The sequence below is a fragment of the Amphibalanus amphitrite genome, unplaced genomic scaffold, assembly GCF_019059575.1.
Source record: "Amphibalanus amphitrite isolate SeventyFive unplaced genomic scaffold, NRLGWU_Aamphi_draft 000996F_arrow, whole genome shotgun sequence".
In the NCBI taxonomy this organism is placed as follows: domain Eukaryota; kingdom Metazoa; phylum Arthropoda; class Thecostraca; order Balanomorpha; family Balanidae; genus Amphibalanus; species Amphibalanus amphitrite.
The window spans coordinates 163,228-233,725 of NW_024882490.1; the positions used below are offsets into that span (position 1 = coordinate 163,228).

General features: G+C 48.2%; 6 protein-coding genes across 14 annotated transcripts; 1 reads left to right on the forward strand and 5 right to left on the reverse strand.

Moving 5' to 3' along the window:
• Nucleotides 1-773: 773 nt before the first annotated feature.
• On the reverse strand, nucleotides 774-11,149 carry LOC122368985 (THUMP domain-containing protein 1-like). The gene is made up of 5 exons (XM_043343326.1): nucleotides 10,673-11,149; nucleotides 10,317-10,469; nucleotides 9,121-9,231; nucleotides 8,604-8,692; nucleotides 774-1,757 (listed from the first exon to the last, which is right to left on the reverse strand). The coding sequence occupies exons 1-5, from the start codon at nucleotides 10,871-10,873 to the stop codon at nucleotides 1,148-1,150; spliced, it is 1,164 nt and encodes a 387-aa protein (XP_043199261.1). The 5' UTR covers nucleotides 10,874-11,149; the 3' UTR covers nucleotides 774-1,147.
• A 1,614-nt stretch (nucleotides 11,150-12,763) lies between these two features.
• On the reverse strand, nucleotides 12,764-19,115 carry LOC122368987 (UPF0561 protein C2orf68 homolog). Of its 9 annotated transcripts, none has more exons than XM_043343332.1 (5): nucleotides 19,039-19,085; nucleotides 15,894-15,985; nucleotides 14,814-14,912; nucleotides 14,279-14,456; nucleotides 12,764-13,721 (listed from the first exon to the last, which is right to left on the reverse strand). In XM_043343332.1, exons 2-5 carry the CDS (start codon nucleotides 15,912-15,914, stop codon nucleotides 13,594-13,596), a joined length of 426 nt encoding a protein of 141 aa, XP_043199267.1. In that variant the 5' UTR covers nucleotides 15,915-15,985; nucleotides 19,039-19,085; the 3' UTR covers nucleotides 12,764-13,593. The 9 variants fall into 9 exon arrangements, with proteins under 9 accessions (XP_043199267.1, XP_043199270.1, XP_043199269.1 ...); XM_043343335.1 differs by lacking the exon at nucleotides 19,039-19,085 and adding an exon at nucleotides 17,113-17,903; XM_043343334.1 differs by lacking the exon at nucleotides 19,039-19,085 and adding an exon at nucleotides 17,092-17,903.
• LOC122368991 lies at nucleotides 18,377-24,638 on the reverse strand. Its single transcript, XM_043343343.1, has 2 exons — nucleotides 24,632-24,638; nucleotides 18,377-18,795 (listed from the first exon to the last, which is right to left on the reverse strand). The coding sequence occupies exons 1-2, from the start codon at nucleotides 24,636-24,638 to the stop codon at nucleotides 18,377-18,379; spliced, it is 426 nt and encodes a 141-aa protein (XP_043199278.1).
• A 5,641-nt stretch (nucleotides 24,639-30,279) lies between these two features.
• Nucleotides 30,280-31,128, reverse strand: LOC122368992 (carbonic anhydrase 3-like). Its single transcript, XM_043343344.1, has one exon. The coding sequence runs from the start codon at nucleotides 31,126-31,128 to the stop codon at nucleotides 30,280-30,282; it is 849 nt and encodes a 282-aa protein (XP_043199279.1).
• A 5,776-nt stretch (nucleotides 31,129-36,904) lies between these two features.
• Nucleotides 36,905-37,804, forward strand: LOC122368993 (carbonic anhydrase 2-like). Its single transcript, XM_043343345.1, has one exon. It carries the CDS (start codon nucleotides 36,905-36,907, stop codon nucleotides 37,802-37,804), a length of 900 nt encoding a protein of 299 aa, XP_043199280.1.
• A 6,697-nt stretch (nucleotides 37,805-44,501) lies between these two features.
• On the reverse strand, nucleotides 44,502-46,650 carry LOC122368995. Its single transcript, XM_043343348.1, has 3 exons — nucleotides 46,449-46,650; nucleotides 46,060-46,195; nucleotides 44,502-44,819 (listed from the first exon to the last, which is right to left on the reverse strand). Exons 1-3 carry the CDS (start codon nucleotides 46,537-46,539, stop codon nucleotides 44,720-44,722), a joined length of 327 nt encoding a protein of 108 aa, XP_043199283.1. The 5' UTR covers nucleotides 46,540-46,650; the 3' UTR covers nucleotides 44,502-44,719.
• Nucleotides 46,651-70,498: the final 23,848 nt, after the last annotated feature.

Here is a 70,498-nt window from a genome sequence, read left to right on the forward strand (position 1 = left end):
AGTGCATCGAGAAGGCCCTGTACACCGATTTTCAGCCAAATCGAAAGACCCCGCTGTTTCCCGTAAAATGTTAACTGGCCGTTAAGTCGTTAACGGTGCAAAATACCACCCCAAAGAGGTACATTTTCGGAATCAGCGCATCGAGAAGGCCCTGTACACCGATTTTCAGCCAAATCGAAAGACCCCGCTATTTCCCGTTAAAATGTTAACTGGCCGTTAACTCGTTAACGGTGCAAAATACCACCCCAAAGAGGTACATTTTCGGAATCAGCGCATCGAGGAGGCCCTGTATATCGATTTTCAGCCAAATCGAAAGACCCCGCCGTTTCCCGTTAAAATGTTAATTGGCCGTTAACTCGTTAACGGTGCAAAATACCACCCCAAAGAGGTACATTTTCGGAATCAGCGCATCGAGGAGGCCCTGTATACCGATTTTCAGCCAAATCGAAAGACCCCGAAATATGCTGCTGTGAGGCTGATATTCGTTGCTGCTGAATTGATAGACGTGCGCGAGTAGGTGTCGGTTCCCGCTTAGTTGCCAAATGGGTCACAAGCGAATAAGCGGGGGGGGGGGGGGAGACCAGCGTAGTAAAGGAATGTTGGGACCAGCCACCTTATAAATGCTTCTTCCATGAGCACGCCAAGTTTGCGAAATGCAAGCGAAACGATAGGTGGGATGAAAAGGAAGGCTTACCATTACCAGCTAAAAATACCTACATAACCTACCTACACAAGCAGCGCATATTTTATATCGCCAGATCCCAAATCCAATCGAAACGTCACAATTCCCGGGTGTATTGTGGACAACAAAACCAGCAATGTCACTGTATTTCAATTACCAGAAAGCAGGTTATCGGGGGCCGACAACGTCCGGGTTAAAACACGCCGGCACTCCCATCCACAGGCGCGTGGCGATTATTCCAACATTTCACCACACAACCAGCAGGACTCGTCAGCAAACAATCTGGGCCGGCAGACGAGCATGAGAGGGCTTTAACTCTGTGGGCAAGCCTCTATTGTGCTGAGTCCCTCGACAGCCTTCATCTGCATAACATTTAACGATGAATTCTTCAGCAGGCGCCGTCTACGCTAATGTGAAGACTGCCTTCGGATGACGCCACTTCTCACCACGGCGAGATCCCGAGACTCAGGGCGCGTCAGCCGCGCGAGGCTCCTCCGTCGCCGTTCGCTTTGTCGGCTCCTGCGCGCTTTCGGCCTCCGCTGCCGATGACTGCCCATTGTCCCCTTCCACAGGGTCGGAAGACGCCTTTGGCGACCCCGCTGTCGCCCCCGCAGCAGCGCTATCGCCACCCACCGCCCCTGCGCCGTCCTCGTCCTTGGTCGCCGCTTCTGCGTCACTTTTGGCCTCGGTCGTCGCTCCTTCGCCACTTTCGCCACCATCTCCCGCGCCTTTCGTCCCTCCCGCGCCATCACTCGTATCACATACCTCACTCTCCTTCTTCCCGTCCGTCTCATCACAGCCTTCCTCTCCCTTCGCCTCTGCGTTCGCCTCACCCTCTCCCGTCCCTCCTTCGCCCTCCTCCCCAGCCGCCTTGGCTAGCTCCACCAGGTTGTATTTCTTCATCGCGAAGTAGTCCCGCACGACACCCAGGCAGATGACGTTCCTGATCACCTCCATGAGCACGGTAAGCGTGGGCGTCTTGTGGTCGAGCCGGGCGGTCGGACACACAGCATCGATCAGACTGTTGATGGCCGACTGGGCGTCCGTTTGAGACAGCTGTGCCTGGTTCCGCGACCTGAGAACGAGAGGGAGGAGGGTTCGAGAGGAACTGTGCATGGTTCCGCGACCTGGAGAACGAGAGAGAGGAGGGTTAGAGAGGAACTTGACGCGCCGCCGCGCTTGACGCGCCGCCTGCACTGGCCCAAGTTGTGCAGCGTCGCTCGGACGTGTCACAGAGACACACCCGATGCTCCCACGGACATCAGTTGGAGCTACCTAAAATTAAGAGTGAGCGAGCGAGGCGCTGTTTCCCTTACAGATCTGTGTCCACGTGGAACAGCGTTGGCGGGGTCGGCAGCGGATGAAAAACCATGTATTTTAGATGTCTTTTATTTCTTTTGGTGTTTAGTGTTTCGCTATTGCGTTGATTTTAGCCTTTTTATGTACGTACTGCGTAATGATTCACGTGTTTGTCAGCGAATTTTAATACTTGTATGTACACGACGAGAGGGCTGAAAAGCCATTTGAATGGAGACCTCAATAAACTGGATTTGGATTTGGATTTGGATTTGGAACTGTGCAGTGTCAGAAAAGTGGCCGTTTTCTCAATTTTTTTGAACTTGGAAGATTTGTTCCGTGAGATTTTTCACTGCTAATAATCACTTTTTTTATTCCGTCACTGACTAAATATCAACTGCAACTGGGCATCACAGGACTGAAAGGGAAACTTACTAAAGAAACATGTTAATTGAAAATTTGACACTTGTGCTTTGTTCTGTTTTCAGATCTCCAAAGCAGCAAGCAAGCATCCTGCAAATACTATTGAAGCAGACAAGAAGCAGTTGCTCCACAATTTCACCATGCAATCATCATAATTGGATCAGTCAAAATGCCAGTCATGATTACTTTCCAAAGTTGAAGTGCTTACAAGGAAGAACTATTGACAATTACCATGTCAAACTATCCAGCACGTTTTAAAACAAGCGTGAAGGAATGAATCCAGTATACGTGCCTTGAATGTATGCTATTGAGTGTGTTTGTGAAATAAATAAATGTTTCCATCACATTTCTGACCCGTTTGTCTACGAATGAGAATCAGTTTACGAAAGAGAATCAGCCCGTGACAGAATGATGCCTACCTACCATCCAATTCAACCATGATCACCTGCATGTCACGTGCACGGAATGAGATTAGATGCTTCTTACGATAAATCAATATTATCACGAACAACCACCCATACCTGCGACTTGAATGGAAAGTCCTCACCACAATGTCTTTGCACCATGCACAATCCACACCACGTTTATGGGTACACTGCCCGGGGTAGACACTGCCATTTCTTTTGCGTATTCTTTCATCAAATCAGTAACCATCGATTTCCTGCTTTCTCGTCCACTATTGGGCAGAAAATGATCTTTATATGCAGAAAAAGCTGATATCAAGAACAATTAAACACTGCTTTTGACCGTGATGCGCATTATTTGTCGAATTTCCGTAAAAGACGCTCTTTCGACCTTTCAGTGAGGCTGCCATATCCTCATAACGGCATTTCAATGGCAGTGAATTTCTCAATTTATGATATTCTTGTTCCGCGACACGGAACAAAAGTAAGGGTAGAATAAAGGTTGAAATAGGCTTGCAATCGGTTCAAATTTGGTATGGCATCGTAGATTATTCAATTCTGATTGTTTCTATGCCAATTTTTTTTATATTTTTATAGACGTTTTCATATAGTTTTATCGAAACGCCGTGACCATGTTTCGTCACGGAACAACTCACTGAATTTGGAACGTTTAAGCAGTTCCGACTATATTTTATAAAAAATTGGATACCGTTAGAATCGTTGAGAGACGGCGCTTTTCATAGCATAAAATTCTTGCCCAGTTGATGCCGATTACAGGTATAATACCGACATATGCTGATATCACTTTTACATGAAGTAATGTTTGTCTAGGGCATAAAATCCCTTTGCTTTTTAACATATTATTTGGAATGAAGCAGCCAGCTTTAGGTCAAATATACATTTATTTTATATTATTTTTGTATTTTATATGCTATTTTGAAGTATTCATTAATTTGAATCAATTTTATCAAATTGAAAACCAGTAAAGGGGAAATCCCTTTCCTCTAATTTCCCTCGCCAGCGGGCCTCCGCGCCATTTCTCAAGGCTCGAGGTGCGAGGCCTCCGTTTGGGCAAGCGTGTGGGACAGTTATCTATTATTGATTATAATCAATAATCATATGTGGCATGTTTTTTTTTGGGGGGGGGTTGTCTTGCACAAGACCTTTTACTTAAAGTGCTGGCATGTTTTTGTGTCTTTGTGGTTCGTTATTTGTTCCAAGCTGGATTGCGTCAAATTTGTCAAACTTGTATTAGATAGGATAGGTAGGTACAAGGCCATTTATACTGATACCATATAGGTAGGTAGGTACCAGTCCACTTGGTTATGTTTTGATGTTGCTTTATTGTATTTCAAATAGTATTTCAATATACTCAGCAGTTTTTGTTTCATGTTAAAATGTGGCATGAAAAGCATATTCTGGATGTTGTGTATATTTTATACCCCATTCATATTTCTCACTTCATTCACAATTTTAATAATAATTTGTATATTTTCCATCATGAATAATTTTTAGCATCAGTGGTCATCCATTACCTACATGTCCAGATTTCCTAACTAGTTATAAATAAGTCTAACACTTGGGCTGTAAGACCACAACCTGCTGCGCTCCTTGAACCCTTATTTTATATGTAGAAGCTGCTGTTTCTGACTGAGACTCTGGCAAATATCTTTATACTTAAAGCGTACCTATAACAATACGCATGGCCCTACAGTGCCTTACTTCAGGATTTTTGTTCCGTGAGCAGCCAAAAATTTTGTTCCGTGAACTTAGATCCCCAAACCACTTTTCTGACACTGGAACTGTGCCTGACTCCGCGAACTGGAAACAACGAGGGAGTAGGGTTAGTGAGGTGCTCTGCCGTATAAAGGCAAAACCCATTATGTTCGGGTGACCTCTGACCTGAGGTAATGGCCTCTGACCCGACATAATAGTTTTTGCCTTTGCACAGCAGTGCTGTGCCTGGTTCCGCGACCTGAGAACGAGAGGGAGTAGGGTCAGTGAGGAACTGTGCCTGGTTCCGCGACCTGGAGACAGAAAGAGGGAGGAATAAGGTCAGTGAGGAACTGTGCAAACAGTGTGCATCGTTCCGCGACCTGAGAACGAGAGGACGGAGGGTCAGGACGTGAGGGATGATCTACTGATCTGTGATCTTTCATACATAGGACCGAAGGTCAGTGTAACTCACGCAGGTCAGACAGTCTCCCGGGCTGTGACCTGTCATAAACAGGACTGAAGGTCAGTGAGGGAAAGTTTACTAAACCGTACCTTGTCCTATGTCAATAAGGGACGGTCTACTGAACTGTAAATTGTCATAAATAGGACCTGTAGTCCCGGCACCGGCCCTGCCGCTTACCGGCTCTGCGCCGGGCCTCACTAATCACTTGCGCCATCTATCACCGCTGCGTCGGTGACTACTTTTATATGCTCCGCGAGGTGGCGCCAGATGTGACGATCAGTATTCAGTATCCAGTATCACGAAGTAGAATAGAATTATTTTAATCATACATCACATTCATTGCTTCGCTTCACAATCATTCATAGTAAATTATTTCATATGTAAATTATCAACTAAGCCGACAAGTTATCAAACCGTAGTAACTAATAATATGTTTTCCGTAGCTCCACTCCAACGACGGCATATTTACGTCTGGACAACGAGTTGCGGGGAAAAGTGCTGATTTTGTCGCAGTTTTAGGAGCCGGTGATGAGGCTGGATTTTTGGGTTACTTTTTCGTTCTGATTCATGCATTTCATAGTGTTTGGCTTTTGAATATTTTAGTTCTTTCAGATAAATATTACTTGCCCTACAACTTTGGTAAAAACGTTTCATTTTTTATAAGCTGACCGTCAGAGTCCTAAAAATACATCAGCACTACAATCATTGTAAACAAACACAAATGGAGCACCGCTTGGCTCTGTTCCAAGGCCATTTTCAAGTTTATCTGGTGGTTTCCGTACTCTTGTACGTCGCTTTGTTGGGTGTTTTGAATCCCTTAAGATTGACTTATATCATATTTAAGAAGCATGTTGACTGAAAACAATCCCAAGTATCAAGAAGGCTGACAGAGGTCCTGACCCTGAGGCCTGAGCAATATAATATATCAAGTTGAACTTGAAGTTATGAAATTTTGGTTGATAAACGCAAGTTGATCGGGCCCACGTATCAGCAAGAAAAAGTAAAATTTAAAGAGCTTATCATTATTGGCCGAAAACAAGCTATAATATGCAGGAGATCTTGGATCAATACTGAAGAGCAGCATCAGCGCTGAGCAGCATCATGCCAGAAAATGTTGACTGATGAGTGCATATTGGTGTGTTGGTATGAATATTGAATGATAACTTACAACAGCAAGATAAGTTAGTGCTAACTATCAAGTGAAAAACCTAGAATGAATGGACTCGGGCAGCTTTACTATGCTTAGATGCTATGCAGACGGTAATGTTGATGTGCATCAGGTACTCAGTGTCTGGCAAATGAAACATGCGATCATTCCATTGCTACTGGAGGAGAAAGCTTGGATCACTAAATCCACTTTTTGATTTTGACGTTAATCATTACTGTATTTCTTGAAAAAAGGATTGTAGTAAAATTGTCAATGTGACAATCCATGCAACGATGTGATCATATGTGTTCATAGTCATTCGTGATAGTGGTTGTTGGTCCAATATACAATGGCAAAGCTCTCAGCGTTTTTTATGTGGATGGCCAGCAGTGCCTCAGAATTTAGAAGTATTAGTTTTATTCACAGGGCTGCTGGGATAAAAAGTACTTAGGGTAATCTTCCAACAAGGAACTTTACTTTGACATGGTATGAGATGTAGGCACAAGTAGGTAGGTGCTTCGTTCCTATAGTCAGTAGTTGTGTAGGTTTAGTTGGGTTAGCTTAAATTAGGTTTTAATTTGCCAAGTGTCCATAAAAATGTGACCTGAGCAGTGCCCGTACCTGACTAACCTGACAGCTGACCTAACCTCAATCATCACACATATTTGCAACCTAGCCAAGACCTGCATAGCAGTAGCACCAAGTTATAGGTAGGTACTCACCCTAACTAAATCTTACCTGCTAACCTTCAACTTGCCAACAGTTAGCTCACCTTGCCAAGCTGCATCCAGGGAAAGTCAACTGAGGAACTGGCTCATTGGGTGGCTGGTGTGAGTCTGTGCATTTAAAGTGTTTCTTCTTTGAAGCTGCTCTGCACTGCTGTATGTCATGTTAGATGCTCAGAAAAAATGTGGGAAATGATAACTAAGCTACTTTAGTGCTTTGTTAATGCTTGAGACATGAACAAGTACAAGTCCTGCGGGGCACAACTATGAGTTAGGTGCTAGGTGAGTATGTTATGTGAATGTGCTGGTTCCCTGTTTGACTGTAGTAAGTATACAAACAAGCACAGGGTCACAGTTATATTCAATCTCCACATAAACATACAACAAAAACAGCCATATAGCCTCACTCCGAACACACCACAAATAACTTAAGCCTTTGCAGGCACAAAAATGCTTTGATTTACAGGACAGGTATACAACATATCCTCTGTCCTTGGGGATCTTGCTGCCAAGTTGAAGTATGATGACTGAACTTCAGGATTGATCAACCTTTTCTTCTTAGCCACTGCTTGTATAAGAGAAAGACATAATGCTTGTTTATAAACTGCCTTGAAAATTTAATGATCCACCTTCAATTCTGGCATGAAGGCACAAATAAAATAGTTCCCTCTCCTCTTGGAATACACAAAGCAAAATATTTAATAACTTTTAGTGGATGGACAAGAGCAATTAGCATATCTCCCCTCAAGTTAACTTCTGGCACTGATGAATTACACTGACACCTCTGATCCAAGATAAACTTGGAATGTGTAAACCTGCCTAGTCAATCATGCAACAGATGAACTTGAGGTCAACATGATATTTTGCGATAGGTATACATCAGCGTTACTTTGCAGTTTGGAACCCTTTTGCTTATTCATTGAGTTCAGTGGCTTATTCGCTTCATATTTTGTAACAAACGCGCAAAAACTGTAATATAACAGCACTATATGCTTTTTGACAAAATGCAATAGTAGTAAAACTTAACCCTGACGGCATTAGTTCTTAATGGAAATGTAATTACAAAATATTTTGTAGTAACTATTAAATTTCGGCTGAAAACAGTGCACGATTTAAAAAAGAATCATTTCCATGACAGTCCATTCTTGCGGTCCTGAAATCGCCACTATTTCCGGCCTCTCCAACGCAACTCGTTGTCCAGACGTAAATATGCCCAACGACGCGACTCCTTCTTCCGTTTCTGGTTTTGTTCCGTGACGCACGTATATCAAGTCTCTAATAAACCAGCATTATTATCACCGTTCAACACGAGTTCTGATATCATATGAAGTAGCGGCCAAGGACACTAAACAACGCGCTACAGACCGATTGTCGTTGAGGGACGGTCTACTGACCTGACAGCTGAATCGGTAGCCTGTTCACCTAGTTCACCTGGAGCCGGTGGTGTAGCTGATTTGATCACCTGACGTAAAAAACAGCAGTGCCAGTGTCTATGGATAATAACGGAGTGGTTCACCTGATGACGTTGGTTTGGCTTACGTGAAGACTGCGGATTAGCTCACTAGCTCACCTGAATGTTTTAGCTCACCTGAGACATTACCTTAGCTCACGTCCTGAATATTGAACAGCGACTAAGCTCACCTGCATATGGTGGTGTAGCTCACTGACACTGGCCCACCAAAGACTGCAGTATGACCCACGGAGTAGTTCACCTGAACACAGTAGTGTAGCTCACGGAGTAGCTCACCTGAAGACGGTCGTATAGCTGACGCCGATCTCAGTGAATGCCTCTTTGATCATTGACTCGGCCGACGCCCGGATGTCCTCCTCCGTCGCCTAAACAAACCAGACTATTAGAACACCACACGGGAAAGAAAGGTTACGCGTCCCTGAACGCCATTGTCGCACAGAGTACAGATCGAGACAACAGCATCACATCGGTTTATTTACTGTGTTCTTCAATTCATTCTCGTCTACCGTTGATCATCGTCTATCGTCCCGAATAAATTCTTCAAAATTCGTCTGTTTTTTTTGTGTGTGCTACAAATCAAAAATCCGGCCTCAGCCAGATCCTCAAGGTCGGCGACATCGGTATTCTACACAAAAACCGTAGTATTTGACAAATTACAGATTCGATCACTACTTTACTGAATGACACTCATCGTTCACCACAAACGAGTCATCAGGGTAAAATATTGACTTTATGAACAAGTCCCTTAGAGCAGTATCCACAGTTACCCAGGCCTTTCACGTGCGTTTGTTACCTTGCACGTGACCTGGACAGGGATGAGTCGGAGCAAGTAGCGGGTCCGCTGGGTGCCCGTGTCGCGAATCTCGCGTGCTATCCGCTCCACCAGCGGTGCTGTCTGCTCCAGCTGCCGGGAACAGGTGCAACGTGGTCACAACAGGAGAGGAGTGGTAGCTATTAAGGAGACCTGAGCTGTCACCAGGTCAGAGTGCAATGGTCACAATAGACAGAGAGCAACATCCTCAGGGGTGTGCGTAGCATGAAAACCACAACGTCCACATTAACCCTCGCCGGCACAGGCCATTTTGCGTCCTTTGACGGCACAAGGGGGTACGACCCCCCTCGCGTTTGGCCCCTGAACGACCTAGAGCTTCGCGGAAAAAAACGAGTGTGTTGCCCGTCACGAGAGGAAGCCGATGATACCCAATTTTAAGGTCCAAGGTCATCGGTTGACCTTTCAGGTCAGGTCAATGACCAAAAAGTCGGGAAAATCGGGACCTGTTAGAAAGTCGTAAAGTGTGGCTGCTATGGGGTTTTTGGGGTGCTGATCACGAATATCGTGTTAGTTTTGATCACAGATGATGTCTTTAAGCATTTAGCCCTGGTCGGGTCAGGTCAGGTCAGGTCAACCAGTAGGGGTCGTGACAGGCATTCGTAGTACGTGTCAACCGCTTCTGACAGCTTCGTATTATGTTACGAAAGGCACCAAAACTTATTCGTAAATGTTTAAATGGCTGTAAATTCGAACTCAGCTCCAAAAACTAGCTTAGAAACATGTAAAACTCCAAAAAAGGAGCTGAGGTCACCAAAGGTCAATGACCTGACCTTCAGGTGACCTTGACGTCCACCCTAATGCATGGGAGCAGCATCAAATCACATGTTTGAACTATGCTTGCAAACGCGCGACAAACTCGAGCAGACACACGGGGAATCGCGATTCCGACCAAACATGGTCTCGGAAAGTAGGTTACAGGTCAAAGGTCATTTGGGTCATGAAATTTTCAGGGTAGGTGTAAAATTAAGAAATGCGAGAGCACTGAACATTTCGTCGTGATAGGCCGTTTTTTACACGAGTTATTCGTGTAAAACCTTAGGAGAGGGTTGGATCAAACCCCCCATGCTGGCAAGGGTCATGCTATCGGACCAGAGGGGAAAACTTTGGGGGAACCAAATAATATACAGTAGGTTATTGTCCCCAACAAGCTGCCGCACCTGAGTGCTTATAAAGATGCAGTTTTTGGCGCCGCTCTCCACCTGCTGGAATCTCCGCTCCTTGGAAACCTTCTGCTCCTTCAGAGCTGCCAGCTCTGCCTCCAGACTCTGCTCCACATCCTGTGATGTGCCCCCAGCTGCTGCTACCTCCTCCTGAAACAAGGTTGATGTTGGCATCAAATAAGGAGAAGGGATATAAGCATGTCCCAAATATCCACTTATGGGTTATGGCACCTCAGTCATTCATAAAGAAACAAAATATAGCAATCATAAAAATGACTCAACCATATATTTGCCTTATAATTGTGCATATAATTAGTATCTAACACTCTAACACAAAGGAGAGCAGGACTCACTTGAACACTGTCTTCTGCACCATACATTTGATTTGCATACTCGTTAAGGATGTTATAGGCTTCACGGACACACTCTCTTTCCTTATTATTTGTTGTGCAGAGAAAGCCCCTCAGACCTGGGTGAAGCTTTCTTTTCTCAAATCTGGCACGTTTTGCTTGGTTGACATAATACTGTTTTTGCTTTCTCTTCTTTTCATTCATGACGAGAGCAGTTTAGCACCCTATTATCGCTTATCTTCTTTTGACTTAACGATTCAGAAAACACCTAGGATTAGCGCATATAGATGCCAACCGCACTAGCACCACAATTTCCACGCGCAACACCAAGCAAGCGCAACACACAGACGACACCAACACTGGCCTTGGACGACACCAAGCCCGACACAAGCAAAGGTCACCACCGTCTTCCGTCGTCTGCAAATGAAATTTGAACGGTTTACGAAGCCAATGACGTCATTCATCCGGAGGAGCGATCTACCAATGACCTTTCAGATTTTGGTCACTTCGAATAGTCATTTTGACATTGATTGGTTTGCGTTGTAATGACGTACAAGAAATGTAGTATAGCAAGAGTTTTCTTTTGCCATTAAGACAAAAACAGCGCTCTTGCTACGCTTGAAAATTCCTCTTTAGCACGCAATTTCAATTTGCAACAGTGTTTTTATTGGTTTTGTGGTGTCCGTAGTGGCCTTGTTTGCAGCAAGCGCGTGTTGGTGTTGGAGGCAAGTTAGAGGCATGTTGTTGGGATTTTACATGTATTGAAATGCTAGAAAACCTGATGCAGCCAAAAGAAAGGTTTTCTGGAAAGCTGAAGACTTGTGAATAACCTGAACAGTGAGGCTGACCACTACAGACTGGCAATTTGGTTTAAAGTCAAGGTATTGGGGCAAGTTGTGTCCAATTTTAACTCCCCACCGGCTGTGGGAAACTGAATGAAGTACTGGCGTTAGTGCGTGCACATTGCACGGCATTGCACACGCCTTTGCTCATACACATGCTGCCTTGGCACACTTTGTGAGATGGAAGATCAAGGTGGTAGGTTTTTGTTGGCAGGGGAGGAAGATGCCTTTAAAGAAAAGGCCGGAAGCTTGTTCGATGCTCTCAATGGTGTGCAGTATTCACCAACTCAAGATGCAGATGGGTATTTAAAAAATGATCCTCAGAAAGATTTGAAGCATTCAAACATGACCCAACACAGGAGAAATGCAACTGAAGAAAGCTCTAGACCTCACAGAGGTAGCTCATCAAGCTTGATGCCTCCCCCAAGAAGACCTGCATTGAAAAGAAGAGGTGGACACTCTCTTCCAGAGCATGTGAAAAATCCTTCAAAGTTTACCAAATATTCACTGGATGATGTGCCAGATCAGCAACTGACACAAAAGTCCAACACTGCTGCTGCACTGGCATTCCTTCGTGAAATTGATGAAAAGAAAAGGAAAGATCAAGATGAAACAGATGAAGACACATCAAAAGATCAAAGGCCAATATTTAAAAAGCCAACAAACAAAACCAAAGACAAGCAAAAAGGAGATTCGTCCTCATTACCTAAACCTCCAGATCCTGAAGAACCTACTGGGCCTAAGACCAAACCTAAGCACAAATCTAAAGGAAAAGAGATCAAGCTCTCTCATCTTGAGTATGAGGATGAGTAGTTTGTGCCATATGGTTTGGCTGAATGATACATAAATGCACTCATTGTTGTCATGCTACTACTACCATGTGCGAAATACAACCACGATTTGCTCGAGATGCAGTGATTTAAAGTGAAGTTTGTCTGGGCTTTTTTCGAAGTACTCCGCCACCCATGATCAGGTGACCAGGAGTGCCCCCACCCTCAAACCATGGATAAGAGATCTAATCCATGCTCAAACCCAGCGACTAGCAGAACCTTACGTTAACACCAGACGAAATAAACAGATAAGTCGCGGCACTCCCTGCTAAGAAAGCAAATAAAATATAAAAAAGCAAACGAGAGAAGGGGGTAGCGGGCTTAGACGGAGACAAGAACAGAATGCGAAAGTAGCCACTGCTGAAATAATATTGTGCATTTTGCTCCTTATATCAGTGATACCAGTACCTAAAACTACAACAGAATAGAAATGTCATGTATTTGTAGATAAGACACAACACACTTGACATGCAGTCAGATGACCAGAAAGGTGTTCACCTTTTCATCCACTTTGTGGAAGCAACCCTAAAGCCTCAAGTAGTGGAGCACATCTGCACACAATGTGAGTAGTGAGGATGCCTGTACCTGAGTTATAGAGGTCGCATGATAATTTGATCACTCTGAGTCCAACAGCCTAACGCGACGTTTACATAAGCCTTCCTGCCTCTCTGCATTGTCGTGAGTTCTGTCTACGTTCATGTAAAGCACCAGACCAACTTCAATTAAACTTCTCTAGGCTTTGGGCTAGTAGAAAACCATGCACACCCACTCATTAACCATGATAAAACTGTGTGCCTCTGCGCGCTCCTCGCATGTGACACACGGCAGTACTGAACGATATGACTTCCGCTGGTACGTCGTCCCCTGTCGACATCGCCCGAATCGGTCTCACGGACCATCTGTTACACACTGCAGGGCTAACACAACGTGAGAAACGAAAACGAAGGACTTGACTAGCATGATCTGCTGCTTCTGCTACCGCACAGGAAACCAGAGCAAGCCCCCGCCGCCAATATTGGACCACAATCACAGTCATTCATCGGAAAAAATGTCCGCTACAGAGCGCTTAGCACCGCGTACGCTCAGATACCGACAGAACGGGCTCCCACCAAACGGTCGTGCCCTCAACACCGTCATCCCAAGCCACCATGGGCATAGCACTATCTTACCGTCGGCTGTCTAGCCTTCCTATGAGATCACGTCCTCCGTCCCTGCCGCCATCCCTCACGTGCATACCAGTGCCCCTCTGCTCTCACTGGAGCGTTTCTGACTCGTCCTGCCCCACTTCCTTCTGCAGACGCTCCAGAAGAGCCCGCTGCCGCTGCTCGTCCAGGCCGGCCTTCTTGGCGAACGAGGCGCAGAACTCGGCCAGGTCTGTGCCTGTAACATGGGATCGCAGGATGAGAGCGTATTTGAGGCATTTCCAGTTCGCCCCTACGGCCCAGAGGCAGAAGAATGGAGATGAGCACCTAACATCGGATGTTGTATTGCGAGTTTTATCTGCCTTTAACTCAGTGAGAAAGAAATAGAAGCAAGGAGTAACAAGCAGTCAAACAAGCAGCACTACTGCTAAAGTAACATACAACACCATAACTTGGCAAACCAACAACTTTTAATGGCAAATACATATAAGTACGCACAATAGTCCTTCAAAAGCAGTGCTAGAAAGGCATTATGGACGGACTTCATCGTAGACCAGTATAAAACAAAGAGCGCAAGAATTACCGGGGTTACATGAGCAAGTAAATGCGTATCAGGAACGGATTTTCCTATTTGCTCACCATTGTAGTCCGTTTGTAATGCGTATTAACTCTGCTCATGTAACCCCGAGCAATGACTACATTAGATAAACTGAAGTATTGCTGCCTATCAGCATGCCAGCTACCCTTAAGACATATATGACGACTGTCGATATGGTTTTACATGGGTATCACTACCTTCCAAGAAGGACTCGTGGCGCACCGCTCCGCTGCTGGTGTCGCAGTACTCCAGTCTGAAGAGCACGGCGCGAGGCGGCACGGCCGGCTTCCGCGCCACCGGCGGAGTATAGACAGCACGGTCCGGACGTCGGGGGACTCGGCGCGTCCTCCGCGCCGGCACCGTCTGCGACGACCTCTGGAGAAGCGGGGCAGAGCGAGAGAACACGTCCAGGAGGGCCGTCTCAGCACACATGCGGGATGATGGATGGACATCTTACGGCTTACGCAGTCTCAACGGAGTCATAACGGTAAAGGGTGATTTGACCTGATAATATGTCATCAGTCCGGTGATCGTTTTTTTTTCGACAGGATCCAGGCCACGTATTTTCTAGATAGTTTCGTTTCTACTCCAAACGACAGCTTTGCTCTCATCCAGTAACATATTGGAAGAGAAAATCTAGTGGAAATGAAACCGAGTAAAAGATGTTGGAACATGTAAACATGATCAATGTAAACCACATCAGTGTGGTAAGAAGACATGCTGCACAATTACCTGGTCCATCTTCTCTTTCATCTCCTGATCGTATCTATCCCTGTCTAGCTGGTTTCTAACGACAAATTTTACGAAACCGTGCTCCATGTTTAGGCGTGCCTGAAATATAACAGAAAAAAAATGAATGGAACTACACCCATGTGTTCCAAAGAATTCAGACTCGTAAGATATATGGCCTTTAACGACAAAGAGTTCGCTTCGTGCACATCAACATGCTTTAATGGCATTGAAAGCAGCTTACGGCAGTCTGTTGGGGGGCTACCACCGCCATCGGTATCGGGATCGTTCTGGGTTCTGGCGACATTTCTCAATTACGAGGTCCTTCTAGCTGACATGTGCGTGGATCCGAGAAAATGGATAAGTGATGATTCCACAGATCCTTATCTCGGATCCGATGGGATCGTAGATCCAGCTCGTCAATTTATCGAGATTCATAGGGATAATAGATCAAAGCCCAATTTTTCCAATCAAGGGTTGAGATCCAGTGAGATCTAGATCATTTTTTGCCAGCATAGAAATCCTTAACATTGATTTGTAGCAACTCACAAAAATCCTGTTATGGCAATTTTATGTGATTGCACATCATAATAATTAGTTTTGAGGCACTTATACACATAACAATGCTTGGAAACATAGTTCCAAATGTTGTGCAAGATGGAATCCATTTGGATCATTGATCCAAGTCCTTGGTTTACCTTCGGTTCCTATGAGATCATAGATACAGGAATAATTTTTCATATGGGATCCCGTGGGATCATAGATCCCTACTTACACTGAACAATTCGCTTTAGGATCCACTGATGTCACAGATCCATCACTCAGATCCCTGCACAATGCACATGTCTGCCTTCTAGTTTACTTAAAATCATGCTGACCTGGTGGTAAATCCTTTGCTAATCAAATCTGCAATGTGATTAATCATTGATGGCTGGGGTCAACTGATGGTCACTGTCAACTGAGCCATCAGTATCAAATACCAATTCGACCAAGGATGACTGAGAGGATAACTTATATTACAAGAGTGATGGGCTGTAATATGAAGGAGGTCCAACACCTCATGGTGACATTACCCCTACTTACCGTCTTAGTGTACATTTCCATGATTCAGATTCCAGCCTGTCTCCAGTTCAGCACGTGCTATACGAGTACTGTGTAGCTAATAAATGATAATGCTGAAACATATCATAGTAATCAGATCACAATCACACTCATGTCACATCTAAATCTACACCATGTAACTAACATGACTACGGTCTAGGTGTCACACAATTTACATATAACAGTCACATAAACAGAATAAACTATTAGCATGAGACTTCACTTTGCTCTTTGAATTCAAATTTAGCACCAGTGGCGCAGCCAGGGGGAGGGGTGAAAGGGGTGAGAAAGGGCCCAGTTGCGGTATTAGAGGGCCCATTTTCGAGATGAGGGACAAAATCCGATTTATGTGAATAAATTCTGACGAATGACGAAATTATGACAAATAAATTCATGTTTTTTACATTTTTCATAAATAAGCATAGGTATAAGTTATAACTCGTAAAACAATAAAGCTAGAGATTCGCTTTAGAGATTTAGATAACAACTCATTCGACAGGACTTTCAAACCCCTTTCGCTTTCATGTCATTAAATTTGACCTCAATGCCTCATGCATAGGCGGCGGAACGGGGAGGGCACCAGGGCACAGTGCCACCCTTTGAATTTGGCATTTTAACATTAGCCCTAATCCTATGGGCATTGCACAGAAAGAATGGGACCAAAAGTCGGCAGTGCCCCCCTTAATTGAAGGAGTTCTGCCGCTACTGACCTCATGTTAACGGTTTCGCAACAGAGGGCAAAACCATCAAAATAGAAATGTTTTGCCGCAATAATTTTGCCACTTTTTAATAACTTTGGTGTAATAATATATGACAAGTTAATTTTATCATTACTGTTTTCTTGTCAAGTTGCATGGATTGAGCTAAAATTTCACCCCTAATCCAATGTATACATTTTTAATACCGCCTAAATGCTATGATGGAGCAAATCTATTGTGAAAAATCGCCTTAACTTGTGTCATGGAAACATAGCTTATGATTATTCCCAAGGTTTTGCGATTTTTCAAGAATGTTCGGCAGAACAGCAACTTTTTGTTGTTGGTTGGGTAAGGGGCCAACTTTGTTTGAGGGGGCCGATTTCGCTGGAAGGCCCAGCCCATCACAAACACCTCTTGCCCCAGTCACCAGAGTTCTGACTGCACCCGTTTAGCACAAACTTATTCCAACATCATCCTATTACCGCATGCAGCAAAAGTAAGACATTTTTAGTTTGAAAATAAGATGAACAAGTCAAAATGCAGTTTTGTCCAAATGTTGGTTGCTGTTGTGGTTTAGGGCGCTTAGCGGCGAGGCTCTTGCGTCCAACGTCTTGATTTGTGAAGTTCACATACTTGCACTCATCTTCGTTGGGAAGATTGGGAAACTAAGCAGGGTAAACTAAGCGGTGAAAGGGTTAAAGGATGGTTATCGCAGGGTAGGAATTTCAGCAGGGACAGGTGATTGGCGAGGACAGTAGACGTTTAAGTTAGTTTGGTTAATCACCAACTGTATTCTAAGCTATCTACGCCTCCAGACTTCTGTAAAAAAAACTTTGTTAGTGAAAGCATCTACATGATCAAGTGATACTTAGTAGGTATATGCTAAGTTGGGGTAGCCAACCATACCGTGGCATCTAGACAACAATCGGGGGAAAACATGAGGAACAAGACATGATAAGCAACAGTGCATGGTGACAACTCGTCGATCACAACATCGTAAACAGGCGACAATCCTTAAGATATTGGAACACTGCATCAAGTAGCGCTGGCGTTTTATCACCCAACAGCGACCGAACATCCATTCTCACGTCATGTAGCAAGCAAGCTGTAGCTAGCTGTTGTCGTTCTCGACGATACTTAGGACACACTATCAAAAAATGTGTGACATCCAGTTCACAGTGGCATAGGTCACAGAGTGGAGGTCGATCTCGATCAATTATGTAACGATGAGTAAGCAGCAAGGCATTGGGCATTCTAGTGATTAAATGTGCGAGTTCATTGCTGGTAAAAGCTTCTGCAGGGGGAAGATACAATGAGCATATGGTGATCCGTCTGTTGTGTATGCGAACTGAAACCACCACAGCCTGTAGTTTTGTGTTGACGCTGACCTGCATATGAGGCAGTTTGTTGGTAACATATATGGTGACACCACCTCCTCGACCACCCTGAGGAGGAGGAGGTGGTGTCCAAATACCTTACCTTACCTTACCTTACCTTACGGTGTTCGGGCATAATAAAGGCCAACTCGGCCTGGAGGTCCCGTTCTAACCGAGCTCCTGTCCCTTTTGCCATTTGTTAATCCGTGTCTGGTATATGATACCAGTGATGGCCCCAGTGGGCATCGAGTCTCGCCTTGAACGAGTCCACGGTGGGGGCACTGACCACTTGAGCAGGTAGGCCGTTCCAGTCGTTCACGGCCCTGACTGCGAATGCAGCTCTCCTCAGTCTGCTGACCGCCTCTGGCTTCCGGAGCTTGTGTGGGTGACCTCATGTAACGGCACCCGTGGCGGGGCAGAAGAGATCCGTGACTTCAACATCAACCCCTCCATGGAACATCTGGTAGGTGAATATCATGTCGCCCCGTTTGCGTCGGTAGTACAGCGATGGAAGTTTCAGAGCCCTGAGCCTCTCTTGGTAGGGCAGGTGGCGAAGGTTGGCCACCATGCGCGTAGCTCTGCGCTGTACCCTCTCCACCAGCTTCTGGTCCGCCCTGTTGAAAGGGCCCCACACGAGGTTGCCGTACTCGAGGTGCGGGCGCACCAGGGACTTGTAAAGCAGCGGCAGCGTGCACTCGTTTATCAGCACGAATGAGCGACGGATCACAGCGAGAATCTGGTTGGCCTTGGCTACGGCTGCTGAAGCATGTTGTCTGAACTTCAGCTCGTCATCGAGGTCACCGAGGTCACCTGAGGCCAAAAGGTCACCTGAGGCCTGATTTGCCTAACCAAATGTTAGGCAAAATTTCAAGGAAAGAAAGTCCGAGTCTGAGCAGCACAATCGGCAATCGCAAGCATTCCAGCTGAGCAATGGCCAACCGCCAAGGCCATGGCATTCTTTGAAAATAAATGCAGGACATGCCAAACAAATCAGTTGATTTGTGTCAAAACTTAAACGTTCGTTTTGGGTAAATTAATCAATTCAACTCTAACATTTTGATAAGTGATAACTGAGACTCAATCCGCGGAGATCTATAAAAACCCTGCGGAGATTTTCAGCGAGTTACTCTAACGGGCATTATATCAAGGCCATCCATTATATAATCAGGGACAACACTATTCGACCGCCACCCTTGCAGCCATTCTATAACTCAGGAACTACTGGACCGATCGGAACGAACGAAACACCATTCCAATCAAGGGGTACGATTTTATCAGCCGTTTCGAAGCTCGTGACCCCAGGTGCCCTCGGTGACCTCAAGAGGTCAAATCGGCATTGACGCCTATTGCAGCCATTCTATAACTCAGGAACTACTGGGCCGATCGCGACAAAAACACCACCAGTCGAATCAGCGTATGCAATTTCATCAGCCGTTTCGAATATGGTGACCTCAGGTGACCTCGGTGACCTCAAAAGGTCAACTTAACGTTTTTGCCTATTGCAGCCATTCTATAACTCAGGAACTGCTGGGCCGATCGCGACGAAAACACCACCAGTCGATTCAGCGTATGCGATTTCATCAGCCGTTCCGAATATGGTGACCTCAGGTGACCTCGGTGACCTTGGGAGGTCACATGACCGTTGTGGCCTATGGCATCCATTCTATAACTCAGGAACTACTGGGCCGATCGTGACGAAAACACCACCAGTCGATTCAGCGTATGCGATTTCATCAGCCGTTTTGAATATGGTGACCTCAGGTGACCTCAGTAACCTTGGGAGGTCACATGACCGTTGTGGCCTATGGCAGCCATTCTATAACTCAGGAACTGCTGGGCCGATCGTGACGAAAACACCACCAGTCGATTCAGCGTATGCGATTTCATCAGCCGTTTTGAATATGGTGACCTCAGGTGACCTCAGTAACCTTGGGAGGTCACATGACCGTTGTGGCCTATGGCAGCCATTCTATAACTCAGGAACTGCTGGGCCGATCGTGACGAAAACACCACCAGTCGATTCAGCGTATGCGATTTCATCAGCGGTTTCGAATATGGTGACCTCAGGTGACCTCGGTGACCTTGGGAGGTCACATGACCGATGTGGCCTATGGCAGCCATTCTATAACTCAGGAACTACTGGGCCGATCGCGACGAAAACACCACCAGTCGATTTAACGTATGCGATTTCATCAGCTGTTTCGAATATGGTGACCTCAGGTGACCTCGGTGACCTCAAAAGGTCAACTTCACGTTTTCGCCTATTGCAGCCATTCTATAACTCAGGAACTACTGGGCCGATCGCGACGAAAACACCACCAGTGGATTCAGCGTATGCGATTTCATCAGCCGTTTCGAATATGGTGACCTCAAGTGACCTCGGTGACATTGGGAGGTCACATGACCGATGTGGCCTAAGGCAGCCATTCTATAACTCAGGAACTACTGGGCCGATCGTGACGAAAACACCACCAGTCGATTCAGCGTATGCGATTTCATCAGCCGTTTCGAATATGGTGACCTCAGGTGACCTCAGTGACCTTGGGAGGTCACATGACCGTTGTGGCCTATGGCAGCCATTCTATAACTCAGGAACTGCTGGGCCGATCGCGACGAAAACAGCACCAGTCGATTCAGCGTATGCGATTTCATCAGCCGTTTCGAATATGGTGACCTCAGGTGACCTCGGTGACCTTGGGAGGTCACATGACCGATGTGGCCTATGGCAGCCATTCTATAACTCAGGAACTACTGGGCCGATCGCGACGAAAACACCACCAGTCGATTCAGCGTATGCGATTTCATCAGCCGTTTCAAATATGGTGACCTCAGGTGACCTCGGTGACCTCAAAAGGTCAACTTAACGTTTCCGCCTATTGCAGCCATTCTATAACTCAGGAACTACTGGGCCGATCGCGACGAAAACACCACCAGTCGAATCAGCGTTTGCGATTTCATCAGCCATTTCGAATATGGTGACCTCAGGTGACCTCAGTGACCTTGGGAGGTCACATGACCGTTGTGGCCTATGGCAGCCATTCTATAACTCAGGAACTACTGAGCCCATCGCGACGAAAACACCACCAGTCGATTCAGCGTATGCGATTTCATCAGCCGTTTCGAATATGGTGACCTCAGATGACCTCGGTGACCTTGGGAGGTCACATGACCGTTGTGGCCTATGGTAGCCATTCTATAACTCAGGAACTACTGGGCCGATCGTGACGAAAATACCACCAGTCGATTCAGCGTATGCGATTTCATCGGCCGTTTTGAATATGGTGACCTCAGGTGACCTCAGTGACCTTGGGAGGTCACATGACCGTTGTGGCCTAAGGCAGCCATTCTATAACTCAGGAACTACTGGGCCGATTGCGACGAAAACACCACCAGTCGATTCAGCGTAAGCGATTTCATCAGCCGTTTCGAATATGGTGACCTCAGGTGACCTCGGTGACCTTGGGAGGTCACATGACCGATGTGGCCTATGGCAGCCATTCTATAACTCAGGAACTACTGGGCCGATCGCGACGAAAACACCACCAGTCGAATCAGCGTATGCGATTTCATCAGCCGTTTTTAATATGGTGACCTCAGGTGACCTTGGTGACCTTGGGAGGGAGGCTGCCATAGGCCACAACGGTCATGTGACCTCCCAAGGTCACTGCGGTCACCTGAGGTCACCATATTCGAAACGGCTGATGAAATCGCATACGCTGAATCGACTGGTGGTGTTTTCGTCACGATCGGCCCAGTAGTTCCTGAGTTATAGAATGGCTGCAATAGGCGAAAACGTTAAGTTGACCTTTTGAGGTCACCGAGGTCACCTGAGGTCACCATATTCGAAACGGCTGATGAAATCGCATACGCTGATTTGACTGGTGGTGTTTTCGTCGCGATCGGCCCAGTAGTTCCTGAGTTATAGAATGGCTGCCAAAGGCCACATCGGTCATGTGACCTCCCAAGGTCACCGAGGTCACCTAAGGTCACCATATTCAAAACGGCTGATGAAATCGCATACGCTGAATCGACTGGTGGTGTTTTCGTTGCGATCGGCCCATTAGTTCCTGAGTTATAGAATGGCTGCCATAGGCCACATCGGTCATGTGACCTCCCATGGTCACCGAGGTCACCTCAGGTCACCATATTCGAAACGGCTGATGAAATCGCATACGCTGAATCGAATGGTGGTGTTTTCGTCGCGATCGGCCCAGTATTTCCTGAGTTATAGAATGGCTGCAATAGGCGAAAACGTTAAGTTGACCTTTTGAGGTCACCGAGGTCACCTGAGGTCACCATATTCGAAACGGCTGATGAAATCGCATACACTGAATCGACTGGTGGTGTTTTCGTCGCGATCGGCCCAGTAGTTCCTGAGTTATAGAATGGCTGCCATAGGCCACAACGGTCATGTGACCTCCCAAGGTCACCGAGGTCACCTGAGGTCACCATATTCGAAACGGCTGATGAAATCGCATACGTTGAATCGACTGGTGGTGTTTTTGTCACGTTCGGCCCAGCAGTTCCTGAGTTATAGAATGGCTGCCATAGGCGAAAACGTTAAGTTGACCTTTTGAGGTCACCGAGGTCACCTGAGGTCACCATATTCGAAACGGCTGATGAAATCGCATACGCTGAATCGACTGGTGGTGTTTTCGTCACGATCGGCCCAGTAGTTCCTGAGTTATAGAATGGCTGCCATAGGCCACAACGGTCATGTGACCTCCCAAGGTCACCGAGGTCACTTGAGGTCACCATATTCAAAACGGCTGATGAAATTGCATACGCTGAATCGACTGGTGGTGTTTTCGTCGCGATCAGCCCAGTAGTTCCTGAGTTATAGAATGGCTGCCATAGGCCACATCGGTCATGTGACCTCCCAAGGTCACCGAGGTCACCTGAGGTCACCATATTCGAAACGGCTGATGAAATCGCATACGCTGAATCGACTGGTGGTGTTTTCGTCGCGATCGGCCCAGTAGTTCCTGAGTTATAGAATGGCTGCAATAGGCGAAAACGTGAAGTTGACCTTTTGAGGTCACCGAGGTCACCTGAGGTCACCATATTCGAAACGGCTGATGAAATCGCATACGCTGAATCGACTGGTGGTGTTTTCGTCGCGATCGGCCCAGTAGTTCCTGAGTTATAGAATGGCTGCCATAGCCCAGCTAACAATTTGCCGTTGTTACAACGTCGTTTAAACGTTGTCAAATGGTTACCACAACGTTCCGATTTGTCGTTGTGACAACGTAATTTTGTAGACTCCAGACAACGGCGTGACAACGTCATCCGACCATGCATTTGAATGTCATCACAACGTTTCGGTAACGTGACCGTGACGTCCCAAAACCGTTCTCACAACGTCCCGCCAACGTTATGAAATGTTTTCTGTAACGTGCCAACAGTGTTTCTGGAACGTTGTCACCACGTTTCCACAACGTGACTACAACGAGTATAGAACGCTTTGGCAACGTCTCTGCGACGTTTCTGAACGTTTTTATCACGTGCGCACCACGTTGTCGCTACTTCGTATTGCCGTCCCTGCGACCCCGAGTAAACGTTCTAAACATTTTCGCAACGTCCTCTCAACGTGTTCGCAACATACTCAGAATGTGTTTCCGGCGCTCTCTTCCCGTTCTCTAGACTTGTAAAAAAGCACGCCAGAACTGGTGGAAGTTCACTTCTTCACTAACCCTCGCTGGGAGGATCACTCGGCGAACCGTTAGGCACCGGCTCATTTGCGGCCTCGATGTCCCTCGGCAGCTGGCAGTGCCTGACCAGACGGTCTGCACGCCCCCCGTTCCGGTCGCAGCTTCCGGACAGCCACTTCGCTACCGCCTTGCCGACAGTGGGCCTGCCACAAGGCGCGCTGACGAGTTGCAGGACGTCTGCGGGAAGACATGAGGGAAAATCAGACATATTCAATTCATGAAAAAAATCACAAAAATACCTTCACCACTTCCCGTAACAGTGCGACAGGCTAGATCAAACATGTCAACACCTTAGAGGCTAGAGCTACAATGAACTATAGCCCAGACCGCACGATATTACAAATTTACAAGGCACAATCTTGCAAATGCTACTCGTAAATGGTACTTTGACTTACCAGTCAAAACAACAATCACATCAAGCGCAGACAACTGGCGCTGTCTTTCATCTTCCAGCTACCTCAGCCGCGCCCGCCGCCAGTCCTCACTGCTTGCTCGGGCCGCGCAGACTGCGGCTCGGCCGGCTGGCTCTGAACGCCGGCCGGTGACACTGACGTCACGGCCCCTCCGGCGAGGTCAGGGCGGCCGCCTCCGCTCGACACTGGCTGCCGGCGTGGCTCGCTGGCAGCCGCAGATAACAGCCGCGTTTACATAGGGATAGTTGCAAGCCTCTAGCTCCGCCTGTGATGTTGCAAAACATGCCAATGACGCTTTGCAATTTACACAATGATCTCATCTAAATATACGAAAAGTACTACATTAAAATTATCGCAGAAGAAGTGAGCAACAGCCCCGACAAAAATGCTATGTAACCGGGCATATTGTTTGGGTGGCAGGGAGCCGGATTTGTGCCGGACTTGGCGGTCCGAAACCATACTAACTCCGGAGCGCTACGGCAAAGACTGGCTAACCGGAGTCACCATCAAATTAATACCCACCCGCCATTTAACTATATGCTATACATACATATATATATATATATATATATGTCAAATTTAACGATGAAAACTGAAACTGCGCATTGGAAGTCAAAGGAAATGCATTATATGGCCATATATGTCACCATGCATTATCAAAATATAATGTTGCAAGTGCGCGGTTGCTGCAACGTACCAATAAAACGTTGTCACAACGTTTTACCACAACTTTAGGACCAAACCATGGCTTCACAACGTTCAGAACGTTGCTAGAACGTAATTAAAACGTAATTTCGCAACTTACCGAAACACGACGTTGTGACAACGTTGTACTAACGTTTCCTGTTAGCTGGGAGGCCACATCGGTCATGTGACCTCCCAAGGTCACCGAGGTCACCTGAGGTCACCATATTCGAAACGGCTGATGAAATCGCATACGCTGAATCGACTGGTGGTGTTTTCGTCACGATCGGCTCAGCAGTTCCTGAGTTATAGAATGGCTGCCATAGGCCACAACGGTCATGTGACCTCCCAAGGTCACTGAGGTCACCTGAGGTCACCGTATTCAAAACGGCTGATGAAATCGCATACGCTGAATCGACTGGTGGTGTTTTCGTCACGATCGGCCCAGTAGTTCCTGAGTTATAGAATGGCTGCCATAGGCCACAACGGTCATGTGACCTCCCAAGGTCACCGAGGTCACCTGAGGTCACCATATTCGAAACGGCTGATGAAATCGCATACGCTGAATCGACTGGTTGTGTTTTCGTCGCGATCGGCTCAGCAGTTCCTGAGTTATAGAATGGCTGCAATAGGCGAAAACGTTAAGTTGACCTTTTGAGGTCACCGAGGTCACCTGAGGTCACCATATTCGAAACGGCTGATGAAATCGCATACGCTGATTCGACTGGTGGTGTTTTTGTCGCGATCGGCCCAGTAGTTCCTGAGTTATAGAATGGCTGCAATAGGCGTCGATGCCGATTTGACCTCTTGAGGTCACCGAGGTCATCTGGGGTCACGAGCTTCGAAACGGCTGATAAAATCGTACCCCCTGATTCGAATGGTGTTTCGTTCGTTCCGATCGGTCCAGTAGTTCCTGAGTTATTGAATGGCTGCAAGGGTGGCGGTCGAATAGTGTTGTCCCACATTTGGGCGCACCATTGAAGGTATTCCGTCTTTTATATCTATGGTATTCCGTATTTGTAGCAGTTTTCCTTCGCCCAATCAGCGTTTTGTAATGTAGTGTTTTGCTGTATTTTCTCACGGAGTGTTTTTACAAACATTCCTTGCCTCACGGTTAGGCCGACTCATTAGTCATTAATCATTCAACTCAGTTCACGTTGAAGTTGATTGATTAATAGTCAGAAACTTTTTTTTTGTCATAAATAGGATCCATCTGATTAACCGGCCCCTGCTGGAGTGGGGAGGAGTAGGTGAGCTTTTTCATAGATAGCGGGTAAACCGCGTCGTGTAGCGCCGCGAAATTTGGCATGCCTATTCGGTATTCCCTCCATCAATTTTACACATGGTGTGGGTTTCAAGGTCAGGTCACTAGGTCACTTCGAATGACCCGCTTCCAAAGTCCAATCACTTTTTGCAACTTTGTCGGCGTCTCAGAGAAACAGTCATAATAGGCGTAGCCGTAGGAGCAGGGGGGGGGGCATGGCCCCCCACTTTCGGAGGGGGGGCAGCAATGTTAACTGCCCCCCCCCCACTTTTTGCTGACTTTGGTGTCTGTCTATAGTTGTACCTACCACCCGGTACCCTAAACACCACAACTTGACGACTGTTCAGCTTGCCCGTTAGTGAAGATTCCCTGTTGTTTCTACAGCGTTATTAGTTATACTGAGCGAATAGTTTTACTAGCAAAAAAGACCGCAGGCCAATCGTTCCAGCGGTTGCTAAGATATAAGCCTCTCAAAAGCGTTACAGGCCGGGCCGGGCCGGGCCGGGCCGGGCCGCCAGCCCATAGACCCGGGAACAGGGGGGGGGGGGGCAGCGGGGGCGCTTGCCCCCCGAACTTGGGAGCCGAGGGGGCGGCGCCCCCTCAACATTGAGGCAGCGAGAAAAGATCTTTCCTCCCTTTTCCGGACTTCTTTCCTTCTTGTATCCTCTATACATCTAAACATCAACACACGACATTTTCCTTACCATCTGAATGGTTTCTGCTAATACAGTATCGATTGACAACATCTGCTATTGTCATCCCGCTTTGATTTGGGCTGGGCCTGACCTTGGCCATAAGTTTGGCAGGCCAGATTTTATGCTGGACCATTTTGAGTCAACGTTGAAAAATACATAACGTACCAGTATAACGCCTTTTGGGGCGACTAACGGAGCGAGCGAGAGGGTGGGCCTTGCACGTGCGAAATTGCGAGGGGGTACCTCCAACTGACTTGTGCACGGCACCCTACGAACTGGTCTCTAGCGATGTGCCAAATTTGGGCACAATCGGCCCAGCCGTTCTCGAGATCTGGAAGCGGCACCCTGCACGTGCGCACGTGCAAAATGGGTCCCAACTGACTTGTGCACGGCACCCTACTAACCGGTCCCTAACTGTGTACCAAATTTGAGCGCAATCGGTCGAGCCGTTCCCGAGATCTGGAAACGACCCCTGCACGTGCGCACGTGCAGCAGCGCCCCAACTCTGGCACATGTATATGCAGTGCCTAGTGGGTGCCTACCTACATGCCAACTTTCAGCGCAATCGGCCAAGTAGTTACCGAGATATTGCAACAATTACAAAAGTGACACCTCTTCGTTTTGCACGTGGCACGTGCATAAGGGGTCACCCACATGCATCGGGAATAGTCCAATACTTGGTAGAAGGAATGAAGCTACCCTACAAAAATTACCGCGTGTAAATCGGTCAAGTGGTTGCTGAGATATAAGCCTCGCAAAAGCGTGACCACGGCCGGCCGGCCGGCCGGCCGGCCGCTCATACTCAGAAATTTCCGTTAATCTAAGGAAAGACTACGCTCGCTTCGCTCGCTCCGTAACAACGAAGTAAAATCGTTGCTGTAGGTATAACACAGTTTACCCGCTCCGGGTGTGAGGGAGGGGTGTGGGGCAATGAGTGCACTGACGTGGCGCCGTCGGAGGGTCTGTATGGGATTTAAGCTCAGCGACACTAAGGGCTTGTGTGGTGCCTTCGGTTATCGGTAGCACCCTCAGAATCACCGGCGTAGGGCCCTCAGAGCCGCCGGTAAGGGGCCTTTAGAGGCACTGGTGTGGGGCCGTCATGCAGGTGCCGGTGTGGGCGCTCAGAGGTGCTAGTGTGATTCTCTCAGAGGCGCCGATGAGGGTCCTTACAGGCGTTTTGTGGGCCCTCATAGACGCTGGTGTGAAGCCGTTACAGACGGGTGTGGGGCCTTTACAGCTGCTAACGCGAACTCTCTACGAGCCGGCAGGGGGTCTAGGTGACCGGCCAGGGGTCCTTAGGCCGGCAGAAGAAGTCCTGTGGGGTCCTTCGAGACCGGCATGGTACTGTCAGACGCCGGTGGGGCCCTCAGTCCTCAGAGTCACCGGTGACTCAGAGTCAGAGTCACCGGTGTGGGCCCTCAAAAGTCACCAGTGGGTGGCCTTTAGATGCGCGGGTGTTGGTTGGGTCCTCAGAGCCGCCGATATAGGGCTTTAATAGGCACTGGTGTAGGCACTCAGAGTTGGGGGTGTGAAACCCTCAGAGACACCGGTGTGGGCCCTCATAGGCGCCGATGAGGTCCCCACAGTTGCCGTTATGGGGCCCTCATGAAATAAGTGTTGGACCATCACAGGCGGGAAATGCCCTTAGAACTGGCCCCTCATAGGCCGGTAAGAACTCTCAGAGGCCAGTAACCACCGAGGTGCCCATAAAAGCCGCAAGAGGCCCTCAGAAGCCGGCGTGGGGCCCTTATGGAGATCTTAGTGTGGCTATTTAGGGCCCATGAGGTGCTCTAACGAGCCCCATGGGACCCTTCTGAGTAGAAATATGGCCATCGTTAACCCTCAGCGGTCAAATGGCGCCGTAGGGCCCCTCGGACACGAGGGTCCCTTTGAACCCAATGGGGGGGGGGGGGGTACGTGTCCCCTTAGACCCCTAGCTACGCCACTGTTTCATATGCATCATGTCAGGTATTTTAGGCTCGCCCCCCCCCCAACTTGAAAATCGTTCCCGGGCCCCTGCGGGCCGCTCATATTGAGATTTTTCCGTTATATTGAAAAGACTTCGCTTCGCTCGCTGCGCTCGCTCGCTCGTAATTACTCACTAGGTATAGGTATCCAGTTTCTCCGAACCAATTCATGGCAGCTCGGGTCCCGAATAATGCACTTTTGATCGTAATTAGTTTTATTCCCTTTATTCGCAAAAACAAACTCAGGGGCGGCGGATTGCGCAAAAAAGGGGTGCAGCAGGTGTGGTGTGCCGTTGTAACTTGCATCCTCCCAGTCCCAACCAAAGGGGTGCAAACATAGCTTTTTGTTCCCCGAAAATCCGTAATGCTGCTTTTCAAGGGGTCCGTCGAACCGTAGCTTGCATTTCATATGGAACACTAGTGGCCAGAATTCGGTAAAAGCCGATGTGAGGCAATCGAAAGTCCACCACGGTTAGGGGTATGACCAGACCAGCGCAGGGCACCACACCGGGCTTGGTGCCCCATGCTGGCTCTGAGGGCAGGGCCTCCAAAGCAGGCACTGAAGGTCATGGTGACGCAGGCTCCTGGGGCCAACCTAGTCGCTGAGGGCCCACACGAACCCACGACAACCTCTGAGGTCCCCATGTATGCTTTTGGGGCCATGCTGGCCTGTGAGGAATGAGGACCCTCAAGATACGGGGTCAGAGGCGGGTCCAGCTCAGAGTTTTTTTTTTTTGGGGGGGGGGGCAAACCATAACAATTTATCGATTCTTTCCATGCATCGTCCATAGGCGTAATGTTAAAATCATGCCGTTTGGGGGGGGCAAATGCCCATTTTGCCCCCCCCTGGATCCGCCACTGTACGGGGTAGATACTTTACTTCTTAACAAAATGGGCAGAAAAATAACAAGTAAGTAAATGCGCTTCCTCAAGCCATGCTGATGCAAACTAATAAATTTATAAGATAATACCAGCAAGGGTAAGGGTTGGTAGATCTTTTTATTCCCACATTTACATGTTCGTTCAACGACGAAGGAATGAGAAGTATAAGAGTGCACTCGCACATGGCAGTTTGTCTTGCGGCTAAATGTGTTTACTAGCCGGACCCTTCCGGCTTCCCTACTTATAAACGTACCAGCCTGTGATTTAAAAGATCCAAATACATGCGTGAGAAACAATGAACTACTTACACATAAACACAGTGCAGTTCAAGAACTAGGGGCGGGCAGCTAACAAGGCGAGTCGGTGTTCCCTTTTAGATTTTATTTGCTCCTCACTGAATGGGGAGGGGAGGGCGATTTCCTTCCAAGCAGTTTAATTAAATCATAGACCGCTATATAACGATAGAAGGGTTTATGGTTCAATTCGTGGAGCAAAAATCAATCCGTGTGTTATATATGAGGTACGAGCCATCATATTCGACCTCTACAGCCGAGAGCAAAGATTCTCCCATCAACTGTCACTTCATCTCATGAGCCCGTTCTCAAAGGTGCGTCACTGCTATAGGTCTTGCAGAGTCGTCGCTTTTCCCATTCCCGAGAGCCTGTTGGTCGAGGCTCGTCACTGCTGGAGGTCCTGATCCGTGTACCTGACCACGGTCCGTCCGTTGAGCGGCTGCAGCTCCCTCCAGTTGTTCTGGATGGTCTCGGTGCCGGCCGCGTCGGCCGACAGGCTGGTGCGCAGCTGCTCCAGGAACGTGGCCTCCACCGAGACGGGGCGGTCGCTGACCAGCCACGTGACCACCCGACTGCACGGCGGCGTGGTCAGGCTGCCCTCGTAGCTGAACAGGCCGCGCATGGCGGCGCGCAGCAGCCCCCGCAGCGGGCGCAGGTCGGCCCGGCGGCTGAAGTGGCTGTTCAGCTGCGACAGCTGCGACAGGTCGCCGTCCAGCCCGAGCGTCGGCAGCGTCGGGCCCTGCGCCGCGTCGGGCCGCAGCAGCAGGCCCAGCACGGCCAGGCCGTCGGCGTGCTCCAGCGCCGCCGACACGCTGCCGTACTTCTGGTTGAAGAAGACAAAGTGCGCCTCGGCCTGCTCGAAGGCGCCGTTCATCTTGTGCTCGGAGCCGCGGCCGCCGGCCGGGTCGTTCCAGTGCAGGTGCATGTGGTCCATCATGTAGAGGCCGCTGACGGGACCGGGCTGGGCGCCTTTCAGCTGGACGGCCGGCTGGTCAGAGGCGTCCCGCAGCGTCACTTTGAGCGTGCGGCCCGTGTTGCTGGCCGTGAGCTGGCCGGCCTTCAGATCTTTGGCGAAGCTCAGCTGTGGCCGTCCGCCGTCGCCCCAGTCGCGGACCTCGGACGTCTCCAGACTGACGGGCGACTGGCGGTCCTGGGCACACTGCGGGGACTGCGCCGACCAGCTGCTCTGGTCGGCGTAGCTCCAGCTGGGCTCGGAGGCCGCCGGCTGCGCCATCGAACGCAGTTCCGTATTTGCCCATTTTGTTCGCCACTTCCCTGCCACCGGACGGGGCTGGTGGACGCACGCACGCTTTACGCTTTACACACGTAGATCGAGCTGATAAACTGGAAATGAAACACACGTGCCACTCCCAATGTCGGGTTTTATTGTTCAGCAGACTTAGATGTTTTAGAAAATTGTTCCATTCCACAAAGCACTCGTTGCATTTCGATTCCCGAGATAGTTCCGCAGATAACAAACTATTCAGTGGTGTTTCGTAGGCTCAAGGCTGTTCCGTTGTTGCAAATAGTTATGCGCAAAGCTCGACTACCTATTTTCGTAACCATTGCGGTTAATCGAAATCGCGTTTGTGTTTCGCTTGGCTCGGCTTTTGTTTGCTCCCGATAGAAAAGTTAACCCTCAAATTATAGGGAGCCCAGATGGACCCCAAGTGACACATGAAGCCACTCGTTTTTGTTTCGGATTACTCGCGCGAGGGGTGGGGGCGATCGCGACGAAACTTCAGTTCAGTACCCTCTGTTTAAGCAGTTCTACACCCACTCTCAAATTTTCACTATTATCCTGATCTAAATGACCTTGAACCCGCCATTGCCTGAGGGGGTCCCTCGCCGGACCTATTGGTTTTCTACATACGCGCCCGACGAGGGGGGTAGGACCCCCCTCGCCGTTTCGCCCCTGGTGGAGCTAGCGCGTCGCGGAAAAAGGAGCGTGTGCACCGTTACGAGACGCAGAGATCGATGCCCGATTTTAAGGTCCTAGGTCCTGACCTATATGACTAGGATGACCTCGGTACACTTTTCAAGTTATGCATGTTTCTAGGCTAGTTTTTTTGGAGCTGCATTCGATTTTAGCAACCATTTGAACATTTAAGAAGTAGTTTTGGTGCCTTCGTAACATGTTACGAAGATGTCAGAGGCGGTTGACACGAAGGTACTACGAATACCCGGCAGGACCCCTACTGGTTGACCTGACCTGACGTGACCCACCTGGCCTAAATGCATAAAGACAACATCTGTGATCAAAACTAACATAATATTCGTGATGCATGTTAGTATGACGCATGAATTCGTATCTTTCGTATTTTTTTTCGAGCCGGAAATGTGCCCCTTCCGCAATATGCATAGCATATGTGCAATGGGGGCAATAGGGGAAGATGGGGGAACACCGCCCTTTGGGGAACACCGCCCAACCCGATTTCAGAAATATAAAAAGGTCTAGGGCGACAGCTGACTGTCTTTTGGCAGCGTGACGACAACAGAAGTGCAGGTATGGGCAGTGCACCGTATTGGTTTAGGTGATTTGAGAGAAATTCCTGATTTTACGTTTCGCGAATGCGTTTTATACTTTTTCTAGCATAATAAGCAGAAGAAAACTGATCTTATTTGACAGACTTTAGTCCTGAAGAAGTATTTTATGCTATAATTGGGACTCATCCAAGCATTACGTACTCCTGTTCGAGCGAGATTTTTGTCGTGCTGCCATATTGAAGGAATTTTTTGAAAAAATGCAGACACTTTGGTAACACCGCCCACTTGGAAAATTCGGTATTTAAAAGCACATTGTGACACCTAACCCAGGAGTGGCGCATTTCAAATTAAGAAAGAACGCTGTTGCTATGTTTTCTTTTTAGAGGATAATGAAAAATTTCGAGAAAATGAAATTTTGGAGCTTTAAGTCGTGTAGTTGTATAAGTGAGTACTACATTGTCCCAGGGAAATAATAAAGTCGTTTCTACTGTATTTTAGAAATCTACTAAAACGCCTCGAAATTTACGATAAGAAGAACAACTTAATAGTCCAGCAATCTGCAAATTTCGTTGCCTGCTGAGCTCGGGCGGTGTTACCCCGAAAAATGTAGACATTTACTAACTTGTGAAATAATGCAATTATGAGCGACACTACAAGAAAACAATTGGTTGATATGTATGTAAAATTGATGCGACAATCTAATGAAACTGAGAGATTGATCATTTGGCCAAAAAGTACGGGACTAGACCCTAGAAGGCTAACCCAGGCCGGACCTATTGGTTTTCTACATACGCGCCGGCCGAGGGGGGGGGGTACGACCCCCCCTCGCCGTTTCGCCCCTGGTGGAGCTAGCGCGTCGCGGAAAAAACGAGCGTGTGCTCCGTTACGAGACGAAGAGATTGATAACCGATTTGAAGGTCCTAGGTCAACCGGTGACCTATGAGGTCAGGTCAAGTGCCCCAAGGTACGGTTCAGTTTTTGGTCAATAACTTCGCAAAAAAACGGCCGCAGAGCGCCGATTTTTGCAGCATCGTGTTCGCCTCGCTCAGGTGCGTCGAATGATATACTTTTTGTTTGTGTCAGGCAACTTAGGGTGTTGACCTCAGGTCAAGGTCAGGTCAGCGCCCCCGGGTCACGAAGTTGGTCGAAAGAGGTCATGTCGCATATCATTCGATTCGGCAGGTCTTCCTGAGTCCATTGGTGGCTTTCCCGACTCACTAGCTCAATTTGATCGGGAGTTATTGACGAAAAACTAATATGACCTTGATGACGTCATAAATGACGTCATGCAAGGTCAACATTGCAAAAGTGACGCATCTAACCTTGCAAGGAGTGCATCAAATCACGAATCTGTGTGCTTGAGATAGTTAGAGATCGTTCCCGGCGCCAAAATAGCAGTTTTCATTTTTCCCCATTGACTTATACCTAATGGTGAGGTCACGAAAATGACCTGACCTCATATGACCTTTAGGAAAAACCCGGGATATACAAGCTGTTAGACTCGTAATGGATACTAGATCCTGCAAGTTTCATTTCCCTGCGAAAGCTCCTCTGGCAGTGAGGGCATTGCGAAGTTGCGACATCTGAAGACCGTGCAGAGGTTCACCTATGACGTCATAGGTCAGTGACCTGACCTAACCCGAAAATGCAGTTGGTGTCAGAAGATCCGGCTTGAATCAACGGTCAGGTATGTATGGTAAGTTTCAGCCCTCTATCGCCGGCGTGTTCGGAGCTATCGCGAAAAAAACCTATGGGGGGGGGGGGCGGCACCCGCCCCCCCCGGCCGGCGAGGCTTAAAAGTGAACCATTTCCCTTAACCCGCGCCCGTATTAGCCTTATTAAAGCGTCTAGCGTATTCCAGGGGGGATGTCTAGAACCCTCTCCATTTGCCCCCCCCCCCTTTGCCCACCCCTTTCGGGTTGTAATACTTGTAAGGGTCAGACGGACCCCCTCGTTTCTAGCCAATAAATCGTGTGAAAAGGGGCCGATCGCAACGAAATTTAACCCTCACCCGCACATGGGGGGGGAGGGGTAGTTGCCAACCCCCAGGTAGTCTTTCTGCTCTGCACTCAACATTTTTAGAGCTAGAAGCATTATTTTTTGTATAGCTGCTCCTCCATCCTTTCTTGATGTCCACTGAAAATTTCAATTTTTGGTTTCGGAGATATGACCTTGTTTTTCAGGTCATGTCATGACCCAAATGACCAATTCTCAACATCTTGCGTTGGCTATGGGCCTTGTGAGCTTTTGACACCTTGATTTCGGCCTTTTTTGCCAGTCTTACCTCCCACCTATCATTGAACATGTTGTTTGACGATGCACAGATGTCAAGGTCAGGGTCAAGGTCAACCTAGGTCATCTAAAATAATTGCGTTTTAGGCAGGCTGAATTTACTTTTCGCTAATTTTTTTGACTGCATTTCTGGTAAAAGCTTCTCAGATCATGATTTCATGTAATATGGACACATAAACACTCGGTGCACACATCAGTATAAACTGTAATGTCAGCGACGCCTGGGTAGGACTCAGGTGCAGCCGCCGTCATGGGACGGGGCCGGCCGCTATACCCCGGGCCGGCCACGTCACATGCTTTCGCCTCGGACCGCTTAAAACGTAGCGCTCGCCGTCTATCGGGGCGCTTCGTGGCTGGCAGCGTCCGAGGTAGGTGACTGCTCCTGTTGTTTGGCTTGAGGGTTGAATTCCCTCACGTCGGGTAATTCTTATCCAAATTTTAGTTGCGCGTCTGTTCTTTAAATATTGCAGTCTGTTTCAATGTTTTGGCCCTGTGTTATTCTGAATAATAACGTCTTCTAAATCTTGTACATCTTTTACTACGGAGAGCCGGTAGTATGGAAGTATTTGACGGAGACGCTAAATCTCGCACGGTTCACCGTTTATATTTGGCTTAATCGGAATTAGCTGTTAAAGAGCCTGAGAACTGACACCAGCCCGATGGGACCGCTACCCACCGAGTGGTTCAAAAGGCGCAGCATCCCACTGGAACCAGAACCGATCGATTGTTGTGAACTGCACTGGGTGGCAGACAGTGCGGCACACACTGTTATTAGAGTTGCAGGCGTGTCCTAAACATGAGCCTCGTTGAGCAACAACGTAGTATGGTAGGAACCTACGTTTCGTGTTATTACAAAACACAGACACACACAGACATACAAACACATATCATTGACCTTGACCTAACTTGACCTGAAATGACCTCAGCAGCAAAAATCTGGTCGGGTAGTGTGACAAAGAGGTTCTAGCTGACTTGGCACCAGAAAACGGCATCGTCATCGGTATATGATAAGCAGCGCACTTGATATCCAACGGTGACCCAAAACAGCAACATGTTTTAGCTTGACCTGACCTGGAAGTTCAATGACTGACCTGAGAAGGTAAAACTGGGTATCATTGGATTTGTCTCTTCCCAAAGAATATTTCTGGTCTTAACCGCGAAGCTCTATCTCCAACAGGAACGAAATGGCGCGGGGGGTTGGCAACCCCCCCCCCATGTGCGTTCTAGGATGGGAAAATGGCATGTGCGGGCGAGGGTTAAGTATTATCGTTTAGTAGAGGCTTTGATGTAGAAAATTGCACCATTCCAAAAAGCACCCGCTGCATTTCGAGATGATGTTGCAGATGACAAACCCATTATCTGGAGAGAATGCCTTCCGACAAGGGATATCCGAAAGAATACGGGAAAAAGCAAAGTATCTACCATCATAAAAAGTTAGGACACTTGAAACATTGAGAATCGCTACACCGGCCAGAAGCTGACAAGGTGATTTATTCAGATTCGTGCGTGCTAATTGGATGCTAATGATAACAATGTTCAATGCATATTGCATAAAAACCTATTATGAGACTTTCACTCAGATATGTAAGTACCATTATGAACATTATTCTCTTACCCAGCCAGTAATGGCGGCTTCCCATTACGGAACTCATTTGTCAGTTCGGAGTACCTACGAATCCGACTGAACTCGCCAACAATAGGATATGACAGCTTATGTAGTGATCTATTCATATTTGCCCCAGGATTTCATTTTCATTTTTGCAAGAACCTTTTGAAGCTCACCGATTGTATTAATGCATAATGATTTCTAGTAAAAAAGTTGCATGCTCATGAAATGGTAAGATACAAATTATCAACCCATTTGAGAATTAAATAATATACCGCGGAGCGGCACAGCTGGGGGCCTTTGTCCTGCTTCCGCCGCGCTTGTTTCATCTATTGGCATTCGTCCGCCGGATCCGGCCGGCAACTGAAGCGGCACAGAACAAACGCACACGCCGCACATACCGAGTACGGAACTGCGTTCGGTGACAGTTGTGAGGCCGATGATGGTATAAAACCCGACTGACCGCCACTAACGGCACACAGGTCACCGATCGTCGGCAGTCGGTACCCACCAGACGCCCAGTCCCACACGGTCATCAGTCAGACGCTCAGTCCCACATAGGTCATCAGTCAGACGCCCAGTCCCATACAGGTCATCAGACACTCGGTCCCCAGTCTCCCACACCATGTCCCTGCTGTCGCTCCTGCTGCTCGCAGTGACGGCCCTTCTGCCGGCCACGGCGCAGCCGGCGGCCTCCGAGCCCAGCTGGAGCTACGCGGACCAGAGCAGCTGGTCGGCGCAGTCCCCGCAGTGTGCCCAGGACCGCCAGTCGCCCGTCAGTCTGGAGACGTCCGAGGTCCGCGACTGGGGCGACGGCGGACGGCCACAGCTGAGCTTCGCCAAAGATCTGAAGGCCGGCCAGCTCACGGCCAGCAATACAGGCCGCACGCTCAAAGTGACGCTGCGGGACGCCTCTGACCAGCCGGCCGTCCAGCTGAAAGGCGCCCAGCCCGGTCCCGTCAGCGGCCTCTACACGATGGACCACATGCACCTGCACTGGAACGACCCGACCGGCGGCCGCGGCTCCGAGCACAAGATGAACGGCGCCTTCGAGCAGGCCGAGGCGCACTTTGTCTTCTTCAACCAGAAGTACGGCAGCGTGTCGGCGGCGCTGGAGCACGCCGACGGCCTGGCCGTGCTGGGCCTGCTGCTGCGGCCCGACGCGGCGCTGGGCCCGACGCTGCCGACGCTCGGGCTGGACGGCGACCTGTCGCAGCTGTCGCAGCTGAACAGCCACTTCAGCCGCCGGGCCGACCTGCGCCCGCTGCGGGGGCTGCTGCGCGCCGCCGTGCGCGGCCTGTTCAGCTACGAGGGCAGCCTGACCACGCCGCCGTGCAGTCGGGTGGTCACGTGGCTGGTCAGCGACCGAGCCGTCTCAGTGGAGGCCACGTTCCTGGAGCAGCTGCGCACCAGCCTGTCGGCCGACGCGGCCGGCACCGAGACCATCCAGAACAACTGGAGGGAGCTGCAGCCGCTCAACGGACGGACCGTGGTCAGGTACACGGATCAGGACCTCCAGCAGTGACGAGCCTCGACCAATTGGCTCTCGGGGGTGGCGGGAGACTGACGAACCTGCAAGACAGCCTGCAGTGACACACGGCACGCTTTAGAACGGGTTCTTCACGAGTGTCTATATTATAGCTACGGTACGGGTACACTTCAGATAGATTCGAATAGTTGTTATCGTTTGACGTTTGCAGTGGCTGTTCTAAAATAATTTAGTGGTAGACTACAGCTATAAATACAGCTATATAGTAAATTCTGCTCCATTAACTTGATTTTAACAGTTTAGCATTCAGAAGGCAAGCGTGTCGATTACCGGGAATGCACACTCGTATGTCGTGATATACTCGTCCATGACATAAACAAGGACTGGTTATTTGAGGTTTGTTGATTTGCCTAGTTTGTCGTGTGTTTTGTTCTGGCGGAAGGGGTAGATAAGAAGCAGAAGCTTGCGAAATAAGTCTGCATAGTTCTCTTGTTGCTAATGATAATAATTTCTGCAAATGGTAATCATTTTCAGGAGCGGCGGAACACCCTCAAATAAGGGGGGGGGGCACTGCCGACTTTTGGTCCTGTTCTTTCCATGCAACGCCCAAAGGCCTAATGTTAAAATGCCAAAATCAAAGGGGGGCACGTTGTCCCGTTGCCCTCCCTGTTCCGCCGCCTATGTTCGTTTTGTGTATATTGTAAGTGTTCATATCACTAATCGGTTTTCGATCGGCCTTATTTTGAAATAAAAGTGCAAACCTATTTTGCGGTAATACCTGGGAGAGTGGGGCAAAGCGGCCACCCGGGGCAGAGCGGCCACCCGGGGCAAAACGGTCACCCATCGTTTTACCCCTCCTGAGTCAGCTCCAATTTATGGTTGCCAATTATGCTTCTCTTCGCGGTCGTTCGAATGAGCCACAGCGGGGTTTCAGGCCCATCGCCGTTGTTCTGTGAGACACGAATAAGTATTTCTTGCCAGGTTACAATTTTTACGATTTTTTTTTTGTATTCCATAATATTTTTGTATTCCATAATTTTTTGTAGACCATAACCGTTTGGAATTTCATTAAAAGGTTCTTGTTCGTGCATTGTGTGGTTATCGTACATGTCTTCCATGAGTTTTAACCCTCGCCCTGGCAGGGGGGGTCGATGCGACCCCCCCTAAGGTTTTTCAAAGATAGCGTAAAAACGGCGGCGCGCAGCGCCGCCAAATTTGGCACAGCCTATGGGGCAACCTTTTTACATATAACCTGAAAATTTCAGGTCCGAGTGACCTAGGGTCAGGTCACCAGGTCAGAAAAACCGGTACAAGGTCATGGTCAAATTTCAATTTTCTTTTTGCACCTGTCCAACTCACAGTTTTGGACTGATTTCCTTCAAACTTTCAGGATGTGCTAAGTTTACCGAGTTGTATAACATATAGTTCGGGTTTTTTGAGGTCACTGACCTGAGGTCAGTTAGAGGTCATTACGTCGTAATGTTAAGCCTATGGGAAAATACTAAATTCGGAAAATACTGGAGATATCCGCTTCGTTCCATCACTTTTGTGCTTTGAAACCACAGTACTTAACAGCAGGTCACTTGGTGCTTCTTTGTTTGGTGTACTTATCCATGGGTCAGGTCAAATGAGCTCAACTGAGGTCAAATGACGTTTTTGCCAATAACTTGGCACATTATGACGCTAGAGCTTAAAAAATGGTATCATTGTGTTTCTGGTGATCAGCCGAATCGAATGATATGCGATATGATGCAATTTGGTTAATTTGAACTTAATTTATAAATTTAAGTTTACTTAAAATTTAAGAAAAACTTTAAGTACACTTGAGCAAGCTAAAAAGTATATCATTAGACGCGCCTTGACGTGCTGAGTTCACTGGTGCTTTTCTTTTTGCTCTATCTTAATTAGATCAAAAGTTATAAGCGAAAAACTTTTGACCTGTTTTTAGCGAAATTTTTACATTTATACTCCCCAAAACCCCCCTAAATATTGACCTAGAGCAACCAAATTTGCACAGGGGCGAGAACTCCAGGGGGCCCACCTACCTACCAAATTTGGTGTTTCTAGGTGCCATAGGAGCCAATCGCGAGGGGGGGGTCGCATCGACCCCCCCCCTGCCAGGCCGTGTTATGAAAAATGCCCTGCCAGGGCGAGGGTTAATACTTTTTGCCCCACTAACAGCTGAGCTGGAATGTTTTTATCTTTGCCGGTATGCGCGGGGCAAAGTGGGCAGGGCAAAGTGGCCAGTCCCCAATTGGTCATAAGTTATTTCCACCTGGACAACAAACGTTATTGCAGTGGCCGCTTTGCCCCACTCTCCCCTAGATCAACGCGGATGACATCTTCTGTTCATGATGGGGTATCACATCTCGTGGCAATGCCTTCCCTATTCGGAGTGCTCCGTGTTTTTCTCTCATCGTTGTCATTCAGCTGGCCTTGTGAGCAGGAAAACGCTGCCTAACAACATCCCCACACACCTCGTGTCTCTGCAATCCGCCAGTCACCACGACTCAGTCAACACGACAGCAGACGCCAGCAACATACACGTGACCTTGACTCAGACCGAGGTGACCTTGACTCAGACCGAGGGAGGCGAGCCCCGCGAGACGCCGTGCAGGTTACAGAAGTGACGTCATCGGCATTCAACTGCGATCAGATCAGACTCAAACGGAAATAATTCAGCCGCCAGTAGTTCAAATTTGTTCAGTCGTATGTTCAACACAGATCATTGGCCAGAAATGTGGTTGAGCTCAGATGTCATCCTTGCGGATGACGTGTGTCGCGCTGGTGGTGACATTGTTCTGGTGCTCTGGGAGTTGTCTGTCTAAGCGAGGTTTCTACATAATAGTAGCGTAGGTCAGTGGTCTACATCTAGGTAGACTGAGTATACTGAGTGTATACTTCTTTAGATGGTTTTCATGATCATTGCTTTCAATGGACTGAAATAAGATAGAGACCAAAACGTTACTTCGTAGGTAGGTATTATTTGATAGATATTTTCGTTTACGTAAATATACTTAAGGGTCAGCACTTAACCCGCGCCCCGTAGGGCTACCGGCGGACCCTACCACCCGTAGGGGGGGGGGGCCGTTTCGGCCCCCCCCCCCCTAAGATCTCTGAAAGTTACCGGCCGATTTTCAAAATTCAAACGGCGTTCGATAGCCCCACCCGGGAACTACCTTGTGACCAAATTTCATTGACCTAGGTCAAACCGATGACGTCACAGGTCAGGTCAAAGGTCAGATTTTCACCGTTCACAGGCAATTCAAGAAATGTGCTGTGAAAGCGAGTAAATTGGTAATTTATTGAAAACCATCGATGGTACATTGTTCGTCAAACACATACTTTGCTATCTGAGGTCACTGATACCAGGTCAGGTCACAGCGAGGTCAGGTCACCGGGGGTCACAATATGAATGTGTCGTGTGATACATGTTTTATGGTCCATTTTACATGACAAATGCGATTATGTGGGTTAGGCAGCCTTTGGGGCCAGCCTAGGTCACGTTTTGGTGAAGGTCAGGTCAAGGTCAGGTCAAATTAGGTCAAATTTCAAAGTTGATATTTTTGCATAAAATGGGTATCAATTCGATGCAGCTCGTCACGGGGAGTCTAATGGTGGTCTTCGTTTTGCTCTACGAGTTCTAGAATTGCCAAAAATTGAGTTTGAAAATTTGACGTCATCATTTTTGAACAGTTTTTTTCGCTATAACTTGGCCAAAAAACGAGGTATCGATCTGAAATTTGGTATGTTGATAGAAGACGGTAGGCACTATCACATATATTCCGGTTTTTTCGAAACTCAAAAAACTTTTTGGATTTTTTGGCGAATATATAAAAAAAAATGCTTTTTTGATTTTTGGGGGTCAAAACTCAAAAATGTCAAAAATTCGAGATAGCAGTTTTGTAGCCCTGTCAATTCTACACCTTTTATGTCTTGATCATTTTTCTGTATCTTCAAAGCTGTAGTCCTGACAGGTCTTTTCGCAAAGGTCTTTTTTCGGTCGAAAATGACAACATGACGTCACTCTGACGTCATTTATGGCCAACCTATCATAGCCTCTGGAAAAATTTTTGGTCACAATGTGTAAAATTGATGCCCGGAGGGGTCCTGAAAGTTTGGTGGCGATATCTCCAGCCGTTTAGGAGATATCGACCGAAAAGGACAGGGGGGGCCGTTTCGGCCCCCCCCTACGGGGCGCGGGTTAAGCAGTTATTATGCACCCTACTAAATTGACTCCAGTCAAGAATCACTTTTCCTACATGCCGGGGTATGTTTTAAGCACAGCACGAGCCGGGCAGTAAAACTATGACCAAGAAACTGTCGGTGTCAAAAGGCCATGTTATTTGATAGGCCGGGCAGGAAACAAAAGTTTACTGCCTGGGTTTACTGCCCAGGGCAATGACCTCTAAACTACAGTTTATCGCATTAGCTCAGAGGTATAATTGACAGGGAATGTATAATTGACATCATTTTTGCATGATATTTGCCGCGTAAAATTAGAAAACTGACATTTTTTGGTAAAAATATCTGCTCTGCTTATCAAGGATTTTGAAATATTTTGTATTGGTTACAAAGCCGAAATTATGGTAAGATATGCGCCTATTAATCGAAATCCGTTATCGCTTGTTGTCTTACCTTCGTTTGATATGTCCACTGATACCCTTGGCCTAAGTTATTGCGTTATTATTTGACAGTTGTAGTCCTTTCCTCGAAACAAACACGTAAAATATGGAAAATATAATGTATTTCACGAAAGTTTAGGCATAGGGCTGAGGGCATCAACAAAGTACTAGGTACATAAATAAAGAAAAGATTCTTGCAAGAGCACTGGAAAATTCACGTTTAATTACTAGGTATATTATACCTTCCTCTTGTTCTTATGTCTTGGCAAATTATTCATGTATTATGTTCCCTGGATATCCAGTTGTTGTGCCATTCTGAGTTGATATTTTCAGACGCGATTCTTTTTGAAGTAAGGTATTTTGATGCATTTTCTTCTATAAATTTCCTTTATCCACAGCAGTAGCGCAATCATAGTAAGGAAATTATGGACAAAACAATTGTATAAGTGTCACCAAAGCCTGTCAAAACGTTTTAATAGGTATGCGGCATGTAGGAAAAATCTTACTGACCTCAGCCGTACGAAATTATTTGGAAACTCGGCTTGCAAAATTTGACTCCGGCCCTCGTGCTCCGCACTCGGGCCTCCGTCAATTTTGCAAACCTCGTTTCCAAATAATTTCGTCGGCCCGGTCAGTAATATATATATTAGTGGAGTCAGACGAGTTAGACGAGGAGACAAGTGGTAGGCAGATGGCCAAAGTTGTTTTTGTAGCTTTTGGCCATTTTTATGTCCGACCAGAATGTTGGCGACCGGAATTCGTGACCGGACAAAACCAAACTTAATGTTTTTTTTTTGTTTTTTGTTTTACTTTAATGACCTCCTTACAATGATAATGAAACTTTCATCTCAATTCGTTTATTTTTTATATGAATTTTCGGCCACGAGCCATGATCACAAATACATATAGTCAAAAGCAAACTTTGACTATATGTATATGTGATCATGGCCCGTGGCCGAAAATTCATATAAAAATAAACGAATTGAGATGAAAGTTTCATTATCATTGTAAGGAGGTCATTAAAGTAAAAAAAACGATATCATCAAATGCCTTACATACAACGAGCCTTAAAATAAAACCAAACTTTGTTGCTTTGGATCTTTGCATATCGGCTGATAAATGAATTGCTTATTAATAGATAAAAGATGAACATCGAAAACATTGATGCTACATACTTTTAGTTTTTTACGGTATACATGCTGTTCATCCAAGTATGCATTTATGCGTTACAGTGTTTACGGAGCGAGCGAAGCGAGCGGAGTCTTTCCTTAGATTAACGGAAATTTCTGAGTATGAGCGGCCGGCCTTGCGGACGCTTTTGCGAGGCTTATATCTCAGCAACCACTTGACCGATTTACATGCGGTAATTTTTGTAGGGTAGCTTCATTCCTTCTACCAAGTATTGGACTATTCGCGATGCATGTGGGTAACCCCTTATGCACGTGCCACGTGCAAAACGAAGAGGTGTCAGTTTTGTAATTGTTGCAATGTCTCGGTAACTACTTGGCCCATTGCGCTGAAAGTTGGCATATAGGTAGGCACCCACCAGGCACTGCATATCCATGTGCCAGAGTTGGGGTGCTGCTGCACGTGCGCACGTGCAAGGTTCGTTTCCAGATCTCGAGAACGGCTCGACCGATTGCGCTCAAATTTGGTACACAGTTAGGGACCGGTTAGTAGGGTGCCGTGCAAAAGTCAGTCGGGACCCATTTTGCACGTGCCCACGTGCAGGGTGCCGCTTCCAGATCTCGAGAACGGCTGGGCCGATTGTGCTCAAATTTGGCACATCGCTAGAGACCGGTTAGTAGGGTGCCGTGCACAAGTCAGTTGGAGGTACCCCCTCGCAATTTCGCACGTGCAAGGCCCACCCTCTCGCTCGCTCCGTTAGTCGCCCCAAAAGGCGTTATACTGGTGTTACATATATCACATTTCCAGTTATGTTCCCTAAATATAAAGGGACACTTTATGTGCGGGAAGCTTTGGTATCACCCCACTGCATGCAAACGACCTCCTTAACGCTCTGTCCGGAACGTTCGGGAGGTACTGGGAATGCTGCCGCAGTTTCTTCTGGAAGAAATAAACTGATTGCCTACATGCGTAGAACAGTATCACTTTCACTACATGTATTTTGGGCAATTACAGCCACTCGTCGCTAGTGTCTACTTGACTCTAAGAAGCCAAGTATAGACAAATATATACATATAGAGACGGTTCATACATGATTCGTATGTCATTAAAACTGATACCAGCATTTATCACCTCCGCACGCATAATACCCTGTTAGAACAGCAGGAGAACCTTCAGGCAATTTGCGGCCACTGGATCACTAGATCGGAACGAACTTGTCGCAGCAGTCGGGATACACGGCGAACCGATCGCCAGGAACCTTCTTAACGAGACGGCTGCCGTGCGATATCACTCCACACCTGAAACCAGGGGGACGGGGCTGAGTACCTATGCGACCCATGTTATCACACTCCGCACCTGAACCCAGGGGGACGGGGCAGAGTATATGACCCATGTTATCACACTCCGCACCTGAAACCAGGGGGACGGGACTGATTATGTGACCTTTGGTATCACACTCCGCACCTGAAACCAGGGGGACGGGGCTGAGTATATGACCCATGTTATCTCACGCCACACCTGAAACCAGGGGGACGGGGCTGAGTATATGACCCATGTTATCACACTCCGCACCTGAAACCAGGGGGACGGGGCAGAGTATATGACCCATGTTATCACACTCCACACCTGAAACCAGGGGGACGGGGCAGAGTATATGACCCATGTTATCTCACTCCACACCTGAAACCAGGGGGACGGGGCTGAGTATATGACCCATGTTATCACACTCCGCACCTGAAACCAGGGGGACGGGACTGATTATGTGACCTTTGGTATCACACTCCGCACCTGAATCCAGTTGGGGACGGCACTGGGTATATGACTTTGTCGACGCTGTCGGCAGAATTTGGCGTCCCGCTGGTCCTCTACATATATTTGCTTTCCCCCTGTCTTCGACAACATTTAGCATAACAGGCATAACTATTGTACAAATGTTCTACAACCGACAACAATATGTGGTTGATAATAGCCGTTTTCACGACGGCCATCTGGTACACATTTGGTGCACATTTGGTGCAGATTAGGTGCAGATTTGGTCAAATTAGCTTCAGTGTATCTCTTAGTAGCTATCAGCTAGGGTTGCACTTATTGCTTATATGCCTGCTTAGTCATATTATCAGAGAGTATCATCGTTTAAAACACTGAAATAAATTCATAAAATGAAGATATTTGCTGTAAAAGAGATTAGGTGCAGATTTGGTCAAATTAGGTACACTCGTCGGATATCCCGTCGTGAAAACGGCTATTAGCCGTTTTCACGACGGGCTATCTGGTGAATGTACCTAATTTGACCAAATCTGCACCTACTCTGCACCAAATGTGTACCAGATGGCCGTCGTGATAACGGCTAGTAGCTCCACCCTATGGGCTGTTGAACGCTCGTCGAGTTATATCAACACAGTCACCCAATCCCCTGGCACGTTCGAGTGACGTCAGTGACCTGTGTGAGGTCAGAATCTCCTCTATAGCACTCTGTTAGCTAGCCAAATATGGAACTCGGGATGCACAGCTGGCGTTGTATTACATATAGGTACTCACGTATACATTTCGTAGAAGTAAGTTCCTGGCTCCGAGCCCTCAGAGCAGTGAGCCTCCTGGCAGCCGATGATTGGTTTTGAGTCATTGACCTTCATGTAGATGTTGATGTTGTCTAGGAAGCATTCTCCTTCATGCCCTGAATGGAAAAATTGATATGTAGAATGCAGATAACCGAGTGCTCAGAGGAAAATTATAACCAACTGTAGCAGCATGTCCCTATAAATGCATAACGCATAACATGTTTTACATTCACGCTACAAGTGTAAACCTCAACAGTTCTACGGTACACTCAAGCGTACTATTTGAAACAGATATGTCATCTTACTCGAAACATTAGCCATCACCATGCAGAACGTTATCAAAAAAGATCGTGAAAAGATTCACCTCACCTGGCTTGAAGTCGCCGGCACCTCTGAGGATGGCCAGCTGACAGAATGGAAGGAACGCTACCACGGTCAGCGCAAACTGCAGGCTCCACATCTCTGACTACTCGGCCTCTCTCCGTACTGAAATATCCCGCACTGGTCTCCTGGCTGGCGTAACCTGTTCTTTATACCGGCCGTGGGTCTACACAGGCCTCATTTGCATAACCTGTTTATGGCGAGACAAACCGCGTAAGGTAAACGCTCCTGGGATCAGTCTGGTGCGTCAGAAAGGATTACAAGCCATAAATCTGTCGCGGCGTTATTTGGGAAACCCGGGATTCCAGAAAAGGCTTAGCAGCTGAGAATGGCCTTGAAGACTAAATTTAACATGAGCATATGGTTCCTGAGAGGAATTATACCGCGCCACTCTGGGGCTCCTCAAGAGCCAGTGAAATTCAGTGGATTTCCACGCCCTGCTCGTGGGGGGGGGGGGGGTTGAACGTGCCCTTTTTACCTGGCAGTTACTGGGGTATTTCGTCACCCATCCACCATTTGCTGGGGGGGGGGGCGTTAAACGCCCCCATAACTTGGAAACCATATAGGCGCAGCGAAACGCGCGAGGCGGCAAACGAAGGAACGCGACGAGATGCTTTTGAGAGTCCTTGAAAGTTGAGTTTCAAAGCCACAGGTCGGGTCAAAGTCAGCTCAAATACCTGAAAATGGGCTTTCAGTAGTATGGACTTCAGGGCCGAAGAAGATCCCGAATGGGAACGGAGCGGGATTGCTGACTGGGAACCTCGTACTGTGCGGCTCTCATAAATAAACTGACTCCAGACTGTGACTGTGTCTCCTTCATGTAAGTGCTACACGAGCGGCAGATCCATGTAGAGTTCAGTCTAGCATAGTTCAGGCTTCAGGGCTAAGGTCAGGTCAACCAGGTAAGAACATATCCCCGACAGACGTTATTATCCCGGCAGTTGCTGGGGTATTTCGCCACCCACCGTTTGCTGGGGGGGGGGGCGTTAAACGCCCCCAGCCGATAACTCGAGAACCAATAGGCGCAGCGAAACGCACGAGGCGGCAAACGAAAGAACGCGACAAGACGCTTCAGATGAGTACTTTGAAGTTGAATTTTGAGGATCACAGGTCGGGTCAAGGTCAGGTCAAACACCTGAAATCGGGCTTTCAGTAGCATGGACTTCAGGACTTCGCAATGAGCGCCTCTCGTCATAAACTCTGTCAAAACGGTGCACAATCCATCATATAAGGCCTAAAAGAGTGTCAGCCCCATGTAGGGGTCAGTCAAGCATAGGTCAGGGTCAAGGTCAGGTCAACCGGGTAGGCACATATCCCCGAAAATCAAAACTGATATTCGCAGCCTGTGACGCATGTTGTATGGGTAATTTGGGGCGTAGAACACGATGGTGACATTCATTTTATCATATGTGTACCTGTTTGGCTCAAAAAGTTCAACTTGAGAAACGTATGTATCATGGTCGTGAAGTAGTCACGAGAAATTGCCAAGATTCAGATCAAGATTTTGGCAAATGCGAAACGATAATCAATAATCGAAGATAGCCATTTGATTGTTCATGGTATTGGCAGTCTAATGCCGTTTACGGCATGTCTGTATGTCTATTCTGTGATTTTATATGATTTTTTGAACATATGCAGTTTTTGGTCGAAAACTCAGAAATCATGACGTCACTAAAACCTCGATATCTCAAAATTTTTCCGACTGATTTTTCTTGAAATTTTGTCACAATAGACTTCAATCAATTTACTACAGGTCCCCAAAATTTGGCGCGCCTGCGGCGCGCCGTTTTTATGCTATGGCCCGGCGAAATAAGTGGGGGCGTTTAACGCCCCCCCCCCCCCAGCAACTCGCGGGTTATAACAGTACGCTCTTGGTCGAAAAAGAACAATTTAAGAAATGTAAACATCATGGTCGTGAATCAGTCACTAGAAATGTCAAGACCTCAGCCGTCAATGGGATTTGTCTGTGACAGAACATGTCCAATAAACAATGAACAAGATTCTGTTCAAGATTTTGGAAAATGTAGAACAATGATAACAAATCGGAGATAGCCAATAAATTGTACATGAAATTAGCAGTTTAATGGCGTTAAGCTCTTGTCTGTACGTCTGTTCTGCGATTTTATGATGACAAATATGTTGTTTCTGGTCGAAAACTCCGAAATCTGAGGTCACTCAAACTTCGATATCTTAAAAATTTTCCGATTCATTTTTTATACTTTGGCATTGTAAAGTTCAATCAATTCGCCACAGGCACTACCCGCAAATTTAGCTACAGCGCAGCGAGATAAGTGGGGATGCTTAACCCGCGAGTTGCTGGGGGGGGGGCGTTAAACGCCCCCACTTTTTTCGCCGCGCCGTAGCATAAAAACGGCGCGCCGCAGGCGCGCCAAATTTTAGGTACCTGTAGGGAATTGATTGAAGTTTATTGTGACAAAGCTTCAAAAAAATCGATCGGAAAATTTTTGAGATATCGAGGTTTTAGTGACGTCATGATTTCTGAGTTTTCGACCAAAAACGGCATATGTTCAAAAAATCATATAAAATCACAGAATAGACATACAGACATGCCGTAAACGCCATTAGACTGCCAATACCATGAACAATCAAATGGCTATCTTCGATTATTGATTATCGCTCCGCATTTTCCAAAATCTTGAACTGAATCTTGGCAATTTCTCGTAACTACTTCACGACCATGATACATGCATTTCTTAAATTGAACTTTTTGAGCCAAACACGTACACATATGATAAAATGAATGTCACCATCGTGTTCCACGCCCCAAATTACCCATAAAACATGTGTCACAGGCTGCGAATATCAGTTTTGATTTTCGGGGATATGTGCCTACCCGGTTGACCTGACCTTGACACTGACCTATGCTTGACTGACCCCTACATGGAGCTGACACTCTTGTAGGCCTTATATGATGGATTGTGCACCGTTTTGACAGAGTTTATGACGAGAGGCGTCCATTGCGAAGTCCTGAAGTCCATGCTAATGAAAGCCCGATTTCAGGTGTTTGACCTGACCTTGACCCGACCTGTGACCTCAAAATTCAACTTTAAAGTACTCATCTGAAGCGTCTCGTCGCGTTCGTTCGTTTGCCGCCTCGTGCGTTTCGCTGCGCCTATTGGTTCTCGAGTTATCGGCTGGGGGCGTTTAACGCCCCCCCCCCCCAGCAAACGGTGGGTGGCGAAATACCCCAGCAACCGCCGTCCCCCGTCCTCAAGCAACTCGCGGGTAGTAATCTGTTTGTTCTGCCCGTTTCGGACAAATTTATTTAAAACAATCATAGACGTGAGCTGTCCACTATGTGTATAACTCACGATCTCCCCCTCTCCCTTCCTCAATCCTCTCTCTCTCTCTCTCTCTCTCTCTCCTCTCTCTCTCTCTCTCTCTCTCTCTCTCTCTCCTCTCTCTCTCTCTCTCTCTCTCTCTCTCTCTCTCTCTCTCTCTCTCTCTCTCTCCCTCTGCGGTCGGCGGCATAGCACGCGTGCGTGGCACGCGGGGAACGAAAACAGAGCGGTCCATCACACTCGAGGGAGACCATCGAGCGGTGCCGGTTCTCCGAGTCGGCACCGGCGGCCACTTCCATGTCGCCAAAACGGACCGCCGGTGCGACGAATGGCCGCCGGAAACGGTTTGGACCGAACAGATGGACCGGCGAGATGGGAATGGTTGGGACCGGGGTGGTTGGATCGGGGTGGTTTGGACCGGGGGTGGTTTGGACCGGGGCGGTTTGGACCGGGGCGGTTTGGACCGGGGTTGGTTTGGACCGGCGATGTGGACCAGTGGCTGGGACTGACGGATTGGGCCTGCGAGATAGACCGGCGAGGTGGAAATGGTTTGGACTAAGGCGGCTTAGGTCGGACCAGCGGTTTGGACTAGAGATGTCAATCGGATACCAACTTTTTGGTATACCGATACCAAACCGATACCAACTCGGTATTTGGTAGGTATTTCAATCCTAATGTGTTTGGTATTTTGTTGGTATCATGAACCCTTGCTAATGTTTAAGAGGCTAAGAAATCGGTTAAAAGTTGGTATTTTCCTCATGTTCCCAAGTTGGTTTGGTTTCGGTACTTCTCCACGGTTTTGGTTGATATTTGGTTTGGTATCGGTATTCCGATTTTCCGTAATTGACATCACTAGTTTGGACTTGCATTTTGGACCGGCGAGATGGACCGGCGAGATGGGCCGGCAAGTTTCACATTGGACCGCTGAGCTTTTGAGTTTTAAACCGGCGCCAGATGGCCATGGGCCAGGGAGGGAGCGAGAGGGGGCTGCAATCAGGCCTGGGGTCTTTGGCGAAATGTTTGATCTTAGGCGCACAGTTGCTTTGATTCAATGAATGTTTGGTGCTGTTAGACCCTGAATGAGATCGAAGTTCTAAGTGGTTCTGATTTTGACACCTAACCATTCCATGGTGGAGATGGGGCTTAAAACGATGCCAAACAACTTGTTCACATGATAAGATTCAATTAACGTAATCTGAAAGAAAAACAAGGTCAACTTCATAGGTGTAGCAACGTATCTCTTTGGTGAAGGATACCTTTCACCAAAGTTTCAGATTGGTGAAGGATCCTTCACCAATCTTGGACAATGCAAGGGAGGGTCTTCACCTACCTATGCTTAGAACTACTGGATTCGACGGTTGATCAAATGTCTGTTTTCCAACCCGCGCCCGGCTGGGGGTCCTGGATTTCCACGCCCTGCTGAGGGGGTGTGTGTTTGAACCCCCCCCCCTTCTAACTCGGCTCCTGGGCCACGTAGCGATACGCGGAAGGCGGCGTTCGAAAGAGCGCCAAAAATAATGACGAAATCACTTCGGTCACTTTTTTGGTCAGGTCAAAGGTCAGGTCACCAGAGGTCATTGAAGGCAAAATTTCGCCGATTTCCAGGTCGAATGTCGACAATTTCCAAGAAGCCAACGCAAAGCTCGGGAACCAATAGAGCTACAGCGCCACGGAAAAGCGCATTCGATAGCCCTATTAACGCCCTTTCTGAGTAATTCTCTCAGATTTGACCTAACGTCAACGGGTTTGCCTGCAGGGGGCAAAAACTGCCAAAATAGACGATTTTTCGGGAACAGTTTTTCTGCAATAACTTTTGACTCAAGCCTTGCACGAGCTTTCTTTTACCGACATCGTGTTCCTCTTGTCAAGACGCATCGAATGAACTATAATTTGACATTGAAAGTTCAACTTAAAAATTTGACCTCTGGTCAAGGTCATGATTTGACCGCACATTGTCATCTTGCATATTAGTGGATCTGTATCGTCGAGCTGAACATATATAAGGCGTTTTCATCGCTCTAGCATGCCTCTTTCAAAAGTTAGTCGCAAAAAACTGTTAGATACCATTCGTGACCTGAGATGACCTTAGGGGCATAAACAGGGGTCACGGGTGCCGTTTTCATGTTCAGTGTGTCAAAGTTACCTGTAATATAGTGTTTGAGAGTGTTTAGAATGACTTTCGTCCGAAAAAGACGGTTTTGAATTTTCTCCCATTGACTTACATATAATACCTAGAGAGGTCGCAAAATTGACCCGACCTTAGGTCACCGATATGAAAATTCTGAATTTTGTACATACTGTTGCACTTATCAATTGCTGAAAGCTTCAAAGCGATCCGTCACTTGGTGTAGCTATGGCATACATTGAAACATTTTATGATGTGTTTATGAGGTGAGGTCCCATGTAGCGACCTGGTGACCTGACCTTTAAGGACCCTGGTCTGAAATTTTCACAAAATGTATAAAATTGATAGATGATAAGGTGCCGCCGTTTTTCAGATATCCACGAAAAACCGCAGGGGGAGGGGGTGTTCAAAAACCTCCCCCCCCCCCCTCCCAGCAGGGCGCGGGTTAACACACTTTGACCATTTGCCCCAGTAGTCAAAATTCCTTAGCCGAGGCCCTGATTTACATCTTGCTGTCATGGCAAGATGCACAATTCAATTTTAGGCAGGCATTGAAAATTTGACTTTAATGGGATGATAAGGGCGTAAAATATCTGCGAAAAACAAGGGGTTGGCGAAATTCGCCCCCCCCCCCGCTCGCACTGTGCGTGTTAGTTGGCACGGTCCTGTCCCTTTTCATAAGGTTCAGGTGGCATCCTTCACCAATATTTTTGGCGCTCCTACACCCATGGTCAACTTGTTATGCAATGAAAAAGTAGAAATGCATCTACCTGCAATAGGTAAGTACCTACCTATAATGCTTAATTTTGAAGGGAACCAACCATATAGCTAAATCGTTATGAATCGTGAAATTTCTCATACACAATGCTCCTAAAAAGCTATAATCAGTTAAAAATTTGCCGGTAGTAATAAAGCGTCTTGAGCTGGAAGCAGAACATCACCAAAGTTCATACATTGGCCGGTAGGTGGCCACCTTTCCCAAACTCCCGACCACCTGCAGTGCCGCAGTTACAGCCCGTGACATGAGGAGAGGGGGAGGGCTGCTCGACCTCTGGCTCTGAGCTCCTCTCTCTATCTCTCCCCGAGGCGGACGCCACGGTCACAGGGGTGACGCCGGGGTGCGGGTGGCCTGAAGGTCAAAGGTCACCAGTCGAGTGATCGCCCGCGGCGGGGACAACTCAAGGTGAGTTACGTATTTGTACGCGTAGTCTTGGAGACACAGCACAGGTGTATAGCACTGTGCCACCATAACCGTTGACTGAGGAAAGGAAACTTCAATACCGAACAAGTTGACTGTCTCTATGTAAGTATCCACACTACAGCTATTCCTATCAATAGGTAACCATGTCTAAAAACCATTTTGAGCTGCGTTTTTCTTTATCTCCAGTCAGTCCATTTGCCTTCCAGATCTTCCGCTTCATTTCAGCTTACCAAACCAAAACCAAGACCTCTTTCCACCACCGCAGCCAGTTCATTTGCCACATTCCTTCTCCCCTATATCTGTCCCTCGTCTTCCGTTTCTCATTTTCGCGACACTAACGCGCCGTTGGGAAGCGCATGACGGAATCTATCCGCCATTTTGTCTCGTCATTCTTGCTCACTTTTTCCCGAGATTCTTCCGCGACATTTGCCGTATCCGGCACGGGACTAGTTATATGAGGGCCTCCGGCGGCGCACGCGATTTAGGCTCCTCGTAGATTGTCGTCGGCACTAGGCGCGGCGCTAGAGTGGCTTGGCCGAGTGGCCTCACGTTAGCGTGCGGACGCTAAGGATCCCACGGGGACCAGGGATATAGATATGGACGGCAGTGGATGTTGGGGTGAGCTGGGACAGTGAAGTCGCTGAAGACAAGGAGGGTCAAGCGAGTCCACGGCTTCTTGCGATAGAGACGCTAGAAAATCGGCAGATGGTGTATTTTTTTCTGGCGTATCTGTCCCGAAATGCCCTTCGGACGGCGCTTGTTAAGGACATTAGGTACATTGCGAAGCAAAACTTGAGTGAATCAGCAAACATGGCTGATGAATACTACAAAATTATTTCAAGTACATATTTTTAATTTTATCTCAATAAGGTAAATCGCTAAAAAGTTTTCAACGATGATACTAGAGATAAGTCCAATAACTTATCAGAAGAAACATTTTAAAATTGTAAGCATTTATCTAAATCGAAAAATGTGGAATTCTATTTTACCAGCGTCCAGCAAAAAAAAAAAAACGATTGTGGGACAAACCGCACTTTATCAAGCTATTGATCTTGATCGGCTCTCGGAGGAAACACAAAAACGTAATGCGAGTCTCAGCTAATGCATGTAGCTGCCGCTTTCCGGGAAATCCGCATCGCTGTTGGCTAACGGAGCGAGGCGACTGACATCCCCTAGTGCGTGGTGACGATATCGCTCTCCTTGGGGGACGATCGGGACGACTGTCCTCCCCAGAGGAAACTCCGGTAACTGTCCTCCAGAGAGAGAGAGAGAGAGAGAGAGAGAGAGAGAGAGAGAGAGAGAGAGAGAGAGAGAGAGAGAGAGAGAGAGAGAGAGAGAGAGAGAGAGAGAGAGGAGAGAGAGAGGGAGAGAGGAGAGAGAGAGAGAGAGAGAGAGAGAGAGAGAGAGAGAGAGAGAGAGAGAGAGAGAGAGAGAGAGAGAGAGAGAGAGAGAGAGATGTGGTATCTGACAGGCCACACTCTGGGGACTGCGGACATTGCGAATTCAATAGCTCAAAACAGGACACCAGACGCTACACAGGGAACTCCAGTCCTTCAAAAGCTATTGAAAATTAACGTTTTTTTGGCATGGAGAGCAATAAACAATTTTATCAGAACAATACAGAGACTTCAACTAAATCAAACGAACCGCATCGAACCCGACATCTACCTAGAGAGTTACTGGCTAATACCCAAGTCAAAGTGAAATCATTAAACCATCTGCATTTATCCACGCATTATATTCCAAATCACAGCATGAACATTCAAAAGATCCGACACTCTTGCTTGAAGACGGATCACATTTGATCGACAGACGTTTCATAAGGATATCTTTCCAAGTCTGTGGCTATTACAGGAACCATCCAATGACCATCGGACGCGACCGTCCCCATCACGGCGCGTCTGGGGCGATTCCGGCGCGTCGGCGGCGATTTCGGCGCGGTCTGCGAGACGAGGCGCGGCGCGGCCGGTACGAATGATGAAGAGGCCACATTCTGGCCTGAAGTGCCTCGGGGAGCCGAGACATTTGGAACAGCCCACCGGCCAGATTGCCTCGCGGACACCTTCATCAGGGAGAAAACGACCGGCGCCGGCCACCACTTTAGCCCAGAATATAGGCTATTTTATGGTTAGTGGCAGATGTTATGCCAAAATATTGACACTCAAACGTGAATTCGTTGTTGGTAAAGTGGATTGAAAGCTGTTTTTGATAGCGGTCAGTGGTCGTTCTGCTGTAACTCTTAAGTACTACAAAATTTGAGCAACCAAAATAGTACAATATGATGCTAAGTTAGGGAGACGCTCAACAGATTCAGAAGTGTCCCCAGAAAGAATTCGATTTGTAAGATTTTTATTTTTATCTTACGGGGTAAAAAGGACGACGTAACTGGTTCTTCACCCTTTAAATCGGACATTCTTCGCACGCTGGCATATATAGGTATGCCTCCAAATTTCAGTAGACAGACGTGATTTACAGCCATGATCAAACAGAAACAAATGATTCTGATTAGCAAAAGTGGAAAACTTTATCCTGAGCGAAAATCATTTTTAAGGCATGGTCTATGAATATCAACTTTTACATGCAAAATTAAAGCGAGCAGGCCATTGTCATTTTAGCAGTGGAACACCTGATACAGCAAGAGTGACAAAATGGCGTTCTCCTGACCACCCAACTCAAAAAGTCCCGTCTTAACCTCACCAACCGTCAATAGACAGAGCAGCGAGAAGGCCACTGCGAGGGCAGCAGCGAGGGACGAGCAGCATATGACTCTCTGATGCCTCTTGATCGCATCTCTCGTGTGTCGGCTCTGCCGGTCACCTTCCTTTGTCATAATGGACGAACGGTATCAGTGCCGCGTCATTTAACACCGGATCGGAAACAGACGGAGACAATCTCGCAGCTCTCCCTCTCTGTATCTGCCTCTCAGCTTTCCCTCTCTCTCTCTCTCTCTCTCTCTCTCTCTCTCTCTCTCTCTCTCTCTCTCTCTCTCTCTCTCTCTCTCTCTCTCTCTCTCTCTCTCTCTCTCCTCTCCCTCCATGTTGTTGTTGCTTGCTCGATTTTATTCTCTCTCTCTCTCTCTCCCTCTCTCTCTCTCCCTCTCTCTCTCTCTCTCCCCTCTCCCTTCATGTTGTTGTTCCTTGCTCGATTTTATTAAATATTATCGCATATTTAGACATTAGACATATTTATACTGTCGTCTGTCTGTCTGTCCCACTCTCTTTCTCCCGTTCTCTCTACCTCTCTTTCTTCCTTCCTTCTTTCTTCCATCTTTTCTTCTCTGTCCGTCTGTCTGTCTGTCTGTCTGTCTGCCTGCCTGCCTGCCTGCCTGTCTATATGTCTGTATGTCTGTCTGACTCCCTCTCTCTCTCTCTCTCTCTCTCTCTCTCTCTTTCCTCTCTTTCCCTCATACGTTTTTTCTCCGTCCCTCTCCCCGTCACTCTAGACTGGCCAGAAACAAAACCGAACCGTCGGCGTTGCGTCGCGGCCGACGCGGCAGGTCGTCGCTGCCGACGCGGCAGGTCGTCCGTCGTTGGCGACGAGCGACGTCGGCGACGACGGCAGTCGGTCGACGGCCGTGGTGAGGGAGGTACCGCGACGGAGTCGACAGCGGTACGGCTGCACCAGGTCCGGATCAGGTCAGTTCGGTGGGTCAGAGGGTGAGGGGGGAAGAGAGTGAGAACAAGATATAGGAGAAAATGTGTTGATGGGGTATCATCATCGTTAACAAGGTTATTAGGCGTAATCATCTAGCTTGCGTTACCAGTGTGAAGCAGACTGACCATGAGCGTTGAGCGAATTTATCCGAGCTCAAATGGCACAACGGAGCAAAAGCTAACGCAGAAATAATCGCAGAACGATGCAAGAATTTATAACACAAATTAGAAAACATAATGTCAGGAACCCCGGAAATGGCAGTTGTTCGCGCACAGTAAGATTAGTAGTGAGACACACCCAGCTATCTCACCGGTGCTGTGCCAATCGCAATTGTTTCAGATATCAGCTCGATGAACCATATGATAGCTTGGTAATGCACAAATAACTAGTGTTAAAATAAAATTGCCAACGCAGTGAAAGCGCGAAGCATTTCTACTGGCCTTGCTGCGTTCCAGATGAAGTTAGTAATAGTAAATGCCCGTCACGTCCAATGTTATAGCCCATAATTCTTTTCTATGAAGTGGATGATGTAAAGCACTCTTTAGATTAAAACTTTCAGTCTGGTTATTGTATCTCTTTTGAGGTCAGCGAGACTTAGCTTATTTTGCGAGAAGATTGAAATATTTAATGCATTTAAAACTATGTTTCGCCTGAACTCGGCATGAAGCTTAGTGTTCGTTTTTTGACCATCACTGAAGTTTTGAGAGAAAGTAATTTAGTAAAATATTGCAAGAGCGCCAAAACATATAAGATGTGATATTATGATTCTCCTGTTTATGTAAAAAAGATAGTTATAATATGCTCCATAATAAATTCATTCCAACATGTTGGTACATTGCATTTACTCCCAAGCACATAAGTCTTCCATGCTGGGTAGGATTTAACTGAACACGACTAATATGTGTTCTTATTGGTAGCACCATCATTAATAACGTCGAAGCTAATTCGTCACTTACATTTTTACTTTGGACAGACGCATATCAGAGCGATGAGATAGAGCATTGCATTGCAGCAAGCATCCAAGGCCAATAAAGCTCCAAGGTCAATAAATGCTTGAAATGGACGGATCGACGAAGCCAAAGTCTGTGCTGACTGCTGAGCATACGTCGAACAGACTCTGACCTTCACCGGTTGATCAGTCAACTCCGGTTTGTTGGGATAGAAGAGAAGTCAAAGTTTAACCCTCGCCCGTAAACGGTGTTTTGCCACCTTCGCCCATCGCCCATGTTGGTGCGACCCCCCCCCCCCCCTGGCGTTTGAAAACGGAGCGTTGTAGAGCTTAGCGGAAAAGACCAACGGATTGTTCTCAGCGAGATCTCGCGATTGATGGTATATTTGTTGGTCCTAGGTCAACATTTGACCTACTTATGACCGGTCAAAGGTCAAATTTTCGGAAAAATCTAACTTTTTCAGATTTCCGCGCCGATTGCGGCAAAACGGTAAGGGATATCGACTTGAAACCTTCACTATCGTGATCCTTGATCAATTCTCTATCGTTTGGTGTGTATTTCGATGTCATAACTCTAAAAATGATGCGTTGGGAGCATCGGAAGTCTGCAAGGTCATTTGTGCATTGGGTCACGTCAGGCGTGTGACGTCACTGACCTGACCCTGACCCAAAATGAACTACAAGAAACAACCGACGATGCCTGAAATGGATAGCAAATTCGAATTCAGGGCATCAAAATACCCCGAAAAGGCATACAAGTGCAAGAAGTCATTACAGGTCAACCGAGGTCACTGACCTTACCTTGACCTTTAGTAACCTTCAAAATGTCAACGGACATTGTGCCAATGTCAAATCAGCCAGTTGTGATTCTAAAACAATCCATCAGTGTGTCAGGTCAGTCGGCATTTATACCAATGTGAAGCAATCTCCAATTTAGCGTAAATCTGGCCGGAGGTTGTTCCCTTTATGACGTCATAACTCCGTGACCTGACATGACCTTGACAAAAAAAAATACCAAAAGTTGCGCAAAGGATGCCCCATAGGGTACTGAAAATTTGAGCAGGCTATCTGAAACGGTTCGGCGTGTAGCTAAGAAAAACCTCAGGGGGGGGGGGGTGCACCAACCCCCCCTACATGGGCGAGGGTTAACCGGAACCGGTCGTCTTCCCATTGACTTTGTCTGGCTGCAACTGCTCCCACTAACCGCAGACCATCCCCGTCAGAGTCTCAAATATCGAGCGCCGGTGAGACGCGAACCCGGGCTCTTACTACCGGGAATCAGAGCCTCAGCTAATTATTTACTCATGATCTGATGCCCCCGTTAATCGGAGATTAATAGCTTCCCCAATTAATGACGAAACCGTGAGGCCGTTTTAATCCTGCAACCTGAAGGATATCCTTCCACGCCATTGATGAAACTTATTTAGTATTATCATAAGTACGCGTATAAAAGGTACATGAAATATGTAACAGTCATTGATTTGTGTTTTTTTTTCGTTGCTTGTTCAAATCGAACCACAAATGAATTTTAGTGCACATGGTGAGCCTGTATTTGTTGGCTTATGAAAGTCACCATATCGTAAAGCCACTGCAAAAGAAGACAACTCTGTGCCATCACTTTCATATTCTTCGAGAGGATATCTTTCATATTCTTTGAGAGAAGATGTGAATACAAAAACGCGTATGTGGAAAGAGCTGCACAAGTGCATTCCTCAGTTGGTTTGTCATGACCCCGGCCCTAACTAGCATCTGGAGGTACATTTTCTTTCGCACCTACATATACCCAGCGCATTGTTCCACTTCTACCTTTTACCATAAACGCGAGCGTCCGGGGCGATTTTCTTCGCGCGTGATGAGCCCCAACATCCGGGGCCTTTCTGAGCATTATTTCTGCGCTCATTGTCATTGGTGGTTGTGGCGCATCCTCCCTCATTAGACGACTGCCCACCGGTAAAAGGTCTATGATAATGGCTCTGTGATGGCACCACACAATGCCCCGAGAGCGACCCACCGAGGGGGGGGGGTCGACCCACCGGCCGGGCGGGGAGGGGGTATTGATTCCTCACAGACGCACCGCTGCGCTTGGCTGGTTTTCTGTGACAGAATGGCGCGTCAGTGCGCCACTGATGTCGCCCTACGGTCAGAGACATCGGCACTCCCACTGAGGGTTGTTACAGGATGTTTTATTGTCAGACGAGAGTCGTTTTCGTCTGCAGTGTGCTGGAATTGTTTCCGGAAACTAACTGTACACCAGATGCTTCAATGCTGAAATGAACCATGTGATGCAGTTACAATGAGTTGTTCTAGCATTCATGAAGATTCGGATAAAAAATGTGTATCAATTTTTGGCGATAAAAATATCAAAGATTTCGTATTCGTTAATGGGCACATAGTGGTAGGTTAATACTTGATAGAGATAGATAGGTATCCTTCCCTGACCCCTAAAGACCGTGCCGTGAGCCATCTTCATTCTTCAATGTAGTGTGAAAGAAGTTAAGAAAACCTTTCCATTGGCTCTTTGAAATGTTTGAGCTTGTAATGTTAAAATGATAAATATAGAATAATGACAATATTTGAATTTTGTAGTGGCGTTTTTACATGACAAAAAAAAAACTAGTACTTCGGGCTGCTTAGTACTTTTAACTCTAGACCAGCTTTCAAACCCCATCCGTCGTTTCTCGCATTTCGTGGCCTAGGGGCCGGGTTTCAATGTATGGGTGTAGACCTTTTGATTCAGAACGCTAGTATTCAGGGGAAGGAGTGATCAAATTTTCCATGGAGGTCTTGAGAAACTTGAGCTTCCGCGGGCTCAGATTACATTATAATTACACTCCGGCTTGAGTGCGAGCATCTAATGAGTTCAGTAGCGGCGGAACACCTTCAATTAAGGGGGGGGGGCACTGCCGACTTTTGGTCCCATTCTTCCCATGCAACGTCCAAAGGGCTAATGTTAAAAGGCCAAAATCAAAGGGGGGCACGGTGCCCCGGTGCCCTCCCCGTTCCGCCGCCTATGAATGAGTTCACCGATTTCGCCTCTACTCAAATGAATAGCAGATCGGCCATTTATATCCCCCACTAAACCCATATCAATATGTATTTGTACGACTCGATAAGCAACGTTTACTAGAAAATTATCGCATATCAAGGCACACAAAACCTTTGGATGTCTGCTGGTCGCGGCATGACTTGTGTGAACGTTCGAATTTCTCAGTATTCAGACAAAGAAGATTCATTTATTTCCATCCCTTATGCCTGGGCATTTTTGAGCCAGACGCAGCCTTGTCCTACCTTCGAGTCTTGAGCTAGGGACCATGACAAACGGCTATTCATGAACATTACAGAGAATTCAAGGATCGGAACTGGTTAAGATTAAGGAAGTTACGAGGCAGCTCATAAAGACACTGCAGAGGGGAACGAGAACAGAATTATGAGCACAATGCAAAAATTTCGAAGGCAATCTTTGTTGCAGAGCAAGATTGCCAAATTCAGTTTCACTGCACTGCATATTATTCATTACATTATTTGAACACTACTAATACCCTACCATGCGCTGGTGATGGCTGTTGAGAAGCTATGGCTTGACGATGCAGCTATATTTGGCCAGCACAGACACACGTGAGTACAGCTCGATCGCAACTGCCGCGCCGCGTCCGAGCGGCCCTGCGCCCGTCCGGGTAGACACCGCCCGAGGGCAGGCACGGTCAGATAGAGGTGCAGGTTTCACCCACAGACAGACACCAACACACCTCCCCCACGCGGTCCCCAACAAACAAGAACAGAAATGTCATCACTGACGAAGGTGAACAAACACGTGCCATTTCTCCTACATTTCCTCAATAAGACGACGAACTGGTTTGCGGACACGCGTCGAACGGCGTAGGTTCGAAGGTTCATCAGGACACGCATCAGCCTTAGCCGGATCAGATCGAGGCACCTCTTTCCCGATGTCGACGGCAGCCGGGATTATACCGTAACGCCTCCGTAAATGGCACCGGTTGCGCTCCACCTCCCGACCGTCATCATACCTCACACGGTACCGTCGATAGGGACCGACGTGGATGATGACCCCGAACTTGTCCCATCGTCTTGTCCTAACGTCTTGGACCCGTACCCGCGTCCCCACAGCGAACTCTGGCAGATCTCGGGCATGCTGGTCGTAGCGGCGCTTGACGTCCCGGCGGCGTGCTTCTAATCGATGGTCCCTCGACGTTGCAGGTGTTGCTCCCCGGTGCGTGACGTCATCCAGCCGCTGCGTGTCCCGGGATTGAAGGGTCGAGCCGAACTGCGTGGGGTGGATCGGTAGATCATCCCGCAGCGGTCTTCCGAAGACGATCTCGGCAGGCGAAGATCCACTGGTGCCGGGGGTGTTGCGCTGCTGCAACATTCCCCTCGTCCAACTCTCCTCGTCGAGGCATCCTCTGTGAACATCCCAGCAGCGTCTTAGAAGCTTCTTAGCGGACTTGACTGCCGACTCGGCGAGCCCGTTGGATCGAGGGTAATGAGGGGACGACGTCCTATGCGCAATACCCCATTGCCGCAGGAACTGTTGAAACTGATACGATGTGAATGATGAGGCTCCATCGGTCCTGACCATCGTGGGGACCCCAAAATTCCGGAAGACCTTTAACAGGGCTTGCATGACACTTTTAGAATCAGCATGGGAGCCAGTACGTTCGATACACTTCCACCCAGAATACCCATCTACAATTACAAGATACTTGCCGCCAGCGTGATCGGCGAAGTCCATATCCAAGATCTGGAAGGGGCGGACGGCCGTCTCTCGGGGCAACATCGTCTCTCGTGGGTGTGACGGCAGCTCACTTTGGCATCGGCTGCAGCCTCTTGTCACTGCGTCGATATCAGCGTCCAGTCCTGGCCAGTAAACCACTTGGCGGGCACGCGTCTTCGTCTTCTCTTGACCGAGGTGGCCAGCATGAAGAGAAGCCAGCGTTGACCTCCGGAGAGAAGCGGGCACCACGATACGCCGCCCGCACAGGACCAGCCCGCGATCCACCGTGAGTCGGTCGTGAACAGGCCAGTACTTCCGAACGGGTTCGGCAACATCAGCCCTCGACGGTGGGAATCCGTCTACTATCACGCTGAGTAACATCTGCATCTCAGGATCAGTTGATGTCGCGCTCCTCACTTCTTCTAGTCGCAGGTCCGTGTCCGTGGCACAGAGCTCAGCGATTACGGTACTCTGCAGGTCCTGGGCCACAGGGTCTTCCCCACACTCATCATCGTCTGTAGCGAGTGCTGTCGGGCTCCTGGACAGGGCGTCTGCCGCTGTGTGTTGTGATCCTGGAACCCAGGTCGCCACGAAGGACCCGACCTCGCCCATCTTCATTTTCAAACGCTGTAGCCGAGGGTTGTCAATTTCATCGAGCGTCTTGCCGTTTAGTATGGGAATGAGTGGCTTGTGGTCCGTAATCACTTGGAAAGTTGGCAGCCCAGATACAAAAAGACGACACTTCTTGATCGCCCAAGCCACTGCAGTGGCTTCCAGCTCTATCGTGGCGTAGCGGGACTCCGCCGGAGTGAGGAAGCGCGAGCCAGCTTGCACCACACGCCACGTGCCATCCTCCTGCTGCTGACGCAGGATAAATCCAATTCCCTTCAGTCGACTGGCATCAGTGGCGAGAGATGTCGCACGCTTCGGATCGAAGTAAGCCATCGTGGGAACGGATGTCAGGGCAGCCTTCGCCACCGCAAACGCCCGCTCATGATGTCCTTCCCAGACGAACTCATTCTTGGAGCTGAGTAAAGGCCGGAGTGGGGTGGGGAGCTCCGAGACCTCTTCAACGAATGGCGCCACCTGGTTCACCATGCCAACGAAACTTCGAAGATCGGAGACCGTCTTCGGCGTTGGGAATGACGAGATGGCGGTTGTGAGCTGCGGATCCGGCCTATACCCATCGCGAGATATGACGAATCCGGCGAACTTGACTTCGGAGCGGGCGAGTTGCAGCTTCTTCAAATTCAGAGAGATCCCCCTCTCCTCGCACCGAGCCATAAACTTGCGCACATGGCTGGCATGCTCCTCCTTGGTGCGGCTGTAGATGACAACATCGTCAACGATTCTCTTGTAGCCGGCGAGGCCTTGGAAGGCCTCGTCCATCCTCCGGTTGTAGTGCTCGGATATCGAACTAACCCCATACGGAGCTCGGAGGAACGCAAATCGTCCAAACGGCGTTGTGAAGGTCGTTTTCAGGACACTATCTTCGTGCAGTGGGCATTGATGATACCCCTTAGCTGCATCGAAGACTGTGAACCATCTGGCGTCGGTACCGACGATGGAAGCGACTTCTTCCAGTGGTGTCGGAGACTGGTAGTGCTCTCTGCGGACAAACTTGTTGAGACGTGACAGATCAACGCACATTCGGATGCCTCCTCCCTTCTTCGGTTCCACGACAATTGGAGCACACCATTCGGTGGGTTCCTTAACAGGAACGATTATCCCCTCTGACTCCAGTTTCTGCAGCTCTTCTTTGAGGGGCTCCCGAAGCGACAACGGCACTCTCCTTGGGCTGGTGACGCAAAATGGCACGGCGTCCTCCTTCAGATGTATCCTGAACCGCTCTCCGGGCATAGCGCGAATCCTTCCATCGAAGACTGAAGGAAACTCCGAGACTATGTCAGGGAATGGTGAAACGTCTCCCTCTGCTGTAGCACGATCGGTTGTCGCGTTCCTGATGATGCCGTTCGCTGATTCGCCACACTGCGTTTCCAGCCGGTTCATAGAGTACGCGGTGGGTGGTGCTGGTTGCGTGGGTTGCGCCACAGGCGCGGTAGGTGGCGCCACCGGTGCCAGAGGTGGCGCTGGTTGCGTGAGTGGCACCACCAGCGCCGGTGTAGACGGCCCTGAGTCTGCATTAGCGCCACCTGTCGACTGGATCGCCGGCTGGATCCCGGGTGGTGCCACTGGTGCCCCTCCTGGTGACGCCTGTCGACCAGTCGACGTCCTGTTGGCTTTCTGGTCCTCTTCAGTACTGAGTTCGGCAACTCCCAGCGACGCCGACGACTTCATCTCGCTGATTTGCCTAGGGTAGTCCTTTGGGATGATCCTGAGCCGTCTGGTGGTCTTCCAGGATAGAAGCAGCCCGCATACCCCTTCCAATATGTGGATGTTGTCGGTCGTCGTTACCTCTCCGAACGTGAGGCTCACTGGCAGGACTCCGATAGAACGGATGATCCTCCCGTTAGCTGCCCGTGGGTGCTGCTCCGGAGGCATCAGGTTCTCCGGGTACTCTCCGAGTGTCTCCAGGAAGTCCATCCCTCCGACGCAGATATCTGCACCGGTATCGGGCAACGCCATGACGGATGCGGTGTTCTGCGCCGTGACCTCTAGACGGATCCGTGGAGCACTGTCTGATGACGTGGCAGCTATGATGGCAGAAGCTCTCGGACGGCCGGGGTTGACACCGCTGGTGTCATTGCCACTGTCCTCAGATGACCGGAATCTGACACGCTGGTCCCGATGACGGCCGGCCGGCGGCGGCGTGTATCCGGGTGACGGGGATCGATCACGTCCTCGAGACGGATGGCTCCCCTGGGGGAGGCGCTGGTGATCGTCTGTCCGGTAGGTCTGCAGCGGCGGCGGACTGGAACTCCCTCCACGGGCAGACTCCCTGACACGACGCGGAGACCCCGGCCGGAGTCTGGACCGGTCCGCCTGCCACTGGACCTCCGTCGGCCGCCACGGGACAGGGCGAGGGCACATCGCGGCGAAGTGGTGCAACTGCTGGCAGTTCCGACAGCGCTGTCCACGAGCAGGACAGGCCTGGTCCGCTGCGTGGTAGCGCCGGCCGCATGCGGTGCACCTGCCGTCGCCCCGGCCGCGCTCGCGGCCGCGCACCTGGTACGTGATGGCCGGCCGCGGCTCGTCCGGACGCAGCTCAGCCACGCCTCTCGTAGCCGCCTCGTCTGCCCTGCAAACAGTAATGGTATGCGCCAGAGACAGATTCGGCACGGCGCAGAGACGTTTTACCGTCTCTGCTGATCTCAGTCCCAACACGATACGATCCCTTATCAGTGAATCACGACACCCGTCACAAAAATTACAGCCACGGGACAATTCACGAAGGGAGGTTAGGAAATCATCAAAGAGCTCGCCCTCTACCTGAACTTTCTCATTAAATCTTTTGCGTTCGAGAACTTCGTTGACTTGTCCCACTGCAAATTGCTCAATTGCAGACAGAATAGCGTCTGGGTCGGCTCTCTGTGCGTCAGTCAACTCTAGATTTTTCAAAACCCGACGGCTGTCCGGCGTCATGCCGTTCTTGAGCGCGGCCAGTCGAATATTTGGCGGTGCTTCCCTGAGCCCGGTCAGGAGCACGTAGTCCTCCCAACTCTCTCTCCAGACATGAAACAACTCACCCCGGTCTGTTGTTAGGTCCAGACAGTCGGGTGCTCTCACTCGGCCTGCCCATGGTACCTGAGCACTTCGAGGCACGACAGCCGACGCACTATCTCTTTCTTGGTCCATCGGCATCGTTGCAATTACAAATCACACCGACACGTGCGTGCACTGCACATTAATGATCTCTACGCGGTTCTTAGGCCGGCTGCGCCATGTTGAGAAGCTATGGCTTGACGATGCAGCTATATTTGGCCAGCACAGACACACGTGAGTACAGCTCGATCGCAACTGCCGCGCCGCGTCCGAGCGGCCCTGCGCCCGTCCGGGTAGACACCGCCCGAGGGCAGGCACGGTCAGATAGAGGTGCAGGTTTCACCCACAGACAGACACCAACACGATGTAAGATGTAAGATGATGGTACAGAACGGCAAAAATTCGCATTACAGACGGAACATGTCTTCGTTTTGGAGATCAATTGCGTTCCTGCGAATAAGATCTTCCTTTCCTCGGCACTTTTTCGCCCACCGCGCTTCCTGGCTGCATCTACCGTCGGATAGCAAAAGATAAACATCCCGTTTTTTTTGCGCACCGGCCGGAGTGGTCAATGCCGCGGATTTCCCAGGGGAGCTCCGGTGTCGCGCTGTGACTGAGTGCGCGGTGGACGGTTGGGTCAGTCTGGTGACGTCAGTGGGGCGGTGGGTAAGACTGGTGACCTCATTGGAGCGGTGGACGGTTTTGGTCAGACGAGGAACTGGGGCGCTTGGGGCGGACTGAGGGCTTTACTGAGGGCTTCACTGAGACAAAGACCATCTCAGCGGGTGGTAGGACTCGCCAGCTACCTGCGCCGCCAACCGGCGGCAACCCAATGCACACATGAACGCTTATTGCCTTTGAAGGTGCTGGTTCTGCGTAAAAGAGCGTATCGTGCCTTTGGTGTGTGTATGCGAAAAGACCAGTGCAGTCATAGGCGGCGAAACGGGGAGGGCACGGGGGCACCGCGCCCCGCTTTGGTTTTGGCATTTTAACCCTCGCCCTGGCAGGAGGGGGGGGGGGGTCGATGCGACCCCCCCCTAAGGTTTTTCGAAGATAGCGTAAAAACGGCGGCGCTGCCAAATTTGGCACAGCCTATGGGGCAACCTTTTTACATATGACCTGAAAATTTCAGGTCCGGGTGACCTTGGGTCAGGTCACCAGGTCAGAAAAACCGGTACAAGGTCATGGTCAAATTTCAATTTTCTTTTTGCACCTGTCCAACTCACAGTTTTCGACTGATTTCCTTCAAAGTTTCAGGATGTGCTAAGTTCACCGAGTTGTATAACATATAGTCCGGCTTTTTTGAGGTCACTGACCTGAGGTCAGTTAGAGGTCATTACGTCGTAATGTTAAGCCTATGGGAAAATACTAAATTCGGAAAATACTGGAGATATCCGCTTCGTTCTATCACTTTTGTGCTTTGAAACCACGGTACTTAACAGCAGGTCACTTGGTGCTTCTTTGTTTGGTGTACTTATCCATGGGTCAGGTCAAATGAGGTCAACTGAGGTCAAATGACCTTTTTGCCAATAACTTGGCACATAATGACGCTAGAGCTTAAAAAATGGTACTGTTGTGTTCCTGGTGATCAGCCGAATCGAATGATATGCGATATGATGCAATTTGGTTAACTTGAACTTAATTTATTAATTTAAGTTTACTTAAAATTTAAGAAAAGCTTTATGTACACTTAAGCAAGCTAAAAAGTATATCATTCGACGCGCCTTGACGTGTTGAGTTCACTGGTTCTTTTCTTTTTTCTCTATCTTAATTAGATCAAAAGTTGTAAGCGAAAAACTTTTGACCTGTTTTTAGCGAAATTTTTACATTTATACCCCCCAAAACCCCCCTAAATGTTGACCTAGAGCAACCAAATTTGCACAGGGGCGAGAACTCCAGAGAGCCCACCTACCTACCAAATTTGGTGTTTCTAGGTGCCATAGGAGCCAATCGCGAGGGGGGGGGGTCGCATCGACCCCCCCCCCTGCCAGGCCGTGTTATGAAAAATGCCCTGCCAGGGCGAGGGTTAACATTAGCCCTATGGGCGTTGCATGGAAAGAATGGGACCAAAAGTCGGCAGTGCCCCCCCCCCCCGTAATTGAAGGTGTTCCGCCGCTACTGTGCAGAGTAGGTACACAGATTCACTATACTTGTCACTATACTTAAGTGTGTCGTAATGTGCATGGCAAGTATGATGTTAGGCGCTGTCTTGGGGATAGGACATTTTAACAACTGCTTTAGCACAATTGTTAGGTAGAATAATTGGCGCCTTGAGACGCGAAAGTTAACTACACTCGCTCAGCCGCGCGATGGTCCGTGCTCCCACCCCACCTCACTCCCCAGCCCTCGCCAGCCGCCGCGCCGCGCTGACCCGAGCCATGCCTCCGGGCTCGGCCCTCACCACTGCGCTGACGTCACAGGCGGCCCACATCGCCTTCCAGCCACCGACCCAGACCGGTGGCATACGGTGTGGGTAGGCTGTGCCGCTTGACAAGTAAGTGAAGCGGCACAGTCTACCGGTACCAGGCGGCTGCTGCCAATGCTGAGCCATAGGAACCCGGTGGATAAAGAGTTGTAGAACATCAATCTGCCCCCGAGTGTACCCGGGGTATGTACTGGCGAAGAAGAGCATGCTGTACCTCTGAGGATGTGTTGTCGCCTCTGCTTGTGAAGAGGCACACTTCTGCTGACATGGGAGAGAAGCAGCCACACCACTGGCCTTCTGTCAATAGCAGCCAGCAGTGCCGGTGACGGGTCCTCAGAACATGTCATGCCTCGATGGGCTGCTATACAATGGATGCTCACTGTCTAAGAAAATGCTCTTTGTGCAGCTCTTGCACAAATGACAGCGCCATTGTTGTTATTGGGGCGAGTAATTTTTAGAACTAAATTTAGCGTCACTGAAAACGACAGAAATCAAAGGACAACACTTGAGACACATGTAGGATTTCATAGTGTTGTTTAGTAATTTGTCGTACCTCACTTTTGGGTCCGGATGCGAAAGGAGTCCTAAAAATGGTACTGAACAGTGAACTTCGGAAAAAAATGATCAGGTATCTATCTGTCCGAAACAGGTTAAGCCCAACTTTGGCTCAAAACAAGCCAACGCAGATGCGAAAAACAGCCAAAAGCACAGTGCACACACACACGCTTCTAAAGACAGTCTGAAATCTCCATTAAGTAACGCCGTATGGGATATCCAGAGAAAGAAAACAATGTCTTGAGACGTCATTGATGCCCTTTTGAAAAGGTTTCACCAAACGAAAGTTTGTAAAGCTGCTTTTCTTTTTACCCTCCAGCGACGTCATATCGGGTAATATTTTCCTATTGTCTGCCGCCCCATGCAATATTCATATAGTAATATCCGGTCCCATATCATGCTGTGTGGTTCTTATGATGTCATCCGGAGGGCCATTCAATGCGTCCTATTTTTCTGCAGCTCCTACAGCCCACTGCTGCTAAAAATACTACATAAATCTGAATCTACTCAAGGTTTTTAGAAAGTTTAAGGAAGAAAGCGACAAGCGCCGCACAGAACAGCCCTCGGGAAATGCTCTTTGGTGGCCCGAGAAGTGCTCGCATCACGGACGTTTTACCTACCGTAAAGTGGGGCTATTTGAGACAGTGGGGCTATTTGAGACAGTATTTAAAATCGCTATAAAATGAAGATCGTTTGATTTTTGTGTGATATTTTTGCTCAGGGAGGTGTGGAATCGAGCAGTAAATCGCCTGAGCAAAACATTAAGCATGAATTTTAAGTGGTTTTTATTTTAAAGCAATCTTAACCCGCGAGTTGTTGGGGGGGGGGGCGTTAAACGCCCCCACTTTTTTCGCCGGGCCATAGCATAAAAACGGCGCGCCGCAGGCGCGCCAAATTTTGGGTACCTATAGGGAATTGATTGAAGCTTATTGTGACAAAGTTTTAAAATAATCAGTTGGAAAATTTTTGAGATATCGAGGTTTTAGTGACGTCATGATTTCTGAGTTTTCGACCAAAAACGACATATGTTCAAAAAATCATATAAAATCACAGAATAGACATACAGACATGCCGTAAACGCCGTTAGACTGCCAATACCATGAAAAATCAAATGGCTATCTTCGATTATTGATTATCGTTCCGCATTTTCCAAAATCTTGAACTAAATCTGGGCAATTTCTCGTGACTGCTTCACGACCATGATACATGCATTTCTTAAATTGAACTTTTTGAGCCAAACACGTATACATATGATAAAATGAATGTCACCATCGTGTTCTACGCCCCAAATTACCCATAAAACATGTGTCACAGGCTACGAATATCAGTTTTGATTTTTGGGGATATGTGCCTACCCGGTTGACCTGACCTTGACCCTGACCTATGCTTGACTGACCCCTACATGGAGCTGACACTCTTGTAGGCCTTATATGAT

What these genes read in the sequence shown, in the direction of transcription:
- LOC122368985 (XM_043343326.1), bottom strand. Translation starts at nt 10,873, where the DNA reads ATGAATGAAAAGAAGAGAAAGCAAAAACAGTATTATGTCAACCAAGCA. An exon ending in GCATCTTTATAAGCACTCAG is followed by an intron (nt 9,232 to 10,316) that starts GTGCGGCAGCTT and finishes TGTTCCCGGCAG; the next exon opens with CTGGAGCAGACAGCACCGCT. An exon ending in CTGTCCAGGTCACGTGCAAG is followed by an intron (nt 8,693 to 9,120) that starts GTAACAAACGCA and finishes TGGTTTGTTTAG; the next exon opens with GCGACGGAGGAGGACATCCG.
- LOC122368987 (XM_043343332.1), bottom strand. Translation starts at nt 15,914, where the DNA reads ATGGAAATGTACACTAAGACG. An exon ending in TGGAAATGTACACTAAGACG is followed by an intron (nt 14,913 to 15,893) that starts GTAAGTAGGGGT and finishes GTTATATTTCAG; the next exon opens with GCACGCCTAAACATGGAGCA. An exon ending in TGAAAGAGAAGATGGACCAG is followed by an intron (nt 14,457 to 14,813) that starts GTAATTGTGCAG and finishes CCGCTTCTCCAG; the next exon opens with AGGTCGTCGCAGACGGTGCC.
- LOC122368992 (XM_043343344.1), bottom strand. Translation starts at nt 31,128, where the DNA reads ATGGCGCAGCCGGCGGCCTCCGAGCCCAGCTGGAGCTACGCCGACCAG.
- LOC122368993 (XM_043343345.1), top strand. Translation starts at nt 36,905, where the DNA reads ATGTCCCTGCTGTCGCTCCTGCTGCTCGCAGTGACGGCCCTTCTGCCG.
- LOC122368995 (XM_043343348.1), bottom strand. Translation starts at nt 46,539, where the DNA reads ATGTGGAGCCTGCAGTTTGCGCTGACCGTGGTAGCGTTCCTTCCATTC. An exon ending in TGCCGGCGACTTCAAGCCAG is followed by an intron (nt 46,196 to 46,448) that starts GTGAGGTGAATC and finishes TTTTCCATTCAG; the next exon opens with GGCATGAAGGAGAATGCTTC. An exon ending in TACTTCTACGAAATGTATAC is followed by an intron (nt 44,820 to 46,059) that starts GTGAGTACCTAT and finishes CCCTGGTTTCAG; the next exon opens with GTGTGGAGTGATATCGCACG.